Source organism: Toxorhynchites rutilus, chromosome 2, assembly GCF_029784135.1.
Source record: "Toxorhynchites rutilus septentrionalis strain SRP chromosome 2, ASM2978413v1, whole genome shotgun sequence".
NCBI lineage: Eukaryota > Metazoa > Arthropoda > Insecta > Diptera > Culicidae > Toxorhynchites > Toxorhynchites rutilus.
This window is the reverse complement of record NC_073745.1, coordinates 38,198,602-38,259,549: the sequence shown is the minus strand read 5'-3', so window position 1 is coordinate 38,259,549 and position 60,948 is coordinate 38,198,602. Positions and strand designations below refer to the sequence as shown.

Below are 60,948 nucleotides of genomic sequence, written 5' to 3'. Positions count from 1 at the left end.
AATAAATCTGTATCAAAAAACTAACGGAAAAAATGGAGAGAAAGGTTCATTTTCATTTTGAATTTATTGTTCTTATTTATGGTTTGCTTATGTCGTATCAATACAACAAAATAAATCATAAAAAACGTTTTCTCATAATAAATTGTATGATGTTTATACAGGGTTTTGTTGAACTTTGCTTTTTTTTTAATTTTCTGTCAATTTCATCCTTGACGCTCTTCCTTGAGTCGATACACAGTTCTTTGCTTTCAATATAGAGTCCATCATTGTGGAAGAACTTTGTTTCGTCGGCATTGTGAAGTGAGAATATTCGCTCAACACACGCTGATGAATGTGGAATTATCAAAACATCCTTAGAAGGAATGGGGAAGTGAGGTGACATTTCATATGGTTCAGCATTTTTATAAATCAAGGTACATAGCATCGTGACTCAACGATGAACAAATAAAGTTAATTAGTCAGAAGGTAGACAGAGAAAATGAACTGTAATTAATTTCACATTTTAATTTGAATTTGAAAAATATCTTTAAATTCTGTATCTTTGCAGAAAATCTGTAATTCTGTGTATACAGATTCTGTATCTGAAATTTGGCAAAAAATCTGTAAATTACAGAATATTCTGTATATGTGGCAACTCTGGGAATGACTCATATCTTAGTAGAAAACATTATTGCTGTTCAGTTTGAAAACTCAACAAGACGATGAGTGTGCACACGGAGTTCACTTTGCATTCGCTGCGCTTCGATCGAAGATTGGACCCCACCAGTGGTAATCCAACTTGGATATCGTCGTTTGGTTTTTCTGTTAGTTTTTCGCGTTACTCGTATTGTGTTTTTCTTTCCGCGTCATAAATTGGACGCTTCGTGTAGAGTCTAACGGAAGCAGCCATTGAGTACAGATGTGTTTTTCAGTCACTCCGTTTTTATTTCTTGCTAGCTTTTGTTTCTCAACCGTCCGTGGTGATAGAAAAAGTGGTGTTTCAAAAAATGTCCGAAACAGTTTATAGAAGAGATTACCAAGGATTATGAATGTTTTCTATAATGTTTTCTTGGGTAATTTAGAAAGTGAAAAAAGTGTTACGTTTAAGTTTTTCGTTTGGTTATGTTTAGTTTGGAGAAGAGTTCATTTCTCCCTTTGTCGTTCATCGTCGCGGTTGTGTTTGTAGTGCGGAGCAGATTCCGGAGAAAATATAGGGCTGCAGAATGAGACCCGCACACACGCTAGAAACACGGTGAGCTAAACAAAGCTAAGTCCTCTCACATTACTCTCTTTCTCTCAATTCCTCTCTTTCTCCTTCCTATATTCCTAGTATAATCTCGACTTATACGCTCTTTTCAGCAGAACTAATTTTCCAGCTTTTTCAGCTAGTAAAGATATACCAACAGCAGGGCGACAACTCTGAAAAATGACGGGGAAGAATTCTCGCGTAACTTTTGAGAGGGTCCTATGTAACATTCATATCAACTCGAGAAAAACGGAGTTGAAGATCGGAATATTGTTCCGCGAATTGTTTCAAAAGGAATCGATCTTTATCACTACTTTTACCACTAGCAGTCAATAATAACTCTGCAAAACCAATCGTAACTGTTGACATGTGATTTTAGTTAGAAATTCAAGCCTTCGAGCGAAAAATGTTACATTGTACGTTTTGACTGCCCGCTTTGTACATTGGACAAATAACGTTGCACGATGAATATCTGAAAATAACTACTAAACAACGATCCAAATACTTGCACTTCGTGCTAAAAGCAGATCATTATTGTTATAACTCATTGAATTGAACTAAAAACGATATCAACACCCGAAAATAACAAAAACTTAAAATTACCGAAGTGCGATTTCGTGTTGTATTGGTTGCTTTGTTACTTCGGATGTATCGAGCGTCAGAGGAAAGTGGTGTCCGAAGTTACAGTCGAGTGCTTAAAATTCGAATCTGTACATTGGTCATTTTTTGTATCGGCGATAAAAAGGTGAAAAGGATAGATACTTGAACGATTGTTTTCTCAATGCATTAAATGATTGATAACTAATAGTGTGCATCCATTAACTCGATTTGTTTACATTTGTTACTTAGGACGTTTTCAAGAGTTACGCGAGAATTAATAACACTATTATCATGTTTGCAGTAATTGTCTGGAAGTCAACATAGATGTGCGTTTCGGTTGGGAGATACTGGGAGATCACGGGAATTCATGGTCAACGCAGTGATTCGGGAACAGAAATGAATGAACTGTCCCACTCTCTTTAGCCTCATTCATCCATGGATTTTGGGTGGTTTGGAGAAAGTGGAACTGAATTCAATTTGTGGGGATACATTCTGCAACCAAAAAACATGTAAACAAACTGTGTTCACCTTGCATTTCTGTGGCTTCTTGCGGTTGCTTCCTGATGAAGCCGCGCCTCAAGAGCTTGACATGAATGGACATGTAGTTCCGCTGCATTAATATCGGAGCAAATGACCCGTGAAACAAAACATCTTTAAATTGCGATTTCAGTTGCCTCCTGGAATATGAATAACTGGCTCGGAATTCCAGCCCTCAGATGTAAAAACCGATGTTCAAATGAACGAACTCCAGGTTGCATTTTCATATTTATGCTCCGTGTTTGTTTCGTATGCATTGTATGCCGCTTTTGGAATCCAAATTATATCCAAAAATAGATCTTTTTGTATGGTTTTCATGCGTACGTTTCTGTGTTGAATAGATATTGGTTATGGGCTGTTTTTAGCGAGTGATATCAATGTACGGTGATTATCAGGGATGCCAGGTGATTTTTTCAAGTGTCTTCACATGATACGAGGGGATGTCTTCACAGTCATGTCGGAGGAGGCTGGAATTGTTATATGGCGCATTCCATTAATTTTGCTGGGGTTTTCAGGTTTATTTCAGTAGATCTGAACGAACAATATATTGCGCAGCTACGAACTAGATTTTGTGAGTTTAGAAGTGATGGTTGGCTTGATGGGCCGTTGATTGAGTGAATGTAGCCCCCGTTCTTCCATAGGGACGGAGCTTCGATAGCTAGATTTGTATGTTTCAGTATCGAGGTTTTGGTTGTAACTTGGACCATATACATGGGACTTATTGTTGAGATGGTATGTAGCCGAAAAGCCTTCGATTTGTGAAGTCTTCGTTTGAGGGATCTGGATTAGCCTGTTGTATAGTATAGGCCCAGTGTAATAATAATACAGTGTCACAATCATTCGAATTCTCGCATCCGCGCTCGATGAACTGGTGTCTTTTAGAGACAATGTATATTCAGACCGCATGAAGTTTTCCGGAATTTGAAGTGGATATCGCTCGTTTGTTGAATTCATTCTCTATGCTACTGGATTTTCTGCTTGGAAAGGTTTGAAAAAGGCCAATGAATGACCCCGAGACAAAAGTCTCCGTTGATTGCTGGGAGCAAAGGTAGACGGGTGACACTTATATAAAGGCGAGCGAATGTCACTGAGACAAAACCCCTACATCTTTTGATGATATTTTCTCCCAATAGTTGGAATTTTATGGAAATAAAATCTCTCAAAAATCCACATACGCTAGCATACTGAAGTGTCTTCACATACTTCGTAATGTCTTCAAAATGTTTTCACATAATCCAATGTCTTCACAGTGGGTCAAATGTCTTCACAATGAAGAAATGTCTTCAAACCTGGCATCCCTGGTGATTATTGCAAGCAGTGAATCAGCGAAGATTTATTTATTTGCCGCTCTCATGCCGGAGACAAAGTTCTTAAAGTTAGAGCAGCAGAATTTTTTTTATACAGTGAGGGAACGAAGAAAGAAAAAAATGTTGCGGTGATACCATACCGAGGAAAGAATCCACACACTGCAGAATAGCTGACTTCCAGGAACATAGGATTCTACTTTCTTCCCACGCATTTAAAACCTCTAAAATAATTACTTTCTATTTATAGATTTCATTCGCGGTCATCGATTCTGTCGACTTTTTATAATTCTTTCATCTTTTTTAAAAAAAACATCGAAACAGAATACGCTCGATAATTAACAGGTTATAAATTATTTATATATATTTTTGATTAATTTTAGATAAGTTCTCTAGGTTACCTTCTAAGGTTTCCTAAAGTTTATTTTCGCCGTTCCTATTAGATATCTATTAATTTCTATGAAGCGTTCCGGTTACCTTCTCAGGTTCCCCAAAGTTATTTTTCTGCGATGAAATTTCGGCAAAAAAGATGCGTTAAATAATTAAATAACAATAGCTGGTCCAATTAATTGTTTGGGTTTTCCTTCTCAGGCTACATAAAGATAATATCTGCTGCGCGTTGTAACACATGAAGTTTTTTTTTTCGTAGTCAATAGCTCGTGTTTACATAATCACATCACTTACCGCAGTGAATCCTGATTTTTCTTAACCATTCCCACTAACAACTATCCCTTCCATGATAAACGCTAAGGAACCACGCTATAGAGGCGACCCTTCTGGCCTTCGGGCGGCGAATATCATACTAACATTCCTTCCCTTCCCCTGGTGACTGTAAGGACGTGGCCGGCGTCGTTATTGACCATGTAAAGCTCGAATCACCGAAAATTGCACAACAGGAATGATTTGCTAGTCCCAAGCGTCATTCTGCGTGTTCTTTGTGCAATTTGGTTGGTTCAGGTCAATCACGGAGAGCAACTACGAATTGTACAGTCTACCCAAGCTCAAGCAAGCTCAAGCTCAACAAGACGATGAGTGTGCACACGATGATTTCTTTTAATTATTTCAGGAAACTGGAGATGGATCGCGAAGAGGGAAAAATGTTATTCAATTTATTATAGACTAATAGATTTTCTCTCCAGTTGGATGAGTCTACATTACCCAGCAATGAAGCTCTGTTGTTGGGGTATCTATTAAAGATGAAAATATGTGCCAAGAAATGATTTTTTCTACATATATGAAGACTGGTACCAGAGGAAAATCGATCGTTTTTTTACCGTAAAAGCTACTCCATGGAAGAACATTGAGACTGATGGTGCACCATCAATGGTTGGTCGTCATCGTGGTTTTACAGCTAACTCAAAGTTACAACTGCGTAAGGTACTGGCCATTCACTGCGTGATTCACAGACAGGCCCTTCTGACAAAACTTTCCAAACAAAATTTAAGCAGAAGAGAATATTCACTGTTTTTGCATTTGTCAAAATTATCACAAAGGCGTCAAGACCATTTTATATTATCATATATCATCATATATACTAAATATATACTAAAATATAGACTAAAATGTCTTTTGATATTCAAAATTTCTAAATTCCTCAATGGATTATAAACCAGTACTATATCACTTCCATGGAATGAGCCAATGTGATAATGCCAGAAAAGTTGATTATCATCAACACAGATGAGGCAGCGGTACAACCAAGGTTGTCATATGTTCTAGTTGAAAAACAGTATCCTGCGATGTGAGACATTGCTGAAAAATATCTTCTCGTTTTTCCGTCATCATACTTTGTCGAAAAAGGCATCATTATGGTTACAAACAACGCGAAACCGAAGGAACCATTTGAAAATCAACGAGATTTAAGGATTTAACTCACCAATATTGAACCGTATTTTCATATTTTGGTAGTTATGGATAGATTGGTTTGCGATTTGAATGTTTTTATAGTTTGTGAGTAATTTATATTAATAATTATTTATCACACTTGATATTTACTAAATTTTATCTCTGAATATTATGAGGAAATAATTTTTTTTCTGTATTATTCTGTATTTCTGTCTGGTTTGTAACATTACTTCCATTTTTTGAAGAATTTCGGGAGTGTGAGTTGAACTCGTGACCTTTTGCGTGAAAGGTGCACATATTACCATTACGCCAGATCGCCTCCGTGAAAAAATAATGTCAAGTTTATTCATTTAACCAACTGCAATGTTTTCAAATTGATAATTATTCAGTAAAAAAAAACTAAAGATAGGGTTAGGATAGGATATAGTCAGTCAGATAGTCAGCTGACTATCCTTAGTTGACTATGACTATACAGAGCCCTGGTTTTGAGCGTTAATATTTCTTCGCCGGCTCAAAAAATTTTTTTATTCGAAAATCAAAATATCTCAGACATATAGGCTAGCTTGAAAATTGCTTTGAAAACAGGCTATCGAAATCACACAAATCTGTATATAAACTGGTGCCCGCTCTACTTTCATAGACGAATGAATGTCGGACTTTTGAGAGAGAAAATTAAGAGAAACATTTAAGACGAAACGCATGAAATGGAAATGGGTAGCAAGGCTATTGAGTGTAATGAAAAACAAAAACAGATGCCAAATCAGGAGTATCTTTAATCGATATGTACATAAATGGTAACACGATTAAACACTTTGACGAAAAATTCCCATCGTTTTTTTTTTACTTTAGTCACGCATTCTCTCACAAGCAGAATTTTGAATACAATCCAGGCTTTAAATTCTATATCAAGTTAGCTTATTTTCATTCTTTCACTTTTTTTTTCGATCGATTGTTGTTTCGTTAGGACGGTTTTATGAACGGTGTTTTGCGTTCATTCGTTTACATCGATGTGAGAAATCATGAGAATGTCGAGTTTTTCATATTCATGATAGAAAATCGATTATTAACTCTTTGTGGTCGTCTGTCTGCTCTCAGCCATACTTTTTTTTACCGTTCTGGTCGTTTGTCTGCTATCAGCCACCACAACAAGAAACTATGCTAATCTCATATTTTACTCAACCAAGTATCAGTTTATGCTTCTCCTAAACGAAGAGTGATGTCTAGTGAACCTGTTCAAGAATCAAAACAGTGCTCCTATAGATAATAGATAACGGTACTCAGCATCAAACAAAGTAGTCACCCACGCAATACAACGCACAGTGCTTTGGATGCATAGGAATGTGGGACAAAATCATAACAGCAGAATTTAGCCATTGTAACACTTTGGAGTGTTACATGTTCATTAGTTTCAGAACTACTGTTTGCATAAATGTCTCATTTTATTTGAAAAATCGCATAAGTGCCTCAAGCGACAAAGTCTTTGTTTATCTGAAGGGAAAAGTTCTGAACATTTCGGAAACGCTGAAATCATTATTTGAATAACTACTGGTTTAAATTATGTGGAAGTAGTTGTTTCTAAAAATCAGAATAATTGTTTGCATAAGTGTCTTATGTCATCTGAATAATCTCATGTAAAATTTTTTTGTTAAAAGTGAAAAGTACTGATCTCTTCGGATACACATTGCTGGCATTAATTACACATTCATTGCATCAATGGCAAAAGTGTCTCATATTCAACGGATAATAAAGATCAAATTTTGTATTGATTATATTTTAGATGATTTAGTCATGAAGACTGTTTTGAAAGATTTCACACGAAGACGAATTATAAAATATAATTTTTATATAAAAACATCACATTGAAACACATTGTCAAGTTAATACATGTATGAATTTCACAAAAAATAAAAAAAAAATTATTTTCCATAACCTTGCATGTATCACTGTTTTTTCTAGGGAAAATACTTCCGACCAGTACGACACCCATGCCCAAATTTAATACGACCGCAAAGGGTTTATAGTTGAATATATATTTTTTCTCTCATGACTGGTTGTGATTGAAGACATGTAATTATATAACAACGCGTTCACGCAGTAAAATTATTCAAAATAATCAATTAACAGTTAACACGTCGAGCCCAGCGTCGGTCCCTAGGGGCCGACGTTCAGCTTTTTGGTAGGAAAGCGCTGACTAACTATATAAATGAATTTCTGTCTGTCTGATTCTTATGGACTCGGAAGCTACTGAACTGATCAACATGAAAATTGGTATGTAGGGGTTTTTGGGGCCGGTGAAGGTTTTCGAGATAATTTGAGACCCATCCCCCTCTCTAAGGGGAGCTGCCATACAAATTAAACACAAATTTCTACATTACCCGGGAATTAATCAAGCAAATGAAACGAAATTTGGCATATAGAGGTTTTAGGGTGCAATAAATGATTCTATGGTGGTTAGACTGTCCACCCCCCTCTCTAAGGTGCTGTCATACAAATTAAATACAAATTTCTGCCTAATTCGAAAACTAATCGACATTTATTTATTCCATGTAACGGAGAAACATGTTATTTGCAAATGGTTGAAAAATCTCGAATGAGAATTTTGTCTGAAAATAATCTGATATTATAATGATGAGTTTTGTTAGAAATACTAGGAATTTTATAGTAAAAGGTAAATGGAACGGGGTCGATTAGAAGATCAATCAATGTACAGTTCTGCGATTGGACCCATTAACTTGCTCATAGTAGGAAAATGTGAATGTTTGAAGCTATTGATAACAAAAAACAAATTTTGAGCGGGACGAAGTTTGCCGGGTCAGCTAGTAAAAACATAAAAATATATACGGCTTGTTTACGGATGTTTTACAAGATGTGTCTACTTTATAGTTGAATCTCTGACTGTTTTCTATTTATACAATAAGTATCTTTGAGAGATGGGACCGACACGGATATTGTGCAAACGGTATTGATGCGCGCTGAATGGAAAGCGGAGCAAGAAAAACTCGGGGCTTAACGTGTTAACAGTAGTACACTATTTTTTGAAACAGAATGTGATTTTCTTCTATCCTCGTTTGCGACAATGTTCGCATAGAAACGGTGGCGATTTCGAATTCTTTCTATCATTGGAGCACTCTCACAACCCATTTGAAGTGTACCAGTTCATATAACAAGCAGCACTTTTCAAGGTAACCATTTTAAAAGAGTTAAATTTGTGGATCATTGAACAATTGAAAGAACTAAATTGAAAGAAAAAAATACTGTTCCGAACAATCACAGCCCTACATCAAGTATCCAAGTATTCCTACATGTTTAAATTTTACATGTCGAGAGTGCACCAGCACTGATATCGTTCTACGTTTTTTTTCAAGTATGATCAGCGATAGTTTACTTTTCTGATAGAAATTCCCAACTCATTTCAGTAGGATAGATCTGATTCCAGATAAGCAACTGTTAATCTGAGAACATGTTGAGAACAGAACAGTTAAGCTCTCGGTGAATAATGAGATGCTTTCCGTCCATCTGCCACCCCATTGCAGGCACCCACAGCATCCATCAGACGTTTGTAGAATTTTCTATGATGCGAGCAAATCATCTGTGCAGAGATACAAATACCGCTCTCAGTTCACCCTTCGTCGCTCTGGGGATTTTTTTCCCCAAAATATATATTTTATTAAGGCACATGTGGCGTTAGCCTGACGGGGCCGGGAGTCCAATATTTTGACAATTTTTGTCTTACAACTATGTTAGTAATATGTAACCGATTACTCGCGGTTGGCTCGAGGTTAGTATTACAAGTGTTTTCGTAATTGGGATGTTGCTGTCTCCAATGCTCTGTACGTGTGCCCGACACGGGATACTTCCTATTGGGATGCAGCTGACCATTAATCAGCAACGCCCCCCCCTAGTCTGTAACCCATATCTTGCGTGGTGCGTCTTTCTCGACTCGAGGAATCCAGGATAGAATGGTCACTAGCCGGCGCAATCATCAGCTCGTGTAGAGCTCGTGGGGAGTTTTGGTTGGAAAAGAAAAGGTTCATGTCAGTGTCTACTGGTGGAGAATATTGGCTTGTTTCTCTGGTGGATCAAATCTCGTCCCAGCAATGGATGATAATTTAAAGATAACGAATTGTGAGCAGTGTCATGGCAGTGAGGAACAAAACACCAACATTATGTTGGACAGCGGCAGAAAACGAAAATATATTAGATTTTAAGAAGAATTCTATTTGCACAATCTTCACACGATAGATATTCAACACACGAAACAACCCTCACAAGATACAGCCAAACAAACAATACACAGTTATTAATTATACAAGACGCATATTAATAGACAGATTTTTTTTTTCATTGCGCATTTATCATCGATACGCTTTGCGATAAACATTAATTTATCTTAGCGGCATCGCAATTTGATTCAGATAGTAGAGGTGTATTTCGTGATCAGAAAATAGATTTATGAACACGCGTTCGGTATGCCTATTGATCACTATTGGTGCGTTCTTTTCTGGGCTAAGGAAAACTCGGCTTTGTACTGATTATATTCAGATATGTAAGCAGATTTCATTAACAGTTAGTAAAGCATCCTTCTTGACAGAATTGTTTAATTACATTGGCTACGTGAAGCCGCCATACGAAAATATGTTAGTTCAGTCAGTTATTACGAATTCTATACGTGGCTATACTGTTAATTGTCGTTTTTTTTAAGAATTGTCGATTATATTTAATTTCATAAGATATACAGGCATAGATCCGGTTATAGTCGAACGAAACCTCAGCAAAAAGAAAGGGAACGGAATATCGTGAATCATCATTCCAGCACATCCAATCAAACATTCCTTTAAATTTTACTATGCTTCGAAAAGTGTGTCTCTTCAATAATCCACAATTACAACAATTACAATTTATTACAATTAATTACAATTAATTACAATTAATTACAATAACTGCAGTAGGAACTCAATGCTATTTTTTGTAATGGTTTGTAATCTTAAACAAATTATTAATAAAAGGCTTGGTAGGGATCTGAGAGGGACCATCATCTTCATGAAACCTTTCAAGTTCAACGACAAATCGCAGTCACGGATCTTTCTGGACCATCTTTTCCCTTCCCTAAAAATGACAGTTAACAGCGCGTATTCTGATATGATTGTGTACATGAATAATTCACACAAATGGTAGTGCGCGATTACTTCCCGCTCAAAGAGAAATCTAAAAAGATACTCATCGACACGGGTACATAATTTAGAACAGCAGCTTCATCCTTCCTCCGTATTCTTTGCATATTTCCTCAACCCCCGAAAGACAAAAACTAAAAACCGATACAAAGGGACACATTGATAAGGAAGTGAAACGAGCGGAAAATTGATGACAAAGCCGTGAAATGCGCTTCTCGTGTCGCGGAAATTTGTAACTCGTCCTGAAGCGGAAAAAGGGAAAGGAAGGGAAGAGAGGGGAGTGGAAACGCCAACATAGGAAAAGATTAATGAACTGGGATTTGAACGGTTTCAAATTCGATAAATGTTTAATCAGCTCTAGCGAAAAGTAATGCTCGACGCGACGAATTAATTGCATTAGAATGGCAGCCGGTAGATGGATGATTGAACCCTCGTGTATGTCGTGAATATATCAAATTTGTCTGCATTTTATAATTAATCGAATGAAATCATCATCCCTCCATCCATCCATCCCTCAAAAACGCAGCTTTCCGCTCGATGACATCATCAAGGGGCAGTTTTTCCGTCCAGACTATTGTTTCCGCTCGCGCAAGTGATTGGAAAGGAAGTCAAACAAAAGTACCAAGGGGTGGTAGACCGACATTGACCTTTGGGGCGAGAGCAAATATTTGTGTGTCCAACCAATCGGCAAATGCGGAGGAATTGTAATCAAAAAATGAAAAGGCGTCGTTCCACCTCAAGGCACAATCAAAGTGAATTCGTCAGCGGAAATCACTCCAGAATTCGTTTTGGTTTGGATAGTAATACTTAGGGGAGGTGGGGAAATACGGACATATAGTGGGGGAATATGGGCAGATTTGTAATATACGCAACTTAGAGGTTTATCGCTCGCAAGAGGAATAATTTCGTCCAGCAACTGAAATAAAGGCCAACACGAAATTATTGCGACACATTCAACAGGGCATAACTTTTTTACCATTGGGTAAAAATCAACCAAATTTTGCACACTTTCTCATTGATGTGTATTGTCTACATGCTGTCAAACTCGAAGTCGTGTTTTTTGATTCCGGCAGTTGGGAAAAATGTTGAACATTCACCATTCAACCGTCTCCAGAGTGTTGAAGCGGTTTCAGGAGCGGTTGACGTTGGACCACGGCAAAGGAGCTGGAAGAAAACCGAGACCGAAGAACAAAAAGACGGAGGGAAAGGTGAAGCGGATGATCAAAGCAAATCCCAACGTCTCAAGCCGTGATTAGGCTAAAAAGATCGGCATGTCGCAGAGCTACGTCCAGAATGCAAAGAAGAGAGCTGGACTACATACATACAAGGTACAGAACTTCCCAAACCGCGATGAGCGGCAACAATCGATGGCTAAAACTCGGGCACGGAAGCTCTACGAGAAGATGCTGACAAAATATGGCTGCTGTGTGATGGACGACGAAACGTATATAAAAGCCGATTTTAAGCAAATTCCGGGGTTGGAGTTTTTCACCGGCAAGAGCAAGTTCGATGTGGACGACAAATTTAAGAAGAAGAAAATGTCGAAGTTCGCCTCCAAATATCTCGTTTGGCAGGCTATCTTCTTCTTCTTCTTCTTCAATGGCACTAACGTTCCTAGAGGAACTTCGCCGTCTCAACGTAGTATTACTTGCGTCATTTTTATTAGTACTTAGTTGAGATTTCTATGCCAAATAACACGCCTTGAATGCATTCTGAGTGGCAAGCTCTAGAATATGCGTGATCACAGTGCAAGTCGGAGGAAATTTCTTTGACGAAAAATTCCCCCGACCAGAACGGGAATCGAACCCGAACACCCGACATGTTAGTTATGACGCTAACCACTCGGCTAAGGGCAGGCCATCTGCTCTTGCGGACTGAGGAGTGAGCCTTTCGTGACAAAGGGCACAGTAAATGGCGAAATCTACAAATCTGAGTGCCTCGAGAAGCGCCTTTTGCCGTTCTTGCAGCAGCACGATGAAGCTCCGCCATTTTGGCCAGATTTGGCATCATGCCACTATTTTAAAAGTTTCCTGGAGTGGTATGAGGCCAATTCTGTCCATTTTGTTCCAAAGGACACGAACCCGCAAAACTGTCCGGAGCTGCGCCCGGTGGAGCAGTACTGGGCAATAATAAAGCGGGAACTTTGGAAGAGCAAGAAGACAGTCAAAGACAAGAAGGACATGTTAAGAAAATGGAAAAAAACTGAGAAACTGGTACCGGATGACACTGTAAAGACTTTGATGAAGGGCATCAAGCGAAAATGCGTTCCATTTTACACTCAAGGCTCCATCGATTAACTTTTCATTTGATTTTTGAAGTAAATATATGTATAAAACTACCCTAAAATTTTGGTTTGATTCTAAACATTATAAGAAAATTTGCATGACATTTTCGGGGGTTCGCCCCTTAGAGCAGAGATTGAAACAAAAAGATTTGAATACTCTTTCCATCACTTTGGATCATGCATTGGATGCGATTCCAACATTTCATTCGCCCACATTTTCAATAATTTGAATCTTCCACTCACAAATGAATTCACTTTTTCGTACATGCCTAATATATGGTAACTAACAAACCAAATTATAACCATCAGTGGATTGAATTTTGATAATAAACCACTCAAAATGCTCATATCGAAGCCATTCAACGCAAAATCATGTACAGTAAAACCTGTTTTTGTGAGAATTTTTTTTGTTTTGTTCTTGTGCGGTTTTTTTGTACGATTTTTTTTTTGCGCGGTGTATGAAAAGAAGCACATTTGACGAAGTTATCATCCATTTAGTTTTTTTTCGATGGCTTATAAGCATTTCAGTGCATATTTGCATATTTGCGTCTCAATTAGCCACTTCTGAAATCATTCCCCTCCTCTCATCAAATGCTCTAAGTTTTTTTTAAGTTTTTGCATGACATGATCTCTAACATCAACACGTTTCGACATGCAACTAAAAGCACAAAACAGCCACGCGCAACCGAAAAGGCAAGGTTTTCCATCGCAAAGCAGGGATACAAAAGGAAATTGAATGGTGAATGGCGTGGATTTGAGCTATTTCCTTGGGGAAACTTTTTTTATGCGGTCCCTATCACCCGCACAAAAAAAAACATTTTTTCAAAATGTGTACCGAACACGGCTTTTTAAAGCTACTGGTAAAGTTTTGCACGATTTTTTTATGCGACTTTTTTGTGCGGTCCCTATCCCCCGTTTGCCTGTATGATTTTCGGATGTTGTTTACCTTTTGTTCCCCATTGGCATAGGGTGGTTTAAACATTATAGAACAACATGTAGAAGGGGTTCTCTTTGACAGAAAATTGATGTTCAAAATGTAACTGTACAGATACAGTGGGGGTCCATGTTACCCAGACTGTTCGTCTTACCCGCACTTTCGCTATTTCTTTCTCAGTAATCTGTCGCGTTTGTTGTTTTGCAAGTAGATCCTAAATTTTTCAATTACTATGGAAAGCAGTTAGAAAGCAATCATCGTAGGAAAGGCTGTCATACAAATGAAACACAAATTTCTATATTACTCGGGAATTAATCAAGCAAATGAAACCAAAATAGGCATATTTTAGGGTGAAATAAATGTTTCTATGGTGGTTACACTCTCCACACCCCTCTCTAAGGGGGGGGGGGGATTGGTTGGGTGCGGTTGGGTCTGCCATACAAATGAAACACAAATTTCTGCATTACTCGAGAATTAATCAAACAAATGAAACAAAATTTGGCATGTGGAGGTTTTAGGATTCAATAAATATTTCTATGGTGGCTAGACACTCCTCCCGCTCTCTAAGAGAACACAAACTTCTGCATAACTCCAGAACTAATCATGCACAATTTGGGATGTGAGGTTTTTGGGTATGAGAAATGTTTCTATAATGGTATGCCACCCCTCCCTCCTCTGGAATGGAGAGGGGGTCCCATAAAAATACTACGCATATTTCAACCAAAAATATTCCAACCAAACATGACAGTTGAAAATTTTCGGAAAACTCGGAAGCAAAAAGGGAAAATTCAGAAAATTAAATTCCCATATGTTCTACACTTACATAGTGACAAGTGCAGTTAGTCCATTTGATGTTCGCGCTAGCGAAATTGATTTTTGGTCTAAACTGGAAATGGATTTTAATGTGATGAAACGCACTGCTATATCTTCTTCTATCTATACCAAAAAAAGAATCGCTGGATGTGTTGATAAGAGCAGAACTCGAGGAAGGAATTGTCCGATTTAGGGCTGTCTTTATTCTTGCATATTTTCTGTATAAAACATTTATTCCATGTAACGGAAAAACATGTTATTTGCAAGTGGTTGAAAAATCTTGAACGAAAATTGTGTCTGAAAATAATCTGATATTATAATGATGAGTTTTGTTAGAAATACTAGAAATTATATAGTGAAAGGTAAATTTAACGGGATAGATTAAAAGATCAATCAATGAACAGTTCTGCGATTGGACCCATGAACTTGCTCATAGTAAGAAAATATGAATGTTTGAAGGGATTGATAACAAAAAACAAATTTTGGGCAGGACGAAGTTTGCCGGGTCAGCTAGTTTAACAATAAAAAAAAACAAAATGATAGAAGTCTAAATTGGTTGGTACAGTTAAGCTGCGAATATATTTTTATTGTTTTTCAAAGTACTCGCCACGATGATCGATACACATGCGCTTAAACCAATTTTCAAAGCATTTATTCCAATCGACACGAGCCTTTTTTTTGAGCGATTGTCAAATTATGTGGGATCCAACGTGAACATAATTTTCGCACAACTAAGTGTTCATGTAAAATCGCATATATGCTGGTGGAACTAATGCTTAGGGATGCCTCAATCTCACAATAGGTTACATGACGATCTTGCTTAATCATTTCGTGCACAGCATCGATGTTTTCTGGCACTACAGTCGATTTTGGACGACCTTCACGAAACTCGTCGGACAGCGAACTACGACCACGATTGAATTCACTATACCAGCGATACACAGTGGTTTTTGATGGAGCTTCATCGCCAAAAGTCAAATTAAGTTGATTGACGCACTCTTGTTGTGATAATCCACGTCGAAAGTCGTAAAAAATCATCGCACGAAAATGTTCACGATTCAGTTCCATTTTTTTGCCGAGACCAAACTTTCAACTAAATATAAAATGAACAAATAGCGTCCGTATGACAAAATGTTCTGAGTACGTATATCGTCAAAAATGTCAAACTTTACGATGGAACCGTCAGATGAACTCACATGACATCAGTGTTGCCAATTCTCGAAATATACATAGTGACCTTCGTATACTCATTTACGTTCCTGATCATATGATGTTTCAGCTTACTTTTGAAGATATCGTCATTGGTTATTGCTTTGAAATCTTTGGGAAGTAAGTTAAATTTAAATGAACCGTAGCTCATAATGACCTTGAAACCCAAGTTTGTATATGCTCTACTTCTCGTTAACTCATTCGCGTTTCTCGTATTCGGAAGGTTGACTCGGGTCGAAAAATTTATGTTATGATGAAAAGTACTATTGTGTACAAACATAATTGTTTGAGTATATCACAATCCTAAAATAGAAATAATTCGGATTTTTTTTCCGTGGCGAATGAAAAACCATGTACTATGTTGTTTGAGTATATCACAATCCTAAAATAGGAATAATTCTGATTTTTTTCCGAGACGAATGAAAAACCATGTACTATGTTTTAGCAAGGTTCAGGTAGCAAGGCTAGATCTGAATTGGAAGTTATGAGAAAAATGTAATTTCGATTATTTAAAAAAAAATCCTTAGAAATAATTCTTGCCGTCACTTTTCCGAAGTAAACACATATTAGAATATATATATATATATATATATATATATATATATATATATATATATATATATATATATATATATATATCATATCATATTAGAATATATTTTGTTAGTTTTGTTGGCGAGATTCAAGCGTAGATAGAATTGATTACATTTGCGGGAGAATTCGCTTGTGGTGGAATGTTTGTTTCTATCGATGGTACAGGAATATCATTTAAGGGGTGACCGGAATAAATCGCCACAGTAAACAACTGCAACAGAAACAACCGCTTAGAAAAAGTGTAGTAGGCTAGAAATATTTGGCGCGGGAAAAACATCATGTGCCTCACATTTCTATTATAAATTTATTCTCTTGTTCTCGTTTTTCGAAATTTATTCTGAGGACAATGTAATGGGGACGAAGTCCCCATTTGGCGAGGATAAGGAATCGAGGCGGCCCATGCCGCCAAGATGACGCAATCCGAGTCCACCGCCGACCCGCCGTCGGAAGCGGCGGTGTCTCGCACGCAAACCTGGGATCCACTGATTGCCCGGTTAGTTTGAAACATAGGATACGATCCTTTAGCAATGTCCGACCGAGCTCTAGCGAGCGTCGGACGGTATACGTCTGCCCGGGGCGTTACGTTTGCCTGGGGCGATACGTTTGCCCGGTTAATTCTTGTTTTGAAATACAATACCGCGCCACAATATTTATAGCCTACTACACATTTTATAAGCGGTGGTTTCTGTTGCAGTCGTTTTCTGTGGCGATTTATTCCGGGAACCCATTTAAGGCTAATGGCACTTTAAGCTATCCTATCAATGGGTTGAGGTCGCGTAAAAGGGGGTCCCATCGGGACGGATTTGAAGCCTATTTATTGAGGTATAATCATTATGCGTATGTGCTATTTTAGTCCTATTTACTATGGAACGCAACTTATAGAGGCGTACAAGCTCTTATTATATTGCCGGGAGTATTTCGCGTTGCTTGTAATGAGCCTTTTATGACCATGGAAACAACGGCGTGACGCAGTGCAGCACGTGTTGAATAGATTAAATTTGTTTACATTATGCATCATCAATGAATGGGACATAATTACCGCAGAGATATCGGTAGAGGCGGGGTGAAATAGAGATTGAAGCATCACATGGACTACATTGTGTCTTAAATTTGGCGGAGGATTTCTCTATATTCTTCGAATCAGAAGAGTGTTGTCATCTTTCTAGCGAAGAAGATCAAATAAACCATTTTCGGTTACGAATACCAGAAGTATTATTATATAAGTATTATTAGTTTCACAGAAATGTTGCCCACTCAAATAAGAAACTCGTTGTTGCTTGCTATATACCGTTCTAAATCATATTTCGGACGCTTAAGGCATATGATGCAGACAACAGATCTAAACTTTATGCACAGGTATTATTTGGTTGATATTTTTAATAAATTAGTTCAATATGCTTTTAAGCTATCTACTCTGGTACCTATTTGATTGAAAACATAAAAAAAATCATCAAATAAAATGCTTTTCAAATGAAACGAATAAGAATCACACTTCGGACACTAAATCAAATTTCGGACACTTTATTTTGTATTTTTTTTGACGAAAATTACATTACATTTGATTATATTTTATAGTCAACTGCGAAACACTTACCAAGCAATCACAGTAAACTGTTAACGATGATGAGAACTGATGAAACACGGGAGAAATTTGAATATTTATGAACGGGTAAATTCTACGTGCTCACGCTAAGGAAACGTCAAAAACAAACGATAATGAGTAGTGTTGTAAGATTTCTGCGGATTATGTTATAATTCAAATGTAGTTCTCATTTGAAATGATAGTGAAACCAAAGGATTACTCTAAAGAAGCAATTGTGATATTTGATAGTTATATCATCAGTGCATCAAGAATTTCAAGATATTAGAACAAAGTGTACGAAATATGATTCAGAACGGTATGTTGCTCTACAAAGGCGATAGTGATAACGTATTGCATCGGTGTGCGAGATCAAAAATTTAAATGGAAAAATCCATTGGCGATAATATTGCTTATTGCATGTTGCTCCGGTGTGCGAGCCGCCTAAGTTTGATTTACAACCAGATGGCGCAGCGAGTAAAATGATGATTTGGTTTGTAATTTGTTTGAATTTTTTAGAAAAATCAGAATTTTTCTTTAAATTTCGCGGTTTCAAGTATTTTCTCTACGCTGGAAAGTTTACAAAAACCATCATTTTACATTGTTTCATTCATAACACATGAAGGATAGCTTGATATAAGTGTTGTAATTCACATTTTTTTACTAAGTTGGGTAGCATGTGTTGCGCTTCAAATACTGCAGATCCTTCTCGTATAAGCCAAACAGAATCCCCTACATAATCAATGATATCAACCAACTAAATGTGATATCAATTTCATCGCTATTATCCATAGAATGAGTTTCTGAAGATGTCCAGAAGTTAGTACTCATAACCTATATGCATCATCAAACTTAAAAATTTCGAAGATTCTTTATGACTTTGGCCAAAATGCGTGTTGAATTCATTGGAAATATACAAAAATCTAACTTTCTTACCTTTCAATGGTTAAAACGAATTCAAATAGAAATGAATAAAAATAATCACGACCGAATCTCGCTTTTAAGCGCGTAGAAATAAATACAAACATCATCACTTTTGTAGTTCTGAGATCTAACGTAGGTGTCGCATGAGCTAATGCAGCTTTGCATAGATCCGTCAATAGGCGCAGGAAAATTTTTAATTTCAATCATATATAGACCTCGCTCGTTCAATATTGCTACAGCATTTAAATGATGGAATGTTTGAAGTATAATCAATTTTAATGTTAATGTTGAAGCCCTGTCAGTTTGTAATTTTAAATCTTCCCGCTGAACACTTTTATATTTTAGATTTTTTTTTAAAAGTTGGTACTACTGTCAGTGGCGTCAGTTTTGAGCGCAATCTGTTATTTAGTTTGATTACAGATATTGATGCCCATTCGGAATTCCTTCCGGGATTCGGACAATTCGGTTTGGGAGAGAAAAATCGTCGCAAACGGCCAGGTTTGTGGAAGGATAACACTTGGATTTTGCAGAAGCTAGTCGATCATTCATTGTGAATGAATTTTTGACCAAAAACCGCACGAATGTGATTCAAGAAGCCCCGTACATTCCAGATATGGTGTCTTTCCAATTTCCGAAACTCAGATTACCGCTTCGTAGGACCCTTTCTGACTGCGTCGGACACATAACAACGAATTCGCTATGTGAACTGAAGGCAATTCCTGATTACAGCTATGAGAAATGAGTCGATGACTGCGTTGTTCGTTGAAAAAAGTGTATTGCTTCAGAAGGGGCCTATTGTGAAGGCGTCAATATAAATTTAGATGATGAATATATAAAATTTTCTTTGAAAACTCAAATTGCACGCTGTTTTATATGTGTGAGTAATTTTCGTGTACGACACAAAAAAACCTAGCTCACCTGTAGTGTATGTCAAACCATGTTGAACTTAAACACCGTTCAATGCATACGTGATACATGAGAGAGAGTAATGAATTTATTTTGGGGGGGAGTCACTTCAATATGCAATGAAGTCCATTTGATGGGGAAGAATGAAATGAGATAGTCGAGTCGTAGAGTGAGATAGTAACTAAACGCCCGAATGACTGTTGAGTTATGTTGACGGTGAAACTGCTGGAAGAAGCCAAAACTAATTTCCAATTGAATACGAAGGTAAATTTCTTCATAGTCCGCTGACTATCCTCAGTTGAATAGAACTTTGCCGAACCCTGGTCCGGATCCTTCCGTGTATGACGAAACAAGTCAGATTTCATTCTGGAGACAGCGGCGTTCGATCTTTTTGATACAGGGTTCTGATTTGAAAAACTAACTATACTAACTGTACTCAACAATATTCGTTTGATAGAAAAATAAATAGACATTCATATTATTGTTATAAATCCCCACGAACAAACGACGCGTAATCAACTTCAACGAAAGTGACTTTCCCGTATGTATGGGTATACTTCTGGAAACAAAAAAAAAATGTGATGTTTACACGCAACTTTAATTAAAACAAGTACTCTCACTGGTCGAAAACGAGAAAATAGGGGTTGAAGCCGCCGTTTCCTCGACGGATTTATTTCCTTCACGGCATTCCACAGGACGTAGTTGTTTGTATCGCCGCACTTTTTTCATAGCCATACTCTTAGGAGTATTCAACCAAACGAGGGTTTTCCCATTTTTCCGGAGCAAAAAAGCAAATTATTTAAATACGCTTATTACGGTGCTTTTTTTTCTTTTAGCGCACAGCAACTCGACTAATCTTTCAATATGCATTTTTTGCTCTGTTTCTCGCAGTGCTTTGTTAGCTTTGTTTCTATTCGTCATTTCCATATGCAACTCATTTGTCAAGGAATTTTCCATTATGCCTTATTATTTATGGCCGTTTTTCCACACCCGAGTGTGAGTGTTCATGTGGTTGTTTGATGGCAGAAAAACAATATAGTTCAAATAACTCTAGTTCGTAACTGAGCTTGTAAAAACTAACGAATTAAAAACAAATAACTAGTCGTTCCAAAGCGCCATGGTCCAGGAGGTGCATTTAAGTGGAAATCAGCATTTAAAGCTCGACAGTTATTTTCTAGACAAAAACTGTCTTCGATGAAGTTGTTACATATTAATAGAGCGCTCATTTTTATGTTATCAAAAATAGAGTGATGAAATACAAAATATAACTTTCTTACCTTAATAGATAGAGGTAAACATAGTTGGACAATGTTTCAGTTCCAGTTATTTGAGACATCTTTGTAGAACAAAGTTTTTTTTCTATCTCTTGAAATAACCGATATAGCGCCTTTTTTTAAGTTGCGTTAGAGTCACCATGAAAAAACCTGTTTTTTGCTCTAACTTTTATATTTCAAACTAGCTGACCCGGCAAACTTCGTCTCGCCCAAAATTTGTTTTTCGTTATCAATACCTTTAAACATTCACGTTTTCTTACTAAGCGCAAGTTCATGGGTCCAATCGCAGAACTGTTCATTGTTTGATCTTTTAATCGACCCCGTTGAATTTACCTTTTACTAAAAAATTCCTAGTACTTCTACCAAAACTCATCATTATAATATCAGATTATTTTCAGACACAATTCTCGTTCAAGATTTTTCAAGCTCTAGCAAATAACGTTTCTCCGTTACATGGAATAAATGTTTGTTACAGAAAATATTATATAATAAAGATAGACCCCTCCTCTCGTCACCCCTTAGAGAGTGGGAGGAGTGTCCATTCACCATTGAAACGTTTCGTGCCCCCTAAAATCTTCATTTGCCAAATATATGCACTCTGCTTAATTAGTTTCCGAGTAATGCCGAAATTTGTTTTTCATTTGTAAGGCAGCCCCCCCCCTCCTAAGAGAACGGGATCTAACTACCATAGAAACATTTATTGCACCCTAAAACCTCCATATGCCTAATTTGGTTCCATTTGCTTGATTTATTCTCGAGTAATGTAAAAATTTGTGTTTCATTTGTATGGTAGCCCCCCCTTAGAGAGGGGGGTGGAGTGTCTAACCACCATAGAAACATTTATTGCACTCTAAAACCTCCATAAGCTCAATTTGGTTTAATTTGCTAAATTAATTCTCGAATAATGCAGAAATTTGAGTTTCATTTGTATGGTAGCCCACCCTTAGAGAGAAGGAGGGGTCTCAAACTATCATGAAAACCTTCCCCGGCCCCTACATACCATTTTTCATGTCGATTGGTTCAGTAGTTTCCGAGTCCATAAGAATCAGACAGACAGACAGACAGACAAACAGACAGAAATCCATTTTTAAATATATAGATTCTACATACAAACTGCCCTTGAAGGACTTTTAGAGCTCACTAATAAAAACATTTTGGGATATAGAACTTGGCAATATCTCAACTTGAATCAAAGTTAATGACAGTTCTTCTCAAAAAAACGCTCTCTGCAATTGATTGTCATTCTTTCTGGGGCAACCATAAGCAAAGTTTATAGATGGCATTTGAAAGATCATATTTCATTCTACAAAATGTGTGATTTTCAAAACTATGTTATTTTTCGTGTTTGAGTAAATTAAAATTGAAAACACGAGTTTTTGGGTTAAACAAAATCAATAACTTTGTGTAAGATTAAGATATTGACAAGTTCTACATCGCAAAATGTTGGTCTTAATAAGCTCTAAAAGTCGTACGAAGACAGTTTTGATGTAGAATTTGAAATATAAAAGTTAGAGCAAAAAAACCCGCTTGTTCATGGTCACCCTAATGCAACTTAGGAAAAAGCGCTAAATTGAATATATTAAAAAAAGCTTTGCTGTACAAAGTTGTTTAAAATAATTGGGGCTACAACATTGTCGAACTATGTTTATCTTTATCTATAAAGATTAGAAAGTTAGATTTTTTATTTCATCGACAATTTTGGTTTGATAACAAAAAAATGAGCGCTGTTCGGATCAACCTAGAACACACATTTCAACAGCAGCGTTTTGTTGTTAACAGCTTTAAACTGAAATATTTTTAATTTTTTTCTATTTCTTTTCAGGTTCATCTTATAACTTACATTTATAGTTTTTCACCTAATCCTTTCTTTTCTTTATTTTCAGGTCAGCTATGGCGCACGCGATTCCAGTACAGCTATAAATTTTCTGGTTTTCAATAAATGTTTCCAAATAAACGAACCCTATATTATTTTTTACCTTACGCTTCCACACTTCTACGACTACTACTTCGTAGCTCTTAAATTCTGCGTCTCTCCACAAATCTGTTCCAATTTAATTTTTCACTCTAAACTTTCCAATTCACTTAGCAATAGCAATCCAATAAATATTCAGCCATTACAATTTATTTTTGTTTACATATTTCTTACACACACACCCACATTATTCCGCTGACGTTCAGCACCAACGTCCTTCTTATGAGGTCGGACCCGTCGCAAGATATTTATATGGTGCTCGTAGGTAGGCACATACCCCCTCCCCGTAATTCTGGTTGGGTTCCCTGCATTCCAGATTTACGATCCTGCACCTCCAGCTTCGCCACGGGTCGCCTGAACTGACCCTTAGCGGTCCTTACTATTGCCTGCCTGATTCTGCCGTCTGGTCCTTCGATAGTTTCTTCGACAATGCCTCGGATCCAATTTTTTCGTATGCTATCATCGGCGATATACACAAGGTCACCTCGGGTGAGTGGTGGTGACTCCACGTGCCACTTCGTCCTTCGGTTGATCGACGGCAAATATTCCGTGATCCATCGTTTCCACAATCTGTCGGCCAGCACTTGCGAGCGCTTATAACAATCTCGGAGAGCCACAGCTTCGTTGGTGGGCGGAACGGCATGCTCGGTTTGACCTCCAACACCACGAATGAAATGATTTGGTGTCAAAGCTTCTAGTACTCCTGGCTCCAGTGATGAGTACGTTAGGGGGCGGGAATTGATGAGGTCCTCAGCTTCCGCAAGTGTGGTCAGCAGTACTTCGTAGGTCATCATTCGTCCGTCATTGAGCACATTCAATGCCATCTTCAGAGAGCGCACCAGTCGCTCCCAAACCTCACCCATGTGAGGTGAGCTTGGTGGATTGAAATTCCACCGAGTTCTGGAGTCAGTGAACACGTCTTCGATGTCGTTTCCGATTTTCTGCATGATCTCCTTGCTGGCTGCCTGGAAATTCGTTCCATTATCGGAATAGAACTCCAGCGGTTTGCCTCTGCGACAAGTGAAACGTCGTATAGACATCAAGCAAGCTTGTGTCGTCAAGCTATGAGCGACTTCGAGGTGAACGGCTCCTGTAGACATGCAGGTGAACAAGCAGACATAGCGTTTTTCCGACCTGCGACCATCGGCCACTGTGAATGGTCCACAGTAGTCCACTCCAGTGTGAGTGAACGGTGGTAGATTTGGCGTAACACGTGACTTTCTAGCCATTCTAGGAGACTTCGGTCCACACTTCTTCACCTTGCACCACACACAGGTTTTGCAGATACGTTTCATTTCCGCACGCATATTCTGAATGCGGAACCGTTGCCGGATTTCATTGACTGCGGTTTCCGTGTTGCCGTGGCCAACCTGTTGGTGATAATATTCCAGCAATTTATGTCACCGGATGCTTCTTCGGAAGGATAATCGGGATCTAAGTTCAAAGGGTAGTGATGAGCCTCGCGCTGCTCTGCCTTCCATTCGAAGTACGTCTTGCTCGTCCAGAAACGGACTTAGATCGTAGATGTGGCTGCATTTCTCTACGGGTCGCCAATCTTTGTAGGGGAGGCTTCGGTTCTTCTTCAGCACCTTGACTTCGTCCTCGAATTCATCCGCTTGAGCTGCTCTCCAAAGATACGCCTCTGCTACCTGATATTCTTCCCGCTTCAACGGAGTAATTTTTGTGATCAGATCTCTTTTCACCAACTTTTTCACCCTGCTTGTTGCTGGTATCGCCTCAATGCTCAAACCATCTCGCTTTCTTCTACAGTTCGACACGAATCGGAAAACACATGCTATTGTCCGGACTAGGACCCTCCATCTCGAGAAACGCTGGTAATCCACCACCGAATCGGTCACTAAAACGTCATGCAACAGGAGTCGTACCCGCATCTCCTCGGAAATATTCGGCGTTACTCGGTCTAGTAGCGGCCAACTCTCCTCCGGATGGTAAAGGAAATTAGGACCCCGAAACCATGGTCCATTGGACTGCAGACTGTACCGTTTCTCCCACTTCGTCATACCGTCAGCTACATTGCATTTAGTCGGGACCCAGTGCCATTCACCTAGCTTCGTCAGGTTGAGGATTTCGCCGATCCTGAATGCCACGAACTGTTTATACCGACGATGGTCCGAATGGATCCACGACAAAACCGTCTTTGAATCACTTCAAATGTATCGCTGATTAATCTCCAAGAAAAGAATTTCTTCGACGGAATTGGCGAGCCTGGCTCCCAGCACTGCTGCTTGTAATTCCAAGCAAGGAACCGATAGATGTTTTAGCGGTGCCATTTTGGATCTTGCCATCACGAGCGAACACAGAGGACCATTGACCGTTTCGATTCGAAGGTATGCCGCAGCACCATAAGCATTTTCACTCGCATCGATGAAGACGTGGAGTTGTATACTGCTATATTCTGTGCGACCGATGTGACCACCATGAAAATAAAAACGAGGAACACGAACTTCTTCGACGTCGGGGAGCCTACAAATCCACTGATTCCAACTATCAGCAGAATCTCTATCGATTTGTTGGTCCCAATCGCATCCGCTTCGTCACAAGTCTTGGATCAGCAATTTACCGTAAAAGGTGAAGATGGAGAGTAGTTCTAACGGATCGAAGAAGCTCATCACACAACTCATAACCACCGTCTTTGATGGAAGCGGATCACCAGATAGATACGGAAGAAGATCATCTCTCAACCGTGTGGAAAACATGAATTCATCGCTAGTCGGACTCCAAACAATTCCTAATACTCGCTCAGAACCTAACTCTTTGTCTTCACTGAACATCACACAGTTATTCGCTATTTGCTCCCCCATGGCCTTGAGAAAGGCCTCTCAGTTAGATACCCAATTACGCAGTTCAAATCCACCTTTAGACTGTACATACCGAACATCTCGCGCACGCTTCACAGTCTCCTCTATCGTGTCAGCACTGTCGAAATAGTCGTCGACGTAATGGTTTTCGACGATCGCCTTCTCCGCTTCCGGAAACTGCCCTGCGTATTCCTTCGCGTTCAGGTTCTTCACATATTGTGCTGATGACGGCGAACAGGTGGCCCCAAATGTTGCTACGTCCATTACATATACCACCGGCGCCATCAAAGGGTCGTTCCGGAACACAAATCGAATCACTCTTTTATCAGCTTCACGAATTCTCATCTGGTGATACATCTCCTTTATATCTGCCCCGAATCCGATAGCGCGTTCACGGAATCTGCAGAGTACGGCAGGAAGTGCGGTCAGCATGTCCGGACCCTTTAGCAGCTTGGAGTTCAACGAGATACCTTTGACTTCCGCTCTAGCATCCCACACCAGACGATATTTTTGCTTCCTTGGATTGAAGACTATGTTTAGAGGAATGTACCACACCTTGGTGCAATCGAACGCTTTCAACTCCGACCGCGTCGCTATGTGGGCGTACCCTTTCGCAAGGTATTCGCCAATCATACAACGAACTTTCTCATACAACTCGGCATCCTTCTGCAAGTGCCTTTCCATACTCTGCATGCGCTTCACCGCCATAGGATAACTGTCAGGAAAGCTGGGATCGTCCTCCTTCCACAAAAGACCCGTCTCGAAGCGATCACCAACACTCACAGTCGTCTTCTCCAGGATCTCCTTCGCTCTTCTGTCCTCCACTGACTCTGGCAACAACGCAGCAGAAATTACGGATTCCTCCAGAGTATAAGTTTTCCTGAGCAAGTCGTGGAGCTCTTGGTTCGATAGCGTACTGCATGTATGATGCCCGACGATTCCAGCGTCCATTTCAACGGAACCCGTTGGTCCGTGTAGACGGTCCATCCGAGGTCATCCCGTCGCAAGATATTTATATGGTGCTCGGAGGTAGGCACAAGCGCTCTATCATATGTAATAACTTTGTCGAAGACAGTTTTTGTTTAAAGAATAAATATGTTCCACAAAGTTGTAAGTTTCATTAGGGTAACCATTAAAAACCGGTTTTTTACTCTAACTTTTATATTAAAAATTCTACATCAAAATTGTCTTCGTACGACTTTTAGAGCTTACCAATACCAACATTTTGCGATGCAGAATTCGTCAATATCTTAATCCAGCTCAAAATTATTGATGGGTTTTCACCAAAAACCCATGATTTCAATTTTAATTTACTCAAATAGAAAAAATAACATACCTTTTGAAATCACACATTATATAGAGTGAAATTTGTTCTTTCAAATTCCGTCAACATGGCAAGCAATTGGAGAGAGCGTATTTTTTGAGAATAAATATCGATAACTTTGAGTTAAGTTGAGATATTGACAAGTTCTGCATCGCAAAATGTTTGTATTAGTAAACTCTAAAAGTTTTTCCAAGACAGTTTGTATGTAGAATTTGAAATATAAAAGTTAGAGCAAAATAAAAAGTTTTTTTTCATGGTGACCCTAACGCAACCTAGAAAAAGGCACTCGGTTATTTCAAGAGCTAGAAAAAAAACTTTGTTCTTCAAAGATATCTCAAATAACTGGTACTACATCATTGTCCAACTATGTTTACCTCTATCTATAAATATAAGAAAGTTATATTTTTTATTTCAACGACAATTTTGGTCACCCTATTTTTGATAACATGAAAATGAGCGCTCTATTATACAGTGGAAGACATTCGTTTAGCCGCACCTTATTTTTCCTCAATATGTTTGAAAATAAGTCAATTATTTGTTCAGTTTTGCTCATAAAAGACGATTCTTGTTTATTATCATTGAATTCGTTATTAAAAAAACAGTAACAATTCACTTTTTGTTTTTAGGATAATTCAAATATGTGAAATTAGGGTGGACATTCGTTCAGCCGCATCTTCAAATTTCGATAAAAAAAATTGTGCAGCAAATTTCGGGTTCAGTAGGTAATATTTTGTATGTCCACCTCCATTTCGGATCACATTAAAAATTCGATTTGGCATCGAGTCAGACAGCTTTTGAAGTGATGTCATATCAATTAGGGCCCAAAACTCCTGAATTACTGCCTTGAGGCTGGAAGTGTTGTCAAATTGTCGTCCGTTTGCATAGACCATTCCGGCCAAGATTCCCCATAGGTTCTCTATGGGATTGCAATCGGGACTGCAAGCAGGTCATTCAAGAAGTGGAATGTCCTTCTCAGCAAACTATGCCTTTGATTGCTTAGAAACATGGATCGATGCATTATCCTGCTGAAAAACTATATCCTCAGTAGCGTTATTCTCAATATGGCCAATCAAAGCGTCCTCCAGTAATTCAAGATACTATTCGGAGTTCATTCGGGTGGAAATGAAACAAATTGGAAGCTTGCTGTGATAGGAAAAGGCTCCCCACACCATCAAAACTTCCGCCCCCAAAGTTTCGCTTCGATCTCACGACATTCCGCTGACTTGAATCGTGCCAATAGCAACTGTAACAATCCGGGCTATCCATTAAACTTTTTTTCGTCGGAAAACCAACGTTTCGCAATTCTAGTTTCCATTCCATGTATTGCCGGGCGAAATTTAGACGATTCTGCTTATGAGTGGCGGTCAGTTACGGCTTCCCTTGAAGTTTCTTCCACTTCATGTTTGGTGACTCGTTCAAGATGCGCGCAATATGCCTCTTCGTTACTGGAACAAAAAACAATGTGCCTTAATTTGTGAACAGGACATTCGTTTCTTGATTGTTTTGTGTCTTATTGGACCTTTAAGATGCAAAGTAACTTTGATGTTCCCTTTTGTAGGTCATTTTATTGCATATTTCGGGCCCATTTAAAAAAAATTACGTACCACTTTCTCAGATCGATCAATTTTAGTTGCGATCGAGCGATTAGAAAACTTTTCTTCTTTGAACATCTTTATTATTCTCCGTTCTTCCTCCGTTAATCGAGTACCTTTCGCCATTCCTTCAAACTATACGTGAATCACTAATCTGACCAACTTCTTACATTGCACATCTTATATTTACTGTGCATATTGAATACTCGTAATTTTTCAAAAAAAAAAACACAGATAAAGACTCGGTGATTATACGAAAACCTGATTTTTATGCTCTGCGGAAAAACGTATGTCTCGGTAAAAAATGGCGTTTGAGTGTTTACATCGCCGCCTTGTGCGTGTGTGAGTGTGACGTGCGTTCTTTCAATAAAAGTGACTAAAATATACTACCACTACAGCAGATATGTATCCCGATAAAAAGAACATTCCTAGTTGTTTTGTAAGTGTTTCAAGTTTTTTTCAAGTGCGGCTAAACGAATGTCCATCACTGTATTTATGTAACAACTTTGTCGAAGACAGTTTTTGTCTAGAGGATAACTGTCGAGCTCTAAATGCTAATTTCCACTTAAATGCATCTCCCGGACCATTGTGAAATGTGGATTAGTACTTTCTTAAAACAAATGATGAATTTGTATGAATAAATTTCAAGCCGTTGTAATCTTAATGACAAAATGTTGCAATTTTCATTCTTTCTCTGCGTGCAATTTAAACGCCCTGTTAAACACATCGCACGTTGCCTTCGCGCGCATTTCTACACCCACGAAACGCCAAAAGCCAAAATAAGCGAACATGAAAGATTGATGGGAAAGCCAAAAATGAAATATGCATAAACAGAAATGTTTATATATTAAACCATCACCAAAAACTCATGGCTTGTGTTTTTTTTTTAAATTTTTTTTGCTCTTTTGTTTGGCGATAAGTTTTGCTCCATTCGTTACGTTTGCATAATGCATAATGCAATGCATAAATACCACAAATAGCATAATGGTTATACCAAAATTCGACGTTGTTTTTGGTCGTGACGTCATTCCTCGAAGTCAGTGTTTTCGTGAGTGACACTCGAATGTGGTTTATCATCCTCAGGGAGCAGCGCGATGGTTTGTGGTTTAGCATGGCACCAAACATATCTATCAAAACATCAGCGGGAGCGAATGATGTCATTGCAATTTGTGTGTGTGTGTGTGTGTGTGAGTATGTGTACAAAAGTGGGACTTATCGCAACTTTTTCCCCTCCATCCTCCGAACACTATTGCCCGGGAAGGACAACTTCCCGGTGAAACAAGATAATTTAACGAAGTTTCTTACCTCGACACACGGTAGTGAATAAATATGAGCGCTAGTCTATTAGACTTTATCTTCTAAGCGCTCAGTTTACCTGGATTAGCAGTCGCTCTAACTTTGGCGAACGTCGTAGGCGTTCTTATGGTTTGCCTAGCTGAATATTTATAGCATGGAGCAATTGTGATGGTAATGAATAAGTTTATCAACAGTAGCCTCATACGGGGTTCTTTCCGGCGTGATAAACTAGGACCTTGTTCAACATCCGAAATTAGATACACTACATTATTCCGGAGATGCGAGATACGAGTGGCTCATTTCTTGATAGGGCAAATACTGAAGGCAGATGGGCCACTTCACTTATTCGTCACACTTCGCTCATCAATCTCAACGAGCAGTAAAGCACTGATCGTCAGCCCCGTAATCCGCGTGTCGTAATCTATGATTCTGAGCGCAAACTATTCGCGCTTGGCAGCGAATCAACAATGAGAACTTTTCCCGTAAACATCTCACGTTTAGATAAAACGCGGAGCGTGTGCTCGAATCGTAAGATGGTAATTGGAGTAATAATAATAATAACAATAATAACACCGCTCATAATAAGGACTAATGGTAAAGAGACTGAGAATAGCATTGACGCCGTGGCAGTTAATAAAGATGGTAAATGTCGGGAATTGATAACGAGAAGTAGCTTTTAATTACTTCAACGAACTCGTCCCAATATTGTTCGTTTGTTCGACCGAGTCTTCGTGTGCTTACGAAAAACGTGCTTACAAATAGTTCTTTGGCAGGAAATTAAGTTCTCAGGCAATGGGAAAATGAGTTTCTGTTACTGGTCGTGGCAGATAACCGTTTATGAGCGTTTTCTATCCAACGTCTTGCTTCGAACTCGCAAAAACATCAATAAATTTTTCCGCATGCATCTTAAATGAAGATATTTTTTTTTGTCAGAATCTCAGACTCTGACTGCTCAAAAAAGCTCTTAACTCTGCCAATAGATGTTAAATCTTGCTCTTGGCGTTCGTGAGAAAGGATGTCTGACTCTCGGAAGTCCATAGCAAGCAAAACGTTCACTTCACTGTGGTGGCAAAAGGAACGAAAATCATAACTCATGCGCAATTAATCATCACGACGGTAGGGTTTATAAAAATGTTTTACAATCGAGCAGAAACAAATTCAACTCCAATAAAAATTTATCAACTTTCCGTGCTTTCTCTCCATTTTTGGAAGCGCTCCGGAACGAAACGATACTTGGCTTCCGCAATTCGTGCGTTGTTAAATCACGGCAACGACGAACGTTCTCGATGGTTTGCGTTGCTGATGTTAATGATCTTAATGATGATGATGACGATGATTATAATTATCGTTGCATGAGTTGCCGGCATAAACCAAATTGAGTGAGAACCCGAAACCAAAACAAACAGCATTCCTGAAGTTATCGCCTTTCAGCAGGAAACGGAAATTGTTCGTACCCGGAACGGTACTCCCCGGTTGGTCGTGATTGTTGCTTGCTTTCGCCGCCGCACCGATCGAAAACATTTTATATACTTGTGGCGTGGGTCTTCCTTCGGAAACGTTTCCATCTCGTTCAGGGTCTGCGAAATGACCAGCACTGTCGGAGATTTCTTGAATGTGCAGTAACAATTTCAGTGCTATGGTTGGGAATTATTTATTTATTCTGAAAAAAAGGAAAAAACAAATTTCATTGCTTTATGTCGAAGTGGTAATCGTGGGATTGCTTCCGCATCAATTCAGGAACTAATAACCCAATCACTTATCTAGCTTAAAAACATTATAATTTGTCCACCTCCTTCAAAATTGTATTGCATAATTGATTACTCATTTCCGAACCATTCCTATATTACTCATACAATTGCATTCATCTTCCAAGGTTACGAAAAATGATTCTCCGGTTCGCTCCTTTTGATGAAATGAAAATGACTCAGACACTTTTCACCGATAATCGCCCATTATTAATCAAATCATCTACTCTCCAACGGGTCCAAGATCTAGGCGACTTCTGGGCAGATGGCAACCGGCCGACCCACTCTTTCATATTCTGAAAATACTTTCGTAATTCACGCGTCTATAAGCGTCCCCATCAATCACTGTCAATTAAGTGCTCATACGTGTGAGAACATATTTCCAAAATATCACATCGAGTCATAAGTGTTCACTGAAGGATGAAAAATAACCCTTCAGAACAGTTTGGCTGGCGAGAAACCGAAAGGGTGCACCAATTGATTTTTAGCGTCTCCCAACATCAGCACGATCGTTATGGTTACCATCATGAGGCTAGAATTCCAGATTTCAACCCTTCGTTTCCTTGACTTCTCTCGCAGCGATTCGGGATTCGAAAAAAATCGCAGACTAATGCAGAAGGTGGTGGGGAAAATATGTCTAATCATCAGCATTCAAAACGGCATGCGATAGGCCTAAAATTTGTTGTGCAAGGCTCGGAGAAATTAGGGACACAGAAACCATGAGTCATTTTTGGAGAAAAAAGAAATCTTCTTCTATTAAATAATTCTAATTTTCTACCAAAACTAAAAATTGATCAAAAAGTCACGAAGAAAAAAGGCAACTGCGTCATTGACCATCCTTTGTAACTATCTTATAAGTAACTTGGCCTTGTTTGCAACGTCTCTAGATAGTGAAGGGAATTTTAACAGTTCATCGACATGTAAATTTATATTTTGAAATCTGATTTCTAAAGTAAAATTATGTAATATAATCAATTCACAGGATCTCAGCAAGTCTCCAAGAACCGTTGACTTTTAGACCATCATTTTAAAAAGATACGAATTTATTGAGTTGAACAGTGATCTGCTCCAAAACAACCGGAATATCAGAAAAGGAAACATTTTATTAAAGACAATTCCCCGTCACACTGAACAAGACCATCCAGCAAGACGGTTAGAAAATATTCCGTGTTGATCATATCATACCATTATACAGCCATTCCATGCTAAACCGATATAGTGGTTCTCAGATTTTCGTGAAAACTGGTAGTTTTGTTCCTTATCGCACAACATTAGACCCGTATTTTTTTTTTTCATTAGGGTGACCATTTCCATTTTAAGGTTGTCCAAAAAATCAACTTTTTCCTCTTTTTTCCAAACATGATTTTTAAAAAAATTCATAACTTTTGAACTACTACACCGATTCAGATGATCAACATATCAAATTAAAGCCAATCACCTGGTTTTTTTTTTGAAAGAAAATACTATTTTTTTTTTTTATTAATTCATTTATTTTTACAGGCTCAGTTACTTAAGTTTAAAGGAGCCGAATTCTTAAATATAATTTTAAAACTATATATATAAACAATTTAAAGAAAATACTATAACTGCAGAAAATTTGAATTCTGCTCTCGTTATTATTGATTGTATTCGTTTGTTATTGTTTTCATAGTTTCGAGACCAAAGGCGTTTTTATGTTTTTTCTGGAAAGCTAAGGATTATTCAAATAACATATTTCGAAACCAGAGAAGCGTTTTTTTTTTGGTTTTTGAGTTATGATTTTCTAAAGTTAACCGATGGTCCGTATCATTTTTCCCCCATTTTTTCCACTACAAAAATTTATAACTTTTGATCTACTGGATCGATTCAGATGATCGATATATCAAATTAAAGCCTTGTTTTAAAAAATATTACACTCTGAATAAAAAGGGATTTTGTTTTCGTAATTATTGATTATATATGTTTTTCATAGCTTATATCGTTTCGGAACCACGGGGGCCATATTTTTTAAAATATTTTTTCCTGGAAGCTGAGTTTTTTTTTCACATAATATATCCAAATACCAGAGAGGTGTTATTTTTCCGTTTTAAGTTATAATTTTTCAATGTTAACATGTTTTCGGTTTTAGTTCAATATTTCTATGCGACTAGACTGGATGTATGTGACTATAATCCAATTAATTGGCAAGTGTGTTATTTTTTAAAAGAGCTAGTAGCCTGTAGGCTTTAATTTGATACATCTCAGCTTTCCAGGAAAAATATAAAAATATATAGCAACTTTGGTCCCGAGACCACTAAAACTATAAAAAATAAATACAATCAATGATAACGAAAACATAATTCAAATTTTCTGCAACTGTAGTGTTATTCCAAAAAAAAAAATACCAGCTAATTGGCGTTAATTTAATATGTCGAACATCTGAATTGGTCCAGTTATGAATTTTTGAAAAAAAAAGTCTTTTTTGGCAAAAATGCGAAAAAATGATTTTTCGGATCACCATAAAATAGAAATGGTCACACTAAAACACAAAATTAAAAAAAAACTAATAATTTGCGATAAAGAACAAAACTACCACTTTTGACGAAAATCTGAGAACCACCATATCGGTTTGGCATGGAATGGCCTTGAGTGGTTCAAAAAATTTAAAAGTGGTAATTTTCATGTGAGGAACGAGGAACAATCGGAAGTGTTTGAGGACGTCGTATTTCGAACTTTATTGGGCCAAAACGATGGCCAAACTTAGCAATTACTCGTAGAACAAATAAATATTGACTAATTACGACGCCATGGGAAGGCGAAATTTTTTTTGTCAAAAATCGACACTCTGGGTCTTTTTTTTCGGAATACGAGACGAAACGTATGGTTTTTGGGTACCAATAAAAATAGTTATCTCGATTTTTCATTCGGAACTTGCTGCGAAATGTTGATTCGCACTGTAATATACCCTATGCAAAATATTAGCTCATTCGAACTTCATTTATTAGTGTCGCAGACGTTAAAATTTCAGTTTTTTGAAAAAACGAAAGATCACCGAAAATCGGGGTTTAAAAAAATAGCTGATGCCAAATGTCTTAAAATTACATCACTCGTCGAGATTTACTGTTTTCTCGAAAAAAAAATTTTTTTGAGATAACTGTAAATCTCGACATGTGATTCAATTTTAAGACATTTGGCATAAAAAAATAAATTTGAAAACCCCGATTTTCGGTGATTTTTCGGTTTAAAAAAAACTCTAATTTTACCGTCTGCAACACTAATAAATTAAGTTCGAATGAGCTAATATTTTGCATAGGGTGTACATTTCTCAACAAGTTCAGAATGAAAAATCGAGATAAATATTCTTATTGGCACTAAAAACAATACGTTTTGTCTCGTATTCCGAAAAAAAATAAGTCCCAGAGTGTCGATTTTTGACAAAAACAAATTTTCGAGATGACACTAGATCTCGACGTTTCATGCAATTTTAAGACATTTGGCATCAACATTTTTTTTTCGAAAACACCGGTTACTCCCCTTTTGGGCGATTTTTCGATTTTCAAAAAATTCAAACTTTGACCGCTTTGCGCCACTCTCCCATAAGTCCGATTGAGCAGATATTTGGCATAGGGTGTTTTTTCGAAGTGGCGAACATTTTTAATGAGGTAACTTTTTTAAATTTGAGGGTCGATTTTTTCCCATACATTCATTGGCACCCTAATAAATAATCATGGACTGAATCTCTATCAGCGAAACAATAATTACTATATTATTGCTTATGACAACATTACGCAAAAATGGAAACGCCGTAAACTGCCACATACGAGACCTGCGCCAGGATTCAAGGATATCAAGGTTTTGCTACTGTGTTTGATGGGATTGACAGGGATTGTTGATTCCTTGCGACCAACTTTAAATTCCGATTTATGTTATCAATAATTATCCCCTTGCTATAAACAGTAGAATAAGTTGAAATGTAAATACAGTATAGATATACGAATAGATTTAATAATTGAGTTTGATCATCAACATTTTTATAATCTCCTTATATCCCATCCCTTTCCTGAAAAAAATGTTACCCTTCTAAACATGAGTCAACCGCGAGTAATCTTTTTTTTAACTAACTAATCATAGAATTAGGAAATTGCTTATATATAGTTATGGATATATAGTTAAGAATTCGGCTCCCCAAAACTTATGTTACTGAGCCTGTAAAAATAAACGAATTAATAAAAAAAATCAATAATTAGACAATCAGAAAGGTGCAATCTCCTCAAAGGGTCCAGCTGACACCAAGTGATTACCACTTGTTACTGTCTATTGCGAATGACTTTGTATGTGAAAGTTCCATCTCAAAAGTAGTTTGAGAAGATCGACTGTTCATTTTTTTTGCCAATACCGTCGAGGGTTTCAATGAATGCATAAAGGGTGTGTGACATCAAATTGCATCACGGAAAAAACGCTGAAATTCACCCAGTAGACCGATCCTTTTGAAAATTTTAGACAGTAAAATAAAAACTATTAAACAACTTTTGGCATTTTCTTTTTATTCATACTTCGAGCCCAAGCCCGTATGCTCGCACCTTCCTCTTTACCCCGTCCATAAGGTTCTGTACAACGTCAGGTTGTAGTTTTTTGACGTAGGACTACGTCTTTCATTTCTATACCGGGGTGTAAAATCAAAGTTTCGAAAACGAAAGCGTTACGCCGGAGACCGAGATTTTGAGGGTTAATAGCTCCTAAACAACTGAACGAAATGGTATGATAAACACTTCAATCGAAAGATAAAATGTCTACGCGTTCTATACTAGTTACTTTCTGATCCAAAAACATGAGTTAACACACAGTGCAGCAATCGGTACTGTACCATTTCGTCAGCACGCATCCTGGAATAACGACCCGTCATAAAAACCAGACCCCTGCCACATGTTACCATAAGGAGATAACGAAAAGGATGCGATAAGAACGAGACGAGACAATGTGTAAAAATGAGATAATGCTAGAGCCAGGCTTTGTAAGACTCTAGCATAGATATAATGATCAGTCCCTTTTTAGTGTTCAATAAACGAAGAGCCTCGCTCTCGTCAAAATAAAATTAGTTTTATTTATTAACTCATGTTTCAATAGTCTTAAATTTGCTTTCAAAATAGGCTATTGAAATCACCAATCGGTATATAAGCGAGCGCCGCTCGGAAATCCACTCAGTTCTAATTGAACAGCGATTGGAGCATGTTGTCGTTGTTGTGGTGAAGCTCTTCATTTATCATGAAAGCGCGGATGAACGGTGTCACCAAGAGCCTGTTTGTGCACCTTAGGCCAGAAGGGAATCCATCAGGAGGAGAGTGATGCTACAAACGGTTCCCCGGGAAGATCTCGAAGCAGCCGCTACACACACACACACACATGCACGCACGGAATTCTTTCCGTTTGGATCGAGAAAGATCCGGAAAATAATCTGCCAGTTCCTCTAGGAATTTAAAAATACATTCATGTGAAAGAGTTTATTTGAATGTTTTCTATCCATGTAACACTGTGACCAAATATGTTTCAATCAAGTGCTATTAACAGATGGTTATCGAGTTAGCATTAACCACTGGTGGGCTTCCAGTATCGAGGAAAATGTGGAAATATCTAATCGTTACTGAAAATAATCTGCCAGTTCCTCTGGGAATTTAAAATTACATTCATATGAAAGAGTTTATTTTAATGTTTTCTATCCATGTAACACTGTGACCAAATACATTAGGTTTTGTGATTTTTCAATCAATCGCAATCAACAGGATAGCTTCTGAAGATTATTCTTCCCCATCAGTAGGATATTTCCGTATCCAATATTGGATGCATAAAACCTTGTGCCTCCAACGTGACGCTCTCGTTTTCGAAGTTCTCCAAATATTCATTCATTCAGAATGAATTCAGATTCAACTTCATACAAATGATCTCTAAATCAACGATAGTCCTACGTCACCCTTGCGGTTATACCATAGATATAACCCACTTCCTGTTTTTTGAACAGAAATCCATTTTCTCTTGAAGTCCGCCTCCGATTTGACAACTTTTGGGTTCTTCCGGAGGGCCTGCTTCATAATCGCCCAATATTTCTCTATTGGGCGAAGCTCCGGCGCGTTGGGCGGGTTCATTTCCTTTGGCACGAAGGTGACCCCGTTGGCTTCGTACCACTCCAACACGTCCTTTGAATAGTGGCACGAAGCGAGATCCGGCCAGAAGATGGTCGGGCCCTCGTGCTGCTTCAATAGTGGTAGTAAGCGCTTCTGTAGGCACTCCTTAAGGTAAACCTGCCCGTTTACCGTGCCGGTCATCACGAAGGGGGCACTCCGCTTTCCGCAAGAGCAGATCGCTTGCCACACCATGTACTTTTTGGCAAACTTGGATAGTTTCAGCTTGCGAATCTCCTCCGGAACGCTGAATTGTTCCTCTGCGGAGAAGAACAACAGGCCCGGCAGCTGACGAAAGTCCGCTTTGACGTAGGTTTCGTCAGCATTTCGGTGTACAGCTTCCGGGCTCGCGTCTTCCCCACCATGTTTTGCCTTTCGTCGCGGTTAGAAGCCTTCTGAACCTTGTATGTACGCAGGCCCTCCCGCTGCTTGGTCCGCTGGACGAATGAACTTGACAAATTCAGCTTATTGGCGACATCCCGGACCGAACTTCTCGGATCACGTCTAAACTGCTTAACTACGCGCTTGTGATCTTTTTCACTGACGGAGCATCCATTTTTGCCGTTCTTCACCTTCCGGTCGATGGTTAGGTTCTCGAAGTATCGTTTTAGTACTCTGCTGACCGTGGATTGGACGATTCCCAGCATCTTACCGATGTCCCGATGTGACAACTCCGGATTCTCGAAATGAGTGCACAGGATTAATTCACGACGCTCTTTTTCGTTCGACGACATTTTTCCAAATTTACGAAAAATTGACAGTGAAGCATGGCCAACGTGATCTATACACTCTTATCTGATTATAAGCGAAAGAAGAAGATATAATTCCTAAAAATTAAATTTCTACAGCGTTTTTTCCGTGATGCAATTTGATGTGACACACCCTTTATTTGCACATTCTGTCAAATTTATACCGGGAATTATATCATCTATTTTTTTTATCGCCTTAAAAATAGGCTATATTGGGGATAAATAAAGCATTTCCTTTAAACACACAAATTCCCGGTATATATTTGACAGAATGTACAGATTTTTTAGCAATACACTTGTCCGCTACGGACCTTCCGGTGTCCGATCACGGATCCTCGTCTTTACGCGACGGTATCGGGGAGAATTCCCGGCGGTGGGACAGAAGCGATGGAAATCGGAAAACTTTATTGTAACTCTTCTGAGCCTTGACAAAGGCTTTTGTTGGGGTCGGCTCAACACTACAGAGAAAGACTCGTGGCACTATAACAATTCACTTCTATTTATTTCGACTGTTCTATACAGAGTTTGGAATGGGAATGAATATTTTCGGCTAAGTGTACCCGTATTTATATTACTCGTTGGGTAGCGGTTGCTACTGACAAACTGATGTGATTTGAGGCGGCTGATTTGGCTTGTTGACTTCACCCATATTGCGTTGGACGCAACAGCACTTTTTCAAACCAAAAATCCAGTCACCGAAATGCTTTTCATGCCGTATTCAGAAATTGCCTTCAGTTCACGTAGCGAATTCGTTTTTATGTTTTCAATGCTGTCAAAGCGGATCCCACGAAGCGGTAATATCTGGAGAGTAGTTATGCGTTGGATGACCGTGGGATCAGAATTTGGTCGTTCAAGTATGTCTTCAGCCACTTGATGGCGATTCAATTATTGAAGAAAATTTAACTCTTTTGGAACTAGTCGCGCTGCAACTTTTCCCATGCTCAAAACATCAACCAAAATGTGACGAATGGTCTCGTGAGACATCTTAACTTCATGGGCTAGCTTTCTCAAACTTAAATATCGATTTCCGAGCACAATTTATGTTATTTTGTGTTTTGTTTTTTGACGTAGAACTACGTATTTCATTAACGGTGCCAAATTAGAAAACAGGTCACGTTTTTATGAAATAAAGTTAACGTTAATAACTATTTTCACTGTGAACGAATTCTCATGATTTGCATACCAATCGAATCGGAAATTCTCTAAGAGTTCTTTGATATGCTATACATTATAATTCGCTAATCTCTAAACGGTTTAAATTTATGATTTTATTTAAATTTATGAAAACTGAAGAGTTTCCTTTTTCCCATATATTTGTTCTGCCGATGTGTATGCTAACCCTACCCGTATTTCGAATGCTTATAACTCGAACATTTCTTAATAGATCGGAAAGATGTTTGCATCAATTGATAGGAAATATTTCTACGCGTCTATCACAACTAATAAAATGTTATTTTCCATGAGATGAACAATTGAATAACTATAATATGTCAAGCGTTATCGAAACGCCCTAACTGCCAAGTTTTGATAGGTCCGATTTACGGTTTCCGCAACACAGACTTCAAAATCGATGTACCTGTGGAAATCCGCTTTGCAAATATACATGCAAGTCGGGGGTATTTTTGTTCCCACCGAGCTGTGTTTCCCTAACATGGACTTCAAAATCAATGTGCCGGGGGGAATCCGCTTTGCAAATACATGCAAGTACGGGGTATTTTTTCCCACTGAGTTGTGTGGGAGTTGTGCTACGCAAATACATGCAAGCCAGGGATATCTTATGGTGTTGAGCAGGGTTGCCACATATACAGAATATTCTGTATTTTACAGATTTTTCACCAAATTTCAGATACAGAAACTGTATATACAGAATTACAGGTTTTCATCAAAAATACAGAACTTACAGATTTTTTTAAAGTTCAATTTGAAATATAAAATTTATTACATTGAGTACATAGATACCTAAGTTATGTAAAATAGAATTCTAAGTTATGTATGACCATAATCAATCCGTCAATCGTATATTGACTCATTCAAACGATCTTATGACTAAACCGATTATACTGTTCCTAAATTTTGTTCTACAACTCATCAATAACGTCATTCGCACTTTTCAATCAGAAAGTTCTCAATTTTGCGAATAAAACTGTTATTGTTGATCATGTTGGGTAACTTATGTTTGGAGAGCTACGTGCAACGATTCGTTGATGCTGACCTTGATGTGAATGATTTTGAAGACTTTCTGAAGAAGCTGAAAAAGGATTGGATGCAGCTAAGAAGTTGATCTTCAAATCGATTTTTTCGTGACTTCTATATTGAACTGGTGAAACAGAAAAATCCTCAAAATTTCATCAAGCTACTATGCCTTAATGATTTGATGCGCCAAATTTCTTAATTCGTCGAAACAGGTAAAAAACCAAGGCTTGGAAAACGAATTCAGGCTACTCAAGTCGAATCTTATGAGGCATAAATTGAGTGAGTTGAGTGGATATAACTTTGTCCTAGCTGTTGGATGCCAAAAGGCGGGATGGGAAATTTTTGTATCCATTACTAAAGTCGTTCGTAAGATATTTTTGATGACATTCATCAACATGTGTTGAGCGAATATTTTTGCTTTACAGTGCCTACAAAACAAAGTCCGTAAATCGGTTGGCTCCCACAATTATGAACTCTATTGTAAAAGCGAAGAACTATGTATTACCTAATTTTGGCTTTTGCTAACGTAAGGACAATTGTCAATGTACCGGCTCAAGGAGGAGCGTCAAGGATGAAGTTGAAGGAAAATTTGAAGACGAAGTTCAACAAAACCATGTAAAAACATCATACAGTTCAGAGGCGAAAAACTTTTTTATGATTTATTTTGTTGTATTGACACGACCTTAACAACCCATAAATAAAAAAAAAATACGTTAAAAGTGAAAATAAACCTTTATTTTCATAGTTTTCCCTCAAATTTCGGATACAGATTTTTTGGCTGAAAATACAGATATACAGTTTTTTTTTCAGAAAATTATACAGAATTAAATGTGGCAACCCTGGTGTTGAGCATTTTTGTACTCGCTTGCCGTTGTGCAGACCGGAATATGTTTCCCTAAAACGTACTTTTAAACTGAAAAGCCTGGGAAAATCATCATTTCAGATACTAGAGGTGAATGAACTTTCGCAGTTCGAGAATTACGTAAACATGAGCGGTGCAATAATTTCAGAGGGAAATGTAAAATACAATGATCGTTTGACAATTCCTCCGTTCACATATTTTGGTAAACCTTGGCATCGTATCAAACGTAAAAGGACGTTCATCAAATTCACTTGTAACGGAGAACATAATTTTGATGCATTCTGAAATAATATTCGAAGTGGTAAACAAGTGGATTGCGTAATATAATTGCGTAGTTCTATGTCGAAAATATGCGGTCGTGTCCTAGATACAACCCATAGCCATACAAATGGAACGCAAACTTCTGCATAACTCGATAACTAATCAAGCATATGGAGCTAAATTTGGGATGTGAGGGTTTTTGGGTACGAGAAATGTTTCTATGATGGTATGACACCCCTCCCTCCTCTGGAATGGAGAGGAGGTCCCATAAAAATAATACACATATTTCAACCAAGCATATTCCAACTAAACAAGACAATTGAAAATTTTCGGAAAACTTTGGAAAAAGGGAAAATTCAAAAAATTAAATTCGCATATGTTCTACAATTACAGATTGACAAGCGTTGTTAGTCCATTCAATGATTGCGCTAACGAAATTGATCTTTGTCCGAAAGTGGAAATGGATTTTAATGTGTTAAAACGCACTCCTATATCGTCTTCTATCTATATAAATAAAAATTGCCGAATGTGTTGATAAGATCCAAACTCGAGAAAGGAATTGTCCGATTTAGGTCTGCCTTTGTTCTATAATATTTTCTGTATCAAACATTCATTCCATGTAACGGAGAAACATGTTATTTGCAAGTGGTTGAAATATCTTGCACGAGAATTGTGTCTGAAGATTGTCTGTTACTATAATGTCGGGTTTTGGTAGAAGTACTGAACTTTTATAGTGAAACATAATTTGAAAGGGTAGATTAGTTGATCAATCAATGAACAGTTCTGCGATTGGACCCATGAATGTGCGCTTAGTAAGAAAACGTGGATGTGATAACGAGAAATAAATTTTGGGCGGGATGAAATTTGCTGGGTCAGCTAGTATTATAAATGTTGTAAAAAAAAAGGATAAAACTGGATCGGTCAAAATATTGCCTCTAGCGTTTAGTCTTTCCCATCTTCCTGGCAAATTGCCGAACTTCTTATGTGAGGCCGACTCAACGATGGTTTCGTTTTGTTTGAACAGCTCATAATAAACAACATCGACCTGGCACCATCAATTACAGAATAATCTTCCCGTCGTGGATATTTGGTCGAGCCGACGCACAGATGAATATATGGGGATGCGGGACAAAAATCAAAACAACCCTTATAGTCATTTTTTCGGATAGGTATAATGGAAAAAATGTTAGTTATGATGAAATCTACTATTTGCATTAAAGACTTATGTATTATACGTTATCGCAAAAGTGTCTTAAGCGCCAAATTAATAGTGTATAGTATATTAATAGTGTCATAAAATTAAATTGTTCTCTTGAATGCATCTCCTGTTTAGATAAAAGGCTAATAACACACAATCCTTCATATCTCATCCGACGACACAGTGAGCTAAACGCCACCGTAGTGATTTTTCATTTTTTCTAATACATTTTTTCGTCTAGGTTGCTAATGCTTCATTTTTAACAATTAAATACATTTTACTCTAGGGCAATGTTTGATTTATATATTCTTACTCTTTGCATAAAATATTAATGCTATATACGATTATGTTTGCATAAAAGACTAACGTTTTGTACATAATCGCAAAAGTATATTAAACGCCAGATTAATAATGTTATGAAGAAATAAAATGCTTTCCGGAATATTTCTCCTGTTTGGATAAAACACAAATAATATAATCTTTTATTTTTCATACGATGGCAACGTTACGCAATTTTTTAAATGTTTTCTATTCTAGGGTCACATTTAATTTTTACATTCCATACATGTATTGTATTGTATTGTTCAACACGTCGCCTTTTTGTCTTTTTCGAACATTCGTTAAACGATTTCTGAGGTCTTCCATTACCAATTTGAGGAACAGACTGCAAATCGTCTTTAGTTTTACCTTTCTGATATGCCGGAAGCTTAACTGATTTTGACAATCAGTCAGAATTTTGATTTACGAATTTTGAATATGATCTGCAGCATTTCGACCATCTCAAGTTAATTTTGTAGCAATAAAATTTACAAAATTCTTTAAATTCTTTAGAGAAATCATCCGTATTATAAAAACTCAACAAAAAGGTGAACAAACGATCTATTCTTTGGGAGGGGTCAACTGGGAGCCATTGTTCGCAAATTTGCTTATTCTTGATTGTAGAAATATCATCTAAAAAACGTAAACTGTGGTCAGAAGAGCAGACTTGAGCAACAAGAATCACTTGCAGAATATCATGGGAATAATGACTGAAAAGTTGAGGGGTGTTTTGGAGCGGAACTCCGCGGAACTTTTTTTGACGAAGGATTTGAAATTTTAGTATCTTTTTTTCTTAAGGAACAAAACTACCTTAACAAAGAAGCGTTTATTTTCACAGTGATTGCGGCATGTACCAATAGTAGTTAAGGAAACGGATTATACTTACGTGTTGCTACCGTCGCCATTTGGGGTTTCACTTTAAAAGATATCGAACGTAAACGAAAACTGGATGTAAAACTGTGATGATTCACTGAAAATTAATTTGCCATGTGCTTAGAAGAAACTTCTTGACTGCACATGCTTGTTCTGACAAATTGGGTGGGCTAACAAGGCTACTGAGATCGTTTCAGCATGCCTGAAACATGTATAAAACATACCGCCTACTTAGTTTGGGTGAATATAAAAGTGTTTTTTTTTTACTTTTGTCTATGGGACGCCGCACTGTGCGACGTTTCAAGAGCATGACTAGGAAGACTTTCATTTCTTCGGGTGTGTTATGAATCTATTTTTCTATACCCGTCACGATACGATGACAATTAATCCATTCTTCTTTGAAAATGGGTTGGCGTGTCCTAGTGCTGAAGCAAGCTCTTCTTGAGTTTAGCACGAATCTTCATCGATCACCCTTCTTTCAAGCGGAGTTCGTCACCATAACATCGAAATCCTCGCCTCAGTGTGTCCACCATGACGCAGTGAAGGAGAACGGAATCAGCGAAGGTGACTCGAAACGAGTTGAATGGCAAAAATTTCATTTTATTCCCTTAATTGGGGTTTCCCAGTTCCTCTATTCATTATAGTTCCGCACGTCAGATCCATTCCGAATATTACTTTCGCAATTTCTATGTCATGGGAAGGTGTGTAGACACGATACTATAACGTAAAGTGTTTATAGATAACAATTTGGTTTGCGTGCTGCCGGTCAGCCACGACAACTCGCAGTTTGTTTGGTTTATTTTCGATATTTCAGAGACGGAAGTACAGTAGAACCCCGATTAAACCCAAACTAAACGGCTCTTGCATGGGTCATTTGTGGCGAGAATCTGCCGACACTCTTCAACGACGAGAAAATTATAACGATTGAACAGGGACATAACGTCCAGAATGACCGAGTACTTGCCAACAAATCTGGAAATGCTGATAATATCGGGGCTCCGAACGTCTCATCCTGCATCTGCGATGGTTTTCGTAACCGCTGGTTCGGGGACGGAAGTGTTTTCGTTGGAAAAGGTGTAAAATTCGATGGAAAGTCCTACTTGGATGATGTTCGAGGAAGAATGCAATGGACATATCTCTCTTTGTGATCACCAAGAATGAGTGACCAATGTCTGTTTCGAAGAGACACAAGTTTGAATGCTTTGAATAAATCGTTAGTCAAAGCATGGAAGGAAATTTCACAAGATGATATTCCGGTCGCTGTGGAGTCATATCCGGGCCGGACCGTCACTAAGGCAAGAGGAGTCCATCTCGAAGATTTTTTTATCTTCTTAATTGTTAGATACAAATAAATTTGTTCCTTTTCTTCACATTTTATAATAAGAAATGCGTAAAAATCTTGCGCTGGTAATTATGAGCCATCTTGTATATTTGGAACGATACTTGTTTTTTTAAAGTTGCGAAAATTCTCATTCGATTTGACTCCTCCGATGTTATTGATATGAGTGAGTGAGTGAGTTGATCATTGTATCACCCGCGGATTGAGCATTAGTGTCATGTCATATTTACCGACAGAAGATTGAAATGTAGATGGAAAAATGCTTAAAACGGGACTAACTTGAAAAATATTCCATTGCTGTCTCGTGGCCTTTTATTATTATCACCCTACGGGACTTTCTACAGTTGAAGACATCAAAAGCAACACAGAAAAAAGAAAGCAAATTAAATTCCATCCTTTCCGACCTTCGCGACCGACTTCCATTTTCGTTTGGTCAGCGAAAGTATTGCGACTTATGTGAGTAGTATTTTTTCATTTCCTCAACGGTCGATCAAAGGAAAAGAAATCCTTCTGACAGTGCAGCACGGAGCAAAAAAAAAATTAATAAAAAATGAAGGTTTATACAATGTCAAGGTAGTATCTGTTAATGGGACGAATATTGAATAAAAGAAAGGCAAATGCCAGTTTAAAATATTAAGGATTTGAATTGCAATTACCTTCTCAAAATCACCGACTGATTGAGGAAACATCATGGTATCCGAATTGGAATACGCCAACCATTAATAGATGAATCCTTGCTTGAAGACAAAATCAACATAAATCCAGGTGCAATTACGGAATGAATTAAACACGTGGGTATCAACATGAAGCCGTCAACGGGGTCGGGCGAAATGACGACGAGGAAAACACCAATCACGCATAATAGGCCTATAAATAACATCCTTTTATTTCGGGGCCCGGTAATGGAATAGAGAATGAGCCGCTTTCGACGTTTACTGCTAAACATTTTCATTTTATTTTTATTGCCTGACAGATGCTCGAGGTTGTGAGGTTTTTTTCACATTTTTTTTACCAACTCACTCTCCAAGAAGGTGTGAATATATCGTGTGATTCTCCAGTAAGATTAATGATTTTCACAATTTTCACAGGAAGTGATCTGTAGAACACTACAAAGTGATGTTCAAATCATGTTGGTTTGCTGAACTGATCTACGATACGCTCTGAATCTGCTTTTTGTATGTTTTTAGAGAAGTAGAAGCAGTGGTGATGCCATGTTTATCACCCGATGTGCTAATTAAAGTGAAGGAAGGCTAGAACTTCGCCCAATTATTCAACGGGTCTGGTTTTCAATTTGTTAGTGCCATAGCGAGCTTTGTCTCATAATCTTTTTTGTTGCTGCGTAGAAATCTAATTTTCATATGTTTTCATAATAAGTAAAATAAATTTTCAATACTTCAGTCTCAATTTTTCAAATAATTTTTATATCTGCACAGCAGTATGAGGTTTCGCATTGTCGTGATGTAATATAATGAGTTTCAAATTCCGGTCGTTCTTTACAAATGCTTGCACCACGAATAGATATCTGTATATCTCACCCGTAATAGTTTGATCCTCAGGTCGAGAATAAAACCATGTCATTCTATTAGCAAAGATACACTATCGTCGAAAATATTTTGCGGAATCCAAAATCCAGAAATTGACCTTCAATTTCTAATCATGTTTCGAATTGCCAACGAATTGCGCTAGCCCTGACTCCAGCGGAAGAAAATTGGAAAAAGGCTTGTCATTAAGTGGCCCTTTGTGTTCGGATTCTCTCCCAACCGGCAGTATTTTCAATCGAAAACATACCCGCTACCGTCGAACCTACAGATTGCGAAGCGAGGTTATGGCAATTTCCACCCGCGACACAAAGAGTGCATAACAAAGCAAAGAGCAAAGAGCGGAAGCGGGTTGACATCGAGACAGGTTGGAACGCTAAATTCCCGCTTCTGTCACCGCTCCGTGTCGGCTTGGATTGTGTGCTGCGATTGTTGCCATTATTAAAAGCCAACAGCCACTTTCACGCGAGAATAGAGAAAAGCACAAAGGGACATCCCATCAGCAGAGAAAGGAGCGGTCTCGAAGTGTCGTGTGACTTTCGTCACTGACAGGGCGCCAAATCCGAGCCGCAATATGCCTGCTACCTTCCGGGCTTGGAAGCTAAAATGATGCTAATTCTCTGAACAGGAAGCAGAGACATGATAAATTCTAAATTGCGGATATATTTGAACATAGAACTACGTTAACAAAAAGGTATACGGTGTAAAATAAACATTTCAAACGTAAGCATGTAAAGAAAAATGAAAGATTTTGAACACTTGTATCTCGATCATTTATAAGTGTTTAATTAAACTAGGCCTTCATCCGCCCACCACGAAAATAAATGCCGTTTTGTGTGTGATTTGTTTTCGCGTGCCAGTAACAAAACTCTCTCCACCAAGAATGATCGCTACACTAATCTCCGGAATAGGGAAGGGGCCGTCCAAATACCACGTGGACAGGAAAAGCATGATTTTAGACACCCACATCCCCCCTCCGTGTACAAGCGTGGACATTATCTATACCCCTCCCCCTGTTGTCCACGTGGACATTTCTCCAGTTTTTGGGAAAAATCCAGAAAATTCTATTTTTTTCGCTTAAATTGCATTTCACGTTTGTTGCTATTTTCTATTCCATGTTTTATTGATGAAAATGATAGCCTTATTAATAGTAATGATTTGTTTTAAAAAATCACAGGAGGGTTGTGTCCGAGACACGACTGCATAGTTGACGTAGGATTCCGTTAGGCTATCTGTTGATTTTGGATATGTGTGAAGAATTACATCGTTAAACTCTTTGATAATGATTTGGTGACCCTGAAAAGGGCCGTTATGTTTAGTTGTTGGGTATTGTTTGTTCACTCCACCAGTGTTTACCGAGTGGTGATGACAGGAAGATGGTAAACAGACGTAGGATGGTGCGAATCTGATAAAAGATGCCGAAGTGGAACGATTTTGGGAAAACTGCCCTCTGTGATCCTAGACGGGATGCCTCCTGTGTTATGTATGGATGACATCAAGAAAAAGCTCACCAATGTAAATAATAAATAATTACCAATACCGAACACAATTATCAATTTTTCTCATCAGTATAAACATGTTACTTTAACCCTCTACAGCGCCCGCCTTTAGACGGGCTTCGCGGATTCTCTTGTCAAATTATTCTGACATTATTTTCAATGTTCACCCCCACTCGAACGTCTTTAGAATATTTTCATCTATCACACATACACACATTGCTTTTATGCTGGCAGCTTTCTGCTAGAAGTATTTTATGTTGAAAGTCGGAAATTGGAATAAAAGTGGAGTAGGTTTTATTTAGATAAATAAAAAACTTGGGCGGTAGAGGGTTAATATAGAGAAAACATATTTGAAATGGAAAAGGTAATTTTCTTTTATTATTTACACTTTCTGAGTGTTTATTCAACCCAATGCGAGTTTTAATTGGACTAACAACACCTAATTATATACGTAGAGCAGGAAATAAAATTTCTAATATTTCTTCATTTTCGTATTTCGTATATTTTTCTCGCCGCATAAACTTTTCTTGGGTGAAAATGAACACAACAAAACAGACAGTTTAAACCAAACGACCCGTTCTCAAGCGGGAACACACCCTGGTTTCATAAATCGTAATAATATATCGTTTCATATATCAAGTCATTTTAAAAACACCTCTGCTACCATATACAATTTTGCATTTACACTTGTGCTAAATTTTTCACAATGCAATGCGGTCATTGATGTGACATTTCACGAAGCAACCAACATTAAAGTTTCAATTTTAAATTTTATTTGCTAGAATTAATCGTATCACTCAACTTACTTTCAATATAAAAATGCCCTCGACTTGCATGTATTTGCAATGCCGATTTCCCCCAGGCAGCTTGGTTTTGATGCCTCTGTTAGGGAACACATTTGGGTAGGAACAAAAGTTCCCCCTACTTTCCTGTATATGTAATGCTGATTTCCCCATGGCTGTTCGGTTTTGGAGTCTCTGTTAGGGAATACTTTGCGGTAAGAACAAAAGCTTCCCCTAATTTCATGTATATGCAGTGCCGATTTCCCCCAGGCAGCTTGTTTTGATGTCTCTGTTAGGGACCCGCCGCATGTGTCATCAATTTCGAACAATCAGAAGTGGGTATTTCTGTTAGGATAGGGGTTAAAATTTTTCAATTGTTCGATAGTTAGTTTCATGACATATATTATTTTCTTCAATATACAAAATTGTTATGGAGTGCCGAAATCGATTGACGTAAAAATTTCATCAATCCATCGTGAAATGACTGAGCAATAAGCGTTTGAAGTTGGACAAATTTCACAATGTGCTCGATTGGCGATTTTCAATTTGTACCCCAATATGTTCCCGAAAGACGTAATCCTACGTCAATACTTCGACTTTTTTTTATCATTGTCCGGGAAATTCAATATTTTCTTCCGAGTTCCATTTAAATAATCTCCATATCCATATCAAATATCACTTGTGAATCTACTCTCGAGTATTTTCATGAAAGCTGACAGGCTGTTCAAGTTTTCAAAAAATCAAACAATGAAAAAAAAATCGCATTCATGGAAGAAATGCGAATCTTAAAATAATACAGAAGTGGTATAATTAAAAAACGATGTTGAGAACATCGCGCTGTTCAAATTGTGAAAATGTAGTAATGTATTACTAGTTTTGGATCGTTCAACACATCCGAATTGTTGCTCAAACGCCTTTACGTTCGACAGTGTTCAACTTCTGATGATGTTTATTTAACTGATCCGCAGATTCATAATAATATTATTTTACTATTCAGTTTGACTGCCATTAAGCTTTGTGCTCCGTTTTTGGGAAGGAATAATGACAATGGATTATTGGATTGAACACACTTTGAAAATAAAATTATTCATAAAAATTTACTTCTCCGTATCGAATATGTATTCTATGTAATTGAGAATTATATTAATGTTCGACTGGTGGAAAATCTTAAAGGAAAATATTGTCTTATAATGAATTTCAGACTGGCTTCGAGCCTATTGATCTAAAAGAAAGTATTTTGTCTCGAAACCCAGATGGCGCGACTAGATGTCGACATTGTACATTCGTGATAGCGGATTGCGAAATTTTTTCTCGTTTAAGCTTCAATGACTTTCGCTTTTACAGATTCAGTAGTGCCTGGCGGCTATAATGAACCTAGTCTAATCGTAACACCATCATCGTGATCGATGACTTCGTTGGCCTATAACCCTTAATTCTTGAATCATGCTAAATATTGTCCGGAAAAATTCGTGCCGATTCTAAGGAAGAAAATATCAAAAGCATATTTTTTATAGACATTCATCTATTCGATTATAAATGCATCGTTTTGTTCCACAATATTTCCATCCTATCAGAACTTTTTTGTTTTCTCGTCAAAACCCTGAGCAAGGCGCTTTTTATGCTATACACTGAGTTGAAGTTCTTACAGGAATCTTAACGGCTGAAAATATAAAAGTGCAACATCTGGTGACTAAGACGGGTGGAGCCTTAGAAGCACCCTAGAAGAGTTCTGGATCGTTGATTTTTATACGTTCAGCTGCAAGCAGTACTTGTTGGAATTCGTTGAGACTTGTTGCTTGGTAGAAGCACATGATACAAATTTTCTTCCAGCCCACCAAATTCAGACCATGGGCCAGATTCTTGAATACACTTCACGGTGGAAACGGAATGAAACGTATCCGCGATGACAACGGTACGGTGTCGACATCTGGATATGAAATTAGTTTCCCACTAAAACTTATCATTACAATATCAAATTATCTTCAGATAAAATTTTTGTATGAGATTATTATACCACATGACGAGAACAAAGTTTTCCATTCACATTGAACACCAGTTTGATACGAAGAAGTTAATTTTCATTAATGATTTTTATTTGAAAAGTGCTCATTCTGCCTGAAAGCTCATTATTATCTTTGACATTTCACTGACTCGTAAAACGTAGTTCAATGGCGTGCCGTTTATTTCGTTTCCACCGTGAAGTGTATTCGAGAATCAGGCTCCATGACTTCCTTCAGGCGGAAATCTGCTTCAGGGTTCTATTCCCTTGCCCAAGATTTCTTTAACCTAAACATTATTGTGCATGATTTGTCCTTCACAAATCGTTACAAATATGTATTTTAGTTGCGTTTATGAAACGAATCGCAGGTCGAGATACGTTCCCTCAAATGTTTTTCGGTAAACTAAACCCTCTTAATTCCAGAATCCAGCCGGCTTTGGAACTACCAAAATGTTGCGATTTTAAAATTATCGAGTCAAATATCATCGGGTTGTGCAAATTTTAGCATGGATTTAGATTGTGATATGTCAAATCCTATCGGGTTCCGAAATATGGATTAAAATGTAGTCCATACATTGTAGCGTTTTTCGTACCCACACTTCACCAGGTGCTCATGAACGGTGGTTTTAGACATCAGTAGCGAATCTTCTAATTCATGTGTTGTGTATCAAGAATTAATCTTGATAAGTGTCTCGATTTGATTGTCTTCAGTAGTAACATGAACTTTCGAGACAACCCAATAGGAGCGTATTACAAAAATAACCAGATATCAATAAAGAGAAACATGATTGCAAGAACAAGACCTCCAGAGATACAGCTCGTGCACCCATGAAAGAATATGATGTTCGTTTCAATTTTCGGAAAACTTGGGATTTCTCGAAAAATTAAAACGACTTTAAACAGTTTTGTCATCGAGAGCGAAAGCTGAGTCGAAATCCGTACTTAAGTTGTGATTTTCAATACTACAGAAATTCCACCATTATTTGTGTCTTTGACCGACGGAATTCATGGAATAAATTGATCGATCTCAGCCAGCTGTCTTTTTATTGATGAATACAGAGTACTCAGGGTGGGAGTAAAGTTTAAAAAGACTTGTAATAACAGATCTCATTCAATTTAAACTATAAACATGAATGTTGTACTTTAAAAAAATATTAAACGCGTCCACGTGGACATTATCTAAAGCCCCTCCCCCCTCACCATGGACAAGCGTGGACATTTTTGTAACGCCTACCCCCCCTAAAGTTGTCCAAGTGGTATGTGGACAGCCCCGAAGCAATACTCTTTTGTAGACCAATAATATTAACAGAAAGATTCTTTTGAGAAAATGGTGAGAGATGTGCCAATTAATGTATGGGAGAAAGTGACCTGCAAAAGATTTATTTCCACAAAAAAAACTATTTGAAAAAAATCAGCACTATCTCTCTTTTTCATTTACTAGTGTCGCAGAACCGTCAAAATTTTAGTTTTTTTTTAATTGAAAAAAAAAACATCCAAGGGGGAATGAAATCGGGGCTTCAAAAAAAAAAAACAATTGATGTCAAATGTTTTAACATCACATGAAGCGTCGAGATGTATTGTTATCTCGAATATTTTTGTTTGTCAAAAAACGACTGTCTGGGACACATGGTCTATATGGAACTTTGTCGAAGAGGTATCTCAAACTGTTCTCAACTTTTTCCAGAGGATTTAAATGGGTGGTTATTTATTATTTCTATTTCAGCTTGCGGTTTGAAATTTCATATTTTGGCACAAGTATCGTGGAGGTTTCCTTTCTGGAAGAATTTTATTGTAATTATTTTATAGTACTTATTAAATTTAATTAAAATGTTTCTCAAAGATTTTTTAAAATTCTTTTGGATTTCAGATTTTTGAATTTTTCCATTTAATTGTTTTAATGCTTTGGATTTTGGATTTTTGGATTGAAAACTTTCAGAGATTTAGATTTTTAGAATCTGTATGAATAGATTTATTTTTTTCACTGTATATAATTAAATCGAAAGAAATATTTTTAAACTGTTTTATATACATACATATACATACACAGGTGCTCCCTTGGCCGAGTGGTTAGCGTCATAACTAATATGCCGGATGTTCGGGTTCGATTCCCGTTCTGGTCGGGGGAATTTTTCGTCAAAGAAATTTCCTCCGACTTGCACTGTGATCACGCGTATTCTAGAGCTTGCCACTCAGAATGCATTCAAGGCGTGTTATCTGGCATAGAAATCTCAACTAAGTACTAATAAAAATGACGCAAGTAATACTACGTTGAGACGGCGAAGTTCCTCTAGGAACGTTAGTGCCATTGAAGAAGAAGAAGATAATACATACACTCGACAAAACCATTAGAGGACCAGAGTGCGATAGTTATGAAAGTTACTAAAGTTATGAATCATTCATTCTGAGAGTACGCATAGCATTCTGTATTTCTGGTACAATTTGCGATGAAGGGCTTCTCTAATTCACTCCAAAAAACGGCTGAACGTATCAATATGAAACGTTTACAAGAGTTTTTGGGATACACTAGGCTTAAAAATTTGCCTGCTAAAATTAGAATTTACTGCAAAGTTTGCAAAATTACAGACGATTTTCTGAAACACTAGAAAATACCAGTTTTTGGCAAATTTTTGAAATCGTTGCGAATTTAATAATTTTTTTCGTCAAAGCAATAAATTAACCTTGTACAGAATTTATTGGTTCTCCTTTTCCAAAAGAAACTATGTCACCCTTCTAATCTCGAGTCGACCGCGAGTAATCGGTTTCCTACTTTATTAACCCTAGATTTAAGGAAACATGTTGATATATACTAATAAAAGTATAGCTAAGAGTTCGGCTCCTTCAAACCTATGTAACTGAGCCTGTAAAAATAAATGACTTAAATAAAAAAAAAGAATTTATTGGAGTTTTCAAAACCGCCTTTTGATTTATGATGCCATCATCATTTATTGAATTATTCATCACAAAAGACGAAGAGGTAATTTTTCATTTTAACAAAAATTTCTCTGTATGAAAAGGTCCTATAGGAACGTTCCAGGAACCAAATGAGAGCTGGTACATTTTGTTTATTGACCCAAGAAATGACCTGTGCAAAATTTCAGCTCAATCGGACATTCAACAAGTCCCAAGAGGTCGATTTTCGGCAAAAAAAGGCAGATCTCGACGTTTCATGCATTTTTAAGTCATTTGGCATCGAAAAAAAAATTGAATTTCCCAATTTCCTTCCAATTTTTTTTTCCAATGCCGATTGAAAGGGTAGGGCGGGGCTAGTTGGTCGTTTTTGAATAAATTTGGTTATAACTTTGTAGTAAGAAGTTTTGCGTTAAAATGTTATGTACCACAATGAAGCTTACCTTTTACCCTTTCAATGAAAAATAACCAGAGGATCAATTATTTGACATTTTTCTTTTATTTGACGTCTTTATATTTCAGAATAGATTGACCAACTAACCCCACACACGGGGTAAATTGATCAATAATAGGCATGTTATTTTTGAGCAAATAATAAGCGTTTTTCCATTAGAAGTTTCCTTCATTATAAATTAATTAATTAAACCAAAACAAAAACAGTTAACTAATATCATGTAGCAAGTAAAAAAACAAATTAATGAAAATTTCAAATTCTCATCGTGGAAAATTAGTCAGACAATCTTTTCTAGCGATTTCGTCTCTTTTCCACTTTGTGGCAAACCAGAAATGCCAGGTTTGAAGACATGTTTTCATTTTGAAGACATTTGATTTTGTGAAGACATTTCAGTATGATAGCGTACGTGGATTTTAAAAGATATTATTTCCATGAAATTCTAACTATTGGCGGAAAATATCGTCAAAAAAGTGGGGCTGTGGTAGTTTCAGTGAACGAAGCAATCCGAATACATATTGTCTCTAGAAGACATAAGTTACCCGTCATTTGCGCTCGAAAATTCGAATGATTGTGACATTGAATTTCTATTATTTTGGCGGCCCTACTATACAATAGATTAACCTAGATCTTTCAAACGACCACTTCACAAATCGAAGGTTTTTCGATTACATACCTTTTCTACAATTAGTTTCATAGATATGGTTTCAGTTACAACCAAAATTTCAAAGCTGAAATAAACAAATAGAGTTATCACAGTTCCGTTTTTGTGTGAAGAACTTTCCTCCGATATTATGGTGAAGACATTTTCTCGTACCATGTCATGACTTTTGAAAAAAAAATCACCTGGCATCCCTGCGACGCACAACCGCTTGCATTCTTGCTTGTATTTGTTTTGATGACATTTGTACCGTTCGCCCCAAAGTATATAGAAATAGAAATACATTGCTCAATGCGTTATTGTGAGTTCTGATATTCAATGTAAGCGTTTATTACATTTAATGAAAATTTCACAGCAAAAAATATTAATATGACAATTATATTGCAAGTGGATTGTGTGGTGGTTGTCTCGTTTCAAATACACTGGGTTCAGCAGTAAAACATATGCTTTCTATACTTGTTTATAGCTTGCGTAATAAAACACGGCATACCTGAAAATTTTATATGCGTTGCTCTCAAACGAGCAATTTGTGGGACCAACTAGCCCCTTTATTATAGAAAACGAATATTCATGAAAATTCAACAAAAATAATTTTGAAAGCGATTTCCATTAACACTTAAAGCTAATACGTACAATGAAGCTTTGTTCTACGTTTGAACCGATTTTTTTCATGGTTATTAACCAGTTTCAGAACACATTTTATAATGCGCAAACCGTGAATGATTTTTGGCGAAATCGGAGCCATGTCCGTATTTTTTAACCTACTTAATAAAAAGTTTTTCCGATTTGATTATTTTTCTGTATCAGCAATGCGCTATTTTTCATCCATAGATCGCTAATTTTTTGGACGCTCAGATTCCAAGATATCGACACTGACCAACTTACCCGTATGACCAACTAGCCCCGCCCTACCCTACTCTGGAGTGGCATGCTCTAGAATACGCGTGACCACAGTGTAAGCCGATAAAATTTTCTTTCACGAAAATCCCCTGGCCAGAACGAGAATCGAACCCGAACCCCCAGCATGATAGTGTGGGACGCTAACCACTCGGTCACGGGAGCACAGACAAGGAAGCTAATTGGCTTTAATTTGCTGAGTCGTTCATCTAAATTTCCAGTAGTTCAAGTTTCCATTTTTTTAAAAAATGAATGAGATATTTTGATGAAAAAAAATTCATTCTTCACATATGGTCCAATTTCAACAATGACAGAGTTATTGAAATTATTTGTTTGTTCCGGGTTTTGTTTACTCTAAACTGGCTCTGCCTTGAAATGTACGCCTCGTAGGAATACTATATTGCCTCCAAATGATAGATGAGAATGTTCAATACAAGATAATATATTGAAACATTAAAATTTATAGATTTATGTAACATTGTGAGCACTCAAAAGTAAGTGGTTTTTAAGGTGTTTATGTGTTTATTGTATATCCATACAAAAAGCATAATAAAAATAATTGTTGCTATCACCCCTCTCTAACTGGTCTTCGATTTGTTCCTTGACACTCAACACCTATTTTTTTAGTTCACTGGAATGTCATTTTGAACAGTTAGTGGTTAGCCTTCAATTAGAATCCTCAAATATTAAATGTCTTTCAATCACGAGAATTTTGAACTTTTCGATTTCAAATTATTTAGATTTTAAATTTTCTATTTTCTGAATTTGGATTCAAGGTTTTGGATTTTAGATTCAATTTTCGGATTGGACTTTTTGGATATCTAATTTCGTGAATTGAAATTTTCAGATTTCAATCTGTGTGAGTCTTACATTTAAATGCTATGTCAATTTCCATTATGTGTAATGGAGGTTAATTTATTACATTCATCTCGCTGTTTTTACTTTGCAGAAACATTTCAATTTAATTCAATTTAATGAGGAATATGAAATTTTTTTTTTATTAATTCGTTTATTTTTACAGGCTCAGTTACTTAAGTTTAAAGGAGCCGAATTCTTAAATATATTTTTAAAACTATATATATATATAAACAATTTTCTTACATCTATGGTTAGTAAGGTGGAAAACCGATTACTCGCGGTGTACTCGAGTTTAGAAGGGTGACATATTTTTAGGAGAAGGATGGAATATAAGGAAATTGTAACAATGTTGATGAGCACTCAATTCTTAAATCTATTCGTATATCTATAGTTTATTTACATTTCAACTTATTCTACTATTTATAGCAAGGGGACGAATTACCCGCAAAGGAGGGAAAGGAGGGTATAAGGACATAGGGACAATCACACACGAAGATCTATAGCCTTAAGGAAAACATATATATGGGACATGTAATCAAGGTCTAACCGAGCCAACACATCTCTCACCGGTACATTGGGCTGTCTTCCTCGGGCCCGAAGGGAGTTTTCTAAATTCGATCTGGTGACCAGATACACCTCGCACGACCAAACAACGTGCTCGATGTCGTAATAACCTTGGCCACAAACGCAGAGATTGCTGCTGGCAAGATTGAAACGGAAGAGTAGTGCATCTAACGAACAGTGATTGGACATGAGTCGGGAGAAGGTGCGAATAAAGTCCCGACTCAAGTCCAGACTTTTGAACCACGGTTTGAGGCTAACCTTTGGGATAATCGAGTGAAACCACCGGCCCAATTCATCTTCATTCCACTTGCGTTGCCAGTTAGCGATGGTATTTTTGCGAAGAAAAAGAATAAAATTCATTGAAGGCGATTTGACGCTGATAAATATCGCCTTCAATTGCACCTACCTTTGCTAATGAGTCAGCCCTCTCATTACCCGGAATGGAGCAATGTGAAGGGACCCAGACAAAGGTAATGACATAACAGCGTCTGGATAAAGCATTCAAAATTTCTCGTATTCTCTCAAGGAAGTACGGCGAGTGCTTTTCCGGCCTCACTGAACGGATAGCTTCGACAGAGCTAAGACTATCCGTTACAATGTAATAGTGTTCAACAGGTCGTGAGGCTGTCCAGCGCCCAGTATATCGCTGCCAATTCAGCAATATATACCGAGCAAGGATTCTGAAGACTGTGTGAGGTGCTAAAAAATACGTTGAACACTCCAAATCCTGTGGACTCATTCATAGAGGACCCATCAGTAAAGTATATATTATCACAATTGATACGCCCATACTTTGCATTGAAGATTGTAGGAACGAACCCCAATCTAAGATAATCTGGATTTTCATGGATTTTCTCCTTCATGAACAGATCGAAATGCACAGAGGAATTGATGTAGTCAGGAAAACAAACACGGTTGGGAATATACGAAGAAGGAACAACCTGCATAGAGGTGAATTCATTATATGAACTCATGAATCCGGAGTGAAAATTTAGCTCGATCAGCTGCTCAAAATTTCCGATCACCAATGGGTTCATAACCTTACACCGGATGAAGAACCGAAGAGATAATAAATTGAAGCGATCTTTTAGTGGGAGTACGCCTGCCAAAACCTCGAGACTCATGGTATGCGTTGAGGGCATACATCCCAACGCGATACGGAGACAAAGATACTGAATTCGCTCGAGTTTAATGAGGTGTGTTTTGGCAGCTGATTGAAAACAGAAACTGCCATACTCCATCACTGATACAACATTATAAGATCTTCGGGATGGGCTCCCCACCAGGTGCCGGTAATTGTACGGAGAAAGTTTATTCTTTGTTGGCATTTTTTACTCAGATACCTAATATGGGCCCCCCAAGTACATTTGGAGTCAAACCAGATCCCAAGATACTTGAATGACATAGCATGAGTGATCGGTTTACCCAAAAGTTGAAGCTTTGGTTTTTCTGGTTTATGCTTCCTAGAAAAAACCACCATCTCTGTTTTCTCCGTGGAGAATTCGATCCCTAGCCCAATGGCCCAGGTTGAAAAATTGTTCAAAGTATCTTGTAAGGGTCCTTGCAGGTCGGATTCGTTAGATCCTACGACAGACACCACTCCATCATCTGCAAGTTGTCTTAGGTTGCAATTTTGTGTAAGGCAATTGTCGATGTCGCTTACATAGAAGTTGTACAAAAGGGGGCTTAAACATGAGCCCTGGGGGAGTCCCATGTAGGAGACCCGACTTACTGTCGAATCCCCGTGAGAAAAATTCAAATGTTTCTCACAAAGCAAGTTATATAACATATTATTCAATAGAGGCGGCAGACCCCGAGAGTGTAATTTGTCTGACAGGACCTCTATTGAAACTGAATCAAAGGCCCCCTTTATGTCCAAGAATACTGAAGCCATTTGTTTTTTTTCGGTGTAAGCCATTTGAATTTCTGAAGAAAGCAACGCAAGACAATCATTCGTCCCCTTGCCCCTGCGGAACCCATATTGTGTATCTGAGAGTAGGCCATTCGTTTCAACCCATCGATCAAGGCGAAACAAGATCATTTTCTCCAACAATTTCCGTATACAAGACAGCATTGCTATTGGGCGGTACGAATTGAAGTCGGACGCGGGTTTTCCGGGTTTTTGAATAGCTATAATTCGCACTTGTCTCCAATCATCTGGAACAATATTATGCTCCAGAAACCGATTGAATAAGTTCAACAAGCGATGTTTCGCCACATCAGGGAGATTTTTCAACAAGTTGAACTTAATTCTATCCGATCCCGGAGCAGAATTGTTACATGAAAGGAGAGCAAGAGAGAATTCTACCATCGAAAACTCGGAATCAAGATCGCACCCAAGGCGCGTAGAAGTATATCCTAAGGTGGGCCAACTTGCTAAAACCACTCTTCAGCCATCTTGGAAGTCTACTGTGTTTTGTTTGTAAACAAAACACAATACGCTTGTGCCCAAGCTCGCTCGTGATCAGTCGGTCTCTTTCACACTTCAAGGAAAAAAATCCCTTTCTGCTTTCTTCCGTACTGTTTTCATATACCGCTCCCCTAACCAACTTAGTGACGAAACGGCCTCACCTAGTACCATAGACCCGTCTTGATCGCACCTATCTTGTGGTATATCTCGAACAATTTTTTGCACAGGAGCGGAATCAGGACAAATCTTCCGTGCAAAATTCAAAATCCATTGATGTGAATATTCTTCGCTTTCATTCGTTGAAGAGCGATTTCTCATGTTTCGAGCCACTTTCCATAATTTTTTCATTGACGTTTCTCGTGACAAACCTCCCACGAAATTTCGCCAATAAGCACGTTTTTTCCCTTTGATCAAGTTTTTAAATTGATTTTCAAGGTCCAAATACGTCTGAAAATTTTCAGGGGTTCCACGTTTCCGAAAAGCTTTAAATGCATTCGATTTTTCTACATAA

The 60,948-nt window shown here is 37.8% G+C and overlaps 1 protein-coding gene across 1 annotated transcript; it reads right to left on the bottom strand.

Annotated features, from left to right (window-relative positions):
- Positions 1–23,419: 23,419 nt before the first annotated feature.
- Positions 23,420–26,977, bottom strand: LOC129765672 (uncharacterized). Its single transcript, XM_055766082.1, has 3 exons — positions 26,064–26,977; positions 24,662–25,337; positions 23,420–24,541 (listed from the first exon to the last, which is right to left on the bottom strand). Exons 1-3 carry the CDS (start codon positions 26,975–26,977, stop codon positions 23,420–23,422), a joined length of 2,712 nt encoding a protein of 903 aa, XP_055622057.1.
- Positions 26,978–60,948: the final 33,971 nt, after the last annotated feature.

Coding starts and splice junctions, on each gene's coding strand:
- LOC129765672 (XM_055766082.1), bottom strand. CDS start 26,977: ATGGACCGTCTACACGGACCAACGGGTTCCGTTGAAATGGACGCTGGA. Junction 25,338..26,063: donor AAGCGTGCGCGAGATGTTCG/GTATGTACAGTC, acceptor ATACATTTGAAG/TGATTCAAAGACGGTTTTGT. Junction 24,542..24,661: donor CGTTTCTGGACGAGCAAGAC/GTACTTCGAATG, acceptor TATCACCAACAG/GTTGGCCACGGCAACACGGA.